This window comes from Lepidochelys kempii, chromosome 1 (genome assembly GCF_965140285.1).
Source record: "Lepidochelys kempii isolate rLepKem1 chromosome 1, rLepKem1.hap1, whole genome shotgun sequence".
In the NCBI taxonomy this organism is placed as follows: domain Eukaryota; kingdom Metazoa; phylum Chordata; order Testudines; family Cheloniidae; genus Lepidochelys; species Lepidochelys kempii.
The window spans coordinates 283,479,263-283,545,481 of record NC_136380.1 but is presented as its reverse complement, the minus strand read 5'-3'; the positions used below and the strand labels follow the sequence as shown (position 1 = coordinate 283,545,481).

At 44.8% G+C, this 66,219-nt stretch overlaps 1 long non-coding RNA gene across 3 annotated transcripts; it reads left to right on the top strand.

The window, feature by feature from the left end:
* The first annotated feature begins 5,493 nt into the window (after positions 1-5,493).
* Positions 5,494-30,935, top strand: LOC140905092 (uncharacterized). 3 transcript variants are annotated; one of them, XR_012156741.2, is made up of 6 exons: positions 5,494-5,585; positions 10,801-10,843; positions 11,813-11,946; positions 14,447-14,513; positions 20,383-20,974; positions 21,693-22,304. It is a non-coding gene; the product is annotated as an uncharacterized LOC140905092 (long non-coding RNA). The 3 variants fall into 3 exon arrangements; XR_012156743.2 differs by lacking the exon at positions 14,447-14,513; XR_012156742.2 differs by lacking the exons at positions 14,447-14,513; positions 20,383-20,974; positions 21,693-22,304 and adding an exon at positions 30,356-30,935.
* The last annotated feature ends 35,284 nt before the right edge of the window (positions 30,936-66,219 follow it).

Sequence of the window (66,219 nt, the reverse complement as noted above, 5' to 3'; positions counted from 1 at the left end):
GCATCCATTTCCCTCTCTTTTCTCCCCCTTTTGCTATTGTCCTTTATTTTAAGCCTGTATTGATTTTTATTATCCATCCCTTAGCATGCCCTTCCCTGGGTTGCTTAGATGTTTACAGGAATTTAAACAGACTTTCAGAAATGGTTCTCTCAGTTCTGAAGGTTGTTTAAAAAAGGACTCTGTCAAGCTGTTTCTTTATCTTTCAAGGTGTTTCTTCAGCTTTGATTAAAAAACCCCAAACCCTCCCTGTTAATGACACCCTTTTAGAAACAGGATGTGATTTTATCTTGACTGGATTAATGTCAAGAAAGTGACTAAGTTGATACCATCAGGTTTATTTTCACTTGTTACCTATGCCAGAATTTCAGTCATTGGTTTCCTGAAGGAAAATGCCCAGTTGCCAGAAAACTGCTACAAATGAAAACATTCCTAACCCTTTAGTATAAACCCAGGTCTTCAGAAGTGAATGCTGGGGGCATTCACTTGTTTCTGGCTTAGTACATGGTTTCTTTGATCTTTTGGGTACCAAAAAAATCCCAAACACACACACTTGAGCAAGAGACAAGCTTTTTTGTTAACTGCACGTATTTAAAGGAAAGAAATACACCTTTCTCATAAGAATATTAAAATTAGAAAATTGTGCTTGTTCATGTAACTACAAGAAGCACACTCATACTCAACTGCTATGATTGAAGCTAGATTTGAATCACACATAATTTGACACATTCATGCTGCAGTATTCAGTAATTAGATGCTATTTGCTACCCTTGAACAATAGCTACTGTATATGTCAGAATAACTATGGAAGCATGTGGTAATAAGATAAGAGCAGTGTATAACTGCAGCAAAGTAAAAGTGCATAACTAGATGAACAGGTTTTGTACAATTGAATGATGTAGTGAGAGATATAAGACTTTAAAGCTTACCATGCATGGCACAGCTATTAGTTTTTCTTTCCCCTGTACTAATCATACTTTTCTGACCTGTTTATTTATTTCCCTATGATCCATTTCCTGCTACTCTTCTTAGTCTTTTTATCCTTCCGTTCTCTCCCCTCTTTTACTTTCGGAAGCTTCTCTCACATGTCAGTTCAATCTCTCTTTTCTACGATACAGTCACCAATCTGGACCAACAGCATGTAGTGAGGATTGTAATACAATGATCACACACAACAGTTCTTTCTCTGCTATGTTCCAACAAACCTTCCCATTGCAGAGAAGGGAGGTCATAGCAGATATTTCCAAGTCAGTTTACCAGTTCATAACATACAAGTTGTTGTCACCCCCATGTCTTACTCCCCAGTTTAGAGGGAGAGTACATGGGCTTTTTTGGTGCTAAGAATTCAAGATGATTCTCTCTCCTGTGCATATAGAGTGGACTGTGAGCCAGTCAGTTATTTCAATGATTCACAGAAGTGATCTGGGCTTTATCACCAGAAAGAGATGGTAAAACACAAGAGAAAAATCTTTGGAGCAGTTTCTCAGCTGTGTAAATTGTCATAACTCCATTGCCTTCAATATTGTTGGATCAATCCCCTTCTCTTTAATGCACGTTTCTTTCAGAATGGAGCCTTCCTCAACTCAGTCCAAAGAGGGGAGTCCACTGCCAAATCCAAACTGGCTCAGGTCAACCAAGGAAGCCAGAATAAAGGGTTAGAGAACAGTTTTAATTTGTTATTTGTGTTACAGTAGCACCTATGGAGTTCCCAGTTTTTAAAATCAGAACTCATTGTACTAGGTGCTGTACAAATACATAGTAAGAGACAGTCCTTGCCCTGAAGAGTTTACAGTCTAAATGGAAAAGTATTGTGACGTTGCACTCCATATGCTTTATGAAAATATGCTTCTAAATGTGAATATGATGTAACCGAAATATGCTTTATGCAAAAGGTCTCTTGTAAGGCATCATTACAAAGTTTATAATCTACTGAGTGTGTTCATCCTATTTGTATGCATGTATCATTTTTGTATCTGAAGCTAGAAATATGAAGTATAACTCTGAGGTCCAATTGTAATTATGCAAAGTGTGGGCCATTAATGGTGGCTTAGAATCTTGATGGCTCCCATTGACTAGGAATTGGTTGTGAATGGGCTTATTTACCTGCAAGCCTTCCTGTGTATGTGTGGGCTAGGAAGAATGAGGTCTCACAGGACATGTGACCATATCACATGATACTGGAATCCATCTTAAATCTGGTACTTTTCCATTTAGAAGGAGGGGTGGGGACCCAGAAAGACAAAATATTCCCACCTTGTGCCAAAAGCTATAAAAGGGGATGGAACAGAACAAAGGGGACCAGTCATGAGAAAGCCCCTGTTTTCCACCTAAGATGTCTGCTGGAACTAACAAGGACTGTACCGGGGAAAGGATTGGGCCCAGACTAGGAAGGAGTCTAGTCTGTGAAAGAAGCTTATTGGAACATCTGAGGGTGAAATATTATCTGTAATCAGTTTCTTAATTTTTAGGCTTAGACTTGTGTGTTTTTGCTTTATTTTGCTTGGTAACTTACTTTGTTCTGTCTGTTATTACTTGAAACCACTTAAATCCTTTTTTATACTTAATAAAGTCACTTTTCTTTATTAATTAACCCAGAGTAAGTGATTAATACCTGGGGGAGCAAACAGCTGTGCATATCTCTCTATCAGTTATAGAGGGAAGACAATTTATGAGTTTACCCTGTATAAGCTTTATATAGAGTAAAATGGATTTATTTGGGGTTTGGATCCCATTGAGAACTGGGTGTCTGGGTGCTGGAGATAGGTGACCTGCTGAGCAGTTTTTCGTTAAAGTCTGCAACTTTGGGGGTGTGGACCAGACCTCGGCCTGTGTTGCAGCAGGCTAGTATGTCTGGCTCAACAAAGCAGGGTTCTGGAAGTCCCAAGCTGGCAGGGAAAATGGGCTCAGAGGTAACTTCAGCACATCAGGTGACAGTCCCAAGGAGGTCTCTGTGACCGAACCCATCACAAGTATCACTATTTTATAGATGGGGAACTGAGACAGACAGATTAAGTCACTTGTTGAAGGTCACACAGGACTAGAGCTAAGTGAAATTTTTTGCCCAAGACTTCATTCAGCAAAACATGCAGACTGGGCAACACCAAAACATTTCCTGAATTCATGTAGATTTTGCCAAAAGCCTTAATATTTTTTTGAAAAAAACCCAAACAAATCACAAAATGTTTGGCTTTTTAAATGAAATGTTTTGATTTTTCCATTCAAAATGACTTTTCATTGAGATTTTATTTTATTTAAAAATAAAAAAAACCTAAAAGTTCTAAGACAATGTGCAGTTTTTGCTTTTAAAATTACCACATGAAGTTCTTCCTGCTGTTCAAGAGAGTCAAATAGCTAAATAGGTCTGGAGTCCCCTAAGTTCCACTCACAGTGGCAGAATTTGCAATTCCTACTGGACGAAATACTTGATATAATCACAATCTTTCCCATCATTTTTCTTATATTCTATCAAGGACCACAATTCCTGTTTCACAGGCCAAATAGCAGAGACACATTTATGCCCTCACAATGCCAATTTTAAAATGTGGTTCCACTGAAAAGTGAATGTAGAAATGCCAGTGTTGGATTCAGTATTTGTCTCTCAGTGACTGTAGATCAGAAGTTATTTGGTTGTATTCATTTTTCAACTTGGCATCGGATGCCAAAGCTGGGTTTTTCCCTGCTTGTATATTACTTCCAGTAATAAGATTTGAGAGCCAAATTCTGCCTTCAATTAGATCTGTAGAGTTGTACAGGTGTGAAGGCAAAATCTGGTTCCTCTCCACCTTTGACTGTGGTTCCATAGGTGCAACTGTGAATGAATACAATGTTCTTGAACTAGGTCAAATAGAATCCAGCTCACTCTCTCACCATTTTGTTGGCTCTGAATTGCGAACAGGAGTAAAAATTAAGAACTCTCTACGGTAATCAGATCTGTTGATTACAAAGCTGCCATGTTTTACATTTCTGATAACTGGCACCTGTGTTAAGGGAATTTGTACTATATTTTTAGGAAGAGCCCCCTTAGAAGAAAGTGTGAATTCCAGACAGAATCCCCATTTTGTTCTCATTATTATGAGTATGGGAATTAGTACTCTGTATATAAAGCTCAGCGATGAACCAGAAACTCTTCTCTCTTTGCTTACATTCAATATGCCGTAACACAGGAAATGGTGGGGGATGATATAATTGAATACACATAAGGGGAAGTGAGTGCCTTAACTGCTTTAGATTAAACAAAGCAATTAATCAGCCACTCTGTCCTAGAACCAGTAACCCTAACATATCTACCAGCATGGAACCAACTCAAGAGATCCCTCACTTCGAGCCCTTTAAACACCCCTGTATGTTTTTGAGCTAAGAGTGTAAAACTAACCCTTCCCTAAGTGCTAAACATTCATAAAGATTGTGTATGTAGGAGCATGAATTTGTCCTAAATAAGTTTAGGTTGTTGTCAAGCAGTCCTGCCATAGCCCAAGAGTATGAGTACCAACCTCAGAGCCGACTGTTAGGAAGCAGGGCACAAACCCCTAATTCGTTGTGAGTTCTATACTTAGATTTCACCACCCAACTATCAAGTGCAAACTTCTCTGGCACTGTAACAGCCTTAACATGGAGTTACAGACAGTCCCCTTGGGTAATCCAGTCTGTCTCATCACCCTGGTAAACCTACCTTTGTGATAGGTGGTCCCTTACATGAGATATGACAGCAGTATTCAGGTTGCTCCCAGTCCCAAGGGACCAGTCACTTACCGCAAATCAATTGCGCTTTAAAATCTCAAAGACAATGCTTGTAGCCAATCCTATGGTACAGATTTATTAATAGGAAAAGGAAATGAGAGTTATTTACAAGGTTAAAGCCGGTAAATATACAAACCCAAATGAGTTACAATCTTAGGTTTCAAAAGGTGGTAGAAGCTTCTATAATAAATTAGTTCTAGATGTCTTTTAGGGCTAACCCAGGCTAAGCAGCTGGGGTTCTCTTGCTTATGTCGAGAAAATTTTGCCTTCCCCCAAAGTCCAACAGCATAAAGATATAGTTCTTTCTTGTTAGGGATTTTTTCCCCCCTTCCCCATATGCTCTGAGCTGTGAACTCAGTTGATGGGAGGAATTCACTTGCACGACTCCTTTTCATTGGGGGGGGAGGGGAGGGGAGGAGAGGGGGAGGAGTGGAACAAAGTCTGTTGGTTCTCTTCAGTGTGCCAAAATAGTCCATCTGGTGCCTATGGGATGGGATGTAACACCTTCTGCTGGAGACCCACACTTTACACTAGTTAATGTCTCTCTCCTGTCTGGTGATTTTCGCAGTCACAATACAAATGCTTAAATATTACCTTACAATATGGGATAAAGATGCTGGAAGCGAGAGGGATGCATGCAGCAACTCACAAGCATTCAGTAACATCCATAGGCGTGCACACGGGGCGTGCCCAGGCACACCCTAATGCCCTGAGCTCCTAATGCTGCTCCTCCCCCTCCCCCACTGGAGGCTTGGGGGGTGGGGAGGAGGAAGAGGAGGAGGCTGCAGCAGTTGCAGGCAGCGATGGCGGCGGAGCCGTGTTTACATCGCTGCTGCCCCCAGTGGCGCGGGGTGAGTGGAGTCGGCCCAGGAGCCCAGCTCCACCAATATTTGGGGCCAGGTGTCCGTCCCCCCCCCCCGTCGCCCCTGCCACCCCCACCCACACCTCCCCCAACCCCCTCTTGCTGCCCCCCACACACCTCCCCGGGCCCTGGAGCAGAGAGTCTCTGCCTCTCCCGAGCAGCTCCAAGCTGCCTCCCTGCAGCAACTGCTGCCGCAGGGTCCTAGTACCCCCCCCGCCCCCAGCTCCACTGCCAGGGCACACCGACTCTGAGCCTGCCCTTCCACCTCAGACCCTTCCCTTTTCCGGCGGGACCCGCCACCAGCACAGGTGGCCCCCCCCGCCCGCAGTCACCGCTCCTGCCCCACTCTGGGCAAGGAGGCAGCCCCGTCCCTCCCCCTCAGTGAGGCTACAGTCAGGGGCCACAGCAGGGGAGGAGGCGCACGCAGCACCCGCCGCCACCCACCACAGGGGAGGAGAGGGAGATTCCTGGACCTGAGAGGGGCCCTAGCAGCACATGACGTGACAGTGGTGGGGGTGAGTGGGCTGCTGAGGGGGGTGGCGAGAAAGGGGGCCTCCTCCCCCAGAGCTTGCTGCTGCCAGCAGGGAAAGGGCTGGGGGGAGTCCTCCTCTCTGGCCCCTGTCCTGGAGCAGCCTGCCTGAACCCCAAACTCATCCCCAGCCCTGCCCCACCCCAGAGTCCACAGCCGCAGCCAGAGTTTTCACCCCACCACTGCACCCTCAACCCTAGCCCTGAGCCCCTCCAACACCCTAAACCCCTCATCTCCAGTCCCAACCAGAGCCCTCATCCCCCTCACCCTAACCGTCCGCCCCAGCCCTGAGCCCCCTCCAACACCCCAACCCCCCCAGCCCCAGACAGAGCCCTCACCCCCCCACACTCCAACCCTCTGCCCCAGCCCTGAACCTCTCTAACACCCCAAACCCCCCAGCCCCAGACAGAGCCCTCACCCCCCACACCCTTACTCTCACCCTGAGCCCCTCCCACACCCAAACCCCTCATCTGCAGCCACACCCCACACCTCTGCACCCCCTCCCATCCCCAAACTCCTTCCAGGAGCCTGCACCCCAATCCCCTGACCCAGCCTCGGGCCTGCATTCCAGACCTCCCCCCACCCAAACTTCCTCCCAGAGCCTTGGGCAGGTGGGGGGCGGAGTTTTTTGGGGCGGAGTTTGGGTGGGGGCAGGTTCTGGGCACCACCAAAATTTCTACAAACCTGCCACCCCTTGCCTCCCCAGCGCTACATGTGACCTTTGTTGACTTACGTCAGTCATAGCGCTCTTCCACCCCTGCACTCCAGCTTGGTTTGTGCTCTTTGTACCCGCCCCGTAAGTGCTATCACGTCATTGGTCAAGGGGATGTCCAGGGGGTGTGTTATAACCATACAGCCAAGGGTAGCCTAGAAGTCCTCCTTACCTGTAACGGGTTAAGAAGCTCAAATAACCTGGTTGGCACCTGACCAATGGGGAAAGAAGATACTTTCAAATCTTGAAGGGAGGGGGAAGACTTTGTGGGGTAAAAAGCAGAGGGGCATCAGGTCAAAAAAACTCCTTGTCCTCTAAACCATTCTGTACAAATCTCTGATATTACAAAAAAAGTAAATAAGGCAAGGCGCGTTAGATTACCTTTTGTTTTCAACTTCTGAATTTGTCCTTTGCTAGAGGGAGGTTTATCACGGTTTTTTTGTAACTTTAAAGTTTTGCCTAGAGGGGAATCCTGTGTTTTGAATCCGATTACCCTGTAAAGTATTTACCATCCTGATTTTATAGAGGTGATTCTTTTACCTTTTCTTTAAATAAAATCCTTCTTTTAAGAACCTGACTGATTTTTCCATTGTTCCAAGACCCAGGGGTTTGGGTCTTTGATCATTTTGTAACCAATTGGTTAGGATATTATTCTCAAGTCTCCCCAGGAAAGGGGGTATAGGGGCTTGGAGGGATTGCTGGGGGAAGAGGAACTCCAAGTGGTCCTTTCCCCTGGTTCTTTGTTAAAATCACTTGGTGGTGGCAGCGTTACTTAAACCCAAGGTACAAGGGAGAATTTGTGCCTGAGGAGTTTTTAACCTAAGCTGGTAGAATAAGTTTAGGGGGGTCTTTCATGCGGGTCCCCACATCTGCACCCTAGAGTTCAGAGTGGGGAGGGAACCCTGACAAGGTGGGATTTGGTGAGGACTCTGTTCTGAGCAGTGGTGTGGTAAGGGGGCTGGGCCGGGGGGTTGGATAGGGCATGGGAGTCCCAGGGGGCGGGGTGTGGCTAGGGGGCAGGGCAGTCGGGACAGGGGGGTTGGATAGTTGGTGGAGTCCTGGGGGGTGATTAGAGGGTGGGGTGGTCTCTGGAGGGGTGGTCAGGGGACAAGGAGTGGGGGGGGGGGTTGGATAGGTCGGAGGTGTGGAGAGGGGTCGGGACAGTTAGGGAGCAGGGGAAGTTGGATGGGTCTGGAGTTCTGGGGGTCCTGTCAGGGGGTGGGGAGTGGTTAGATAGGTGTGGGAGTCCCGGGGGGGTCTGTCTGGGGGCAGGGGTGTGGATAAGGGTTGGGGCAGTCAGGCGACAGGTAGGGGGTAGGGTCCTAGGGAGGTGGTTACAGTGTGTGTGGGGGTCCTCAGGAGGGGGCAGTCAGGGGACAAGGAGCAGGGAGGCTTAGATAGGGGGTGGGGTCCTGGGGGGCAGTTAGGGGCAGGGTCCCAGGAGGGGACAGTCAGGGGACAAGAAGCAGAGGGGGGCAGTCAGGGGGTGGGAAGTGGGAGGGAGTGGATAGGGGTGGGGTGGGGGCGGGATTAGGGCAGGGCTCCCTGGGTGCACACCCCTATGCTAACGTCTAAACACATTCTTAGAACCCTAATACCTATTTTTACCTGATTCCTGCTACATATTTGTCAGTGTTCAATTGTGGCATGATCAGGCAACTGGTCTGCCAGCATCATGGGCTGTTCAGTCTTTTAAGACAAGACACTGTCTGCTCAGTCAGTCAATGACAATATGAGAGACTCCAACAAAGGTCAGCTAATAGCAAATGTACCATCTTCTCAAGTGGCCCACATAAGAGACAAGACATGTAGTGGGATCTATTTTGGGCCAAACTAGGATTTTGTATACTCCCTCGTCTTGGTCTAGAAGTTCCAATATGACTTAAATTATGAGTGTTTTGGGTGAAACTCCATTCTCAGATTTTTTTGTCTGACCTACAAAGTGCAGCCACATGTTGAGTGGATTGTATTTAGGACACAGAACAGATTGTGAGAGGAAGATATAAATGATTTACTTGGAGTGACAAAGAACTGCATTCCCATTATAACTTTTTGAGCCTGTAGGTTGCTTCAAAAAAAAAAAATCACTAGGGTGATAGCAGCAGGTTTAATCTATCCGTTTATTACTCATCCACTGGTGGACACATTTTGTTGTATGCTGCCTTTTATGTCTACAACAGACACCTGCAGCATACGCAAGCAGCACTAGCAGTTGAGCACTATAGTCAAATAAGGGTATTTCTTAAGACTCCAGAGACATTCTGGAGAAGATCGCTAGATACAAACACTATTCTTGTATCTAAAAGATCTTTGAGATTCTTATCTTTCCTGCTACATTCTAGGATCAAAGCCCTGTGACTGAATATAGCCTCCCTGAAGTCATCCTTTGAAATAATTGCTTATAAAGAGTTGATAGAATCCATTTTGCAAAGTCAACAAGGTCTTTGCAGTCCTTGTCCTTAAACAGCCCAATTAGTTCATACTTTCCCAACGTGCAGATCTTTTGAATTTTGTTTCAGCAGCTCTGTCTCGTCTTCTGCTCACAGTTTAAAGTAACTATGAAGGAAGATGATCTTTAAAGTCATCTAATAGGCTACTGAGAAATACCCTCCATTGTGTGAGAGAGCTAGATTCCAGTAGTGATTTAGAGAAAGGATAGTTGTGTGTTTAAGACATCAGACCGGGATTTAGTCTTTGGTCGGAACCTGGGTCTCCTGTCTATTTGACCTTTGGCCAGACATTTTATTTATGTCTCTTTTCCCCATCTGGGAAAAGTGTCTACTACTACCACCTCCTGTTTCTCTTGTCTAAGTGTACAAGATCTAGCACCCTGGGGCCCCAATATCAGGTGGAACTTCTAGGCACTCTTACAATGCAAATACAATGTTATCATTGCGGATGACTCAAGTGAGTTAATAGAAAAATCATAGATTACATGAGTAAAACAAGGTGATTATTCTGTTGACTGTTCCAAAGTACTGTTTTAAGATAAATGGAAGCCATGGCTCTGGCCTATAGTACCCTTGGGTAATGCAAACTGTAATCAGTTCAATTCTTGCTGAGCAGGTGAGCAGAGCAGGCGTGTCATTTTCTTACGTTCTTTTTCATGGAGTTGGTCTGCCATGAATTCTGAATTAAGCCAACAAGGGGGTTCCAAATGAAAACATATTTACATGTTTATAGCTTGAGGACAGCACAGACTGCTCTGTTTTCTCAGAGAAAGCTGAAAGGGCCAGCAGAAGCTTTAGCCAGTACAAGTGTAGATAGACTTAACAGATGGAAAAGGACAGCTTGCCTTTGTTTTCCTTCAAGGCCTGCCTGACTCCTTGGAAACAAAGGGTCGTTCATGTGACCAGCGCAGAACTGGCATTGGAAAAACAGTGGCCTTGAGTAACAAAAAATATTCTCTTATGAAAAGGCAGAACACAATCAAATGAAGACCTGAGGTTTCTCTCTCTCCTTATATATAGACTCATAGACTTTAAGGCCAGAAGGGACCATCATGATCATCTAGTCTGACCTCCTGCACATTGCAGGCCAGAGAACCTCACCCACCCTTCCTGTAATAGGCCCATAATCTCTGTCTGCCTTTGTTTGCCATAAAGCCTTGAGTTATGAGAAAATGGAGAGCCAAAAAATGAGTAAATTGATTTTAAGAACAGGAAAAAAAAAAAGCATTAGCACTCCAGCCAAACCAATGAACAACTACACAAGGAAACATTATAAACCAAATACCAGAGAAGTCATGAAGATCCCAACAATGCAGTTATTTTATGTGTGGATTTAGTAAACAATACATTTCCAAAAATCAAAATAAAACAAATCACAAACTAATTTAGCACTGGGGCACATCTTTAGTGGGGAGTTCATTCAAACTGGTATAAAATACATACTTTTTTGTATATTTTTATGGACTAGGTTTAGTGAAAATATTTGGAAGATAACATATTTTCATTGCTTTAGACACTATACCAGCATTGACACTCATCTGCAATAGCTTGAAGAGGTAAAGTATGTTTGTTTGTTTTCTTGTTCTAAAATATTAGATGTCCTCAGATAAAATAGGAGGTTTATCTGTATGTTTCTCCTTAGCTATGTTTGTACTGGCATTAACTTAGACTATGGCAGTGTCTAAAGGCCATGCTCTTTGTGCTGGGAACTGTACTTAGTAAAAAGAAAAGGAGTACTTGTGGCACCTTAGAGACTATTGTTAGTCTCTAAGGTGCCACAAGTACTCCTTTTCTTTTTGCGAATACAGACTAACACGGCTGCTACTCTGAAACCTGTACTTAGTAAGCAACTATCCCTGTCCCATGTGCAAGGAGAACGAAGGAAGACAGGTGTATAGGATTTTTTAAAAACCATAACAGTATTTAACCATATTTGTCTAATTTAAGATTTATTCTATACTGTCCTGAAAATTGGTATGAATTAAATCCTGTGAGATAGGAGACTTTACTAGCTGTATACCACTTGCTGGTGATAGTAACATAGAACAATGAGTCATTTTATTCTTTTGTTCCGTATTTCTAAAACCAGCAAGGATACATAGTTATTAGTTCCTCCTTTTCTGTGCATTTTCCCTTACTTGTGTTTGTTACTATTTAAGTTTTCCTTCTAATTTTGTTTTGCTTTGGTTTTGGGCTCTCATTTTTTTGTTTTCCTTGCTTATTGTCTTTCTCTAAATGGAAGAGATTCTTGTCCACAGTGATTAAGATTTTAGGGGGAGTCAATGTAGTGATTCTTTGAGGTATAGCCTAAATTCATCTTGCATAGAAAAACTGTATAAGTATCTGCTTAACTCCCTGCCCCGACCACCCACTCCAACCCCTCCTGATGCAGAAGTGAAGCCCAAAGCCCTGCCTACTAATTAGTTTATGGTTTTAAATCAAGGAACCAGGCTAAGACCTTACTGTTTTAAAAAGAAAAGCTACTTTCTCCATCCTTTTTCCCTTCCCTTCACCCATTAATACAGCAAATTCAATGGAAGTTTCCTGAAAGAAACTTGATATTCCAAGAGTTCATTTGAAACAATCGCTTTGTCATGGCTGACAAATGCCGGCAAACAAACAAGAAAAGAGTTCTTTGGATCTGGAGCTTCATTTTCAGGTAAGTAATTGTTTTATTCTTCTGTGTTGCTTTTTGCAGGGGGAAAGGTTAGGGCAGATATATGCCTGTGCTGTTCAACAGCAGCCATTTTCCATATACCTCCCCTACACAGATGCTAGACCTGATGCTCCATTGTCCTACACCTTGCATAGTAGCTTGCATTGGAGAAAAGCGGGTATAAAATTCTACCACTAGTGTCAATGAATACAGACAATAGACATGTAGAAGTGCTGCACTGGTGCAAAGTGGGACATCAGTGATCCCCAGTTTCAAATCAGGGTATATCAGCTATACCAGTACAAGCCAAAAAAATTAGTAGAGACACAGCCCAAGGTACTCTGGAAACAAGTAATTATTACAACCCTAGGAAATATTCATTCCCTGACCATCCCTCCTTGAGTGATGATTTTAGAGAAGTCTCCTATGTATGACACAGTATGGAGTTCTACATTTGCTATTGTTTCTCATACAGGCTAGGAAACTGGACAGGATTTTGGAGACAGAAAGTCTATGTATTACCATCTCCCAAGAGAATGGTTTCTAGAATTCCAGACAAAATGCAGCTAAATAGACAGATTATACATGATTGTACCAGATTCCAACCTCATACAGACAAACTGAATTCAACCTCATACAGACAAACTGAAATCGCAGCTCATTTCATTCAAGTAGATTAAACTGTTTATCCTACCTCACTTGTAAAGCACTGTAACATGCTGCTTCCTGCATTACCTGCTTGTGTGTTATATTACATGATGGGAAATGGGAAGCATCAGCTGGGCTCCTCCTCGTGCTAGGGGTCCTCTGATTTTTAACACTCTGAGACACTGGTAATTCAACCTCATTCAGAGACCAACTGTTAGTGCCTCCTATTTGGTTTCCTGGATGAGCAAGAAACAGAGCTCAGCAAATTCTCAATGCAACAGACACCCAAAGAATATTGAAGGAGATCACCGGGGGAAAAAAACAAATAAACATGGAACCTTCTTGAAGAGTGATATCCTTATGTTCTTATTTCCTTTACTCAAACACAGGTTTAGAAAGAGGGGAACACAGACAACTTACTGATATAGTCACAATAGTATTAATGGGGTAGGAAGGAGAAATAAACCCCACATTTTTCAGATACATCTGTATTTCATTGCTAAGCTTTCAGACGACACAATATCAGTAGTTTTCTATAGCCACAGCATGAGCTTTCATTTACATTCTGTCCATACTTGTTTTTCCTCCCTTCTGCCCCACGTATTTTTGAATATTTGAAATAATGACAAATATGCATTCTGAAACCATCAAGAGACATATGTTTAAAATGTATATGCCCTTTTGTTGCCTAGGCTTTTCTGTCTGTTCAGCTATTTAAAAACATTCTGCAGTAACAGACACTGTATATCGGGGTGGCGAAACCACAGCTCACAAGCCACATGTGGCTCTTCTACAGTTAAAGTGAGGCCCGCAGAGCCCCACCCCCCCCCATTCTCTGCCTAGCAGACTGGGGGAGGGGCGGAAGCTGGGGCTTCTGCCAGAGACAACTGGTGCCTATTGAGAGTGGGGTGCACAATTTAAAGGTGTGCCCCCCAAACAGCTTGAGTCATGCCCTTCCAGGCACGCCCCCCTTCTTACCCTCAGTGGCCCCTCCCTGCAGCTCCCAGGTGTTAGCTCTGCTTGGAGAGCCAGTGGCAAACAGCTGGGAGCTGCAGGGAGGGGCTGCTGCTTTAGCTCCATGGGGAGAGGCAGCATCAAAAGCAGTGGTTCCTCCTGCAGGTCCCAGCTGTTTGCCGCTGCCTCTTCCCAGGGTTGCAGCTCCAAGCTTGCTGGCTCCAGCAGCTGCCATGCAGGGAGGAGGCCTGGCCACGCACTGTCTGACTGAGCAGGGCCACAAACCCTGGGAAAAATCTGGGGTGGGGGGGCATGTCCATGTGCCCCTACACATATCGCTTCTGCCTGCCCAGTGGGGATGGGGGGGGTAGGGGCTGAAGCCCCGAGCCCCGGTAGGGGCCCCCTGGCTCTCGACCTTCTGAAGATTGTCGTATGCAGGTCAGAGGGTCAGTAAGTTTGGCCACCCCTGCTATATATAGTATTCTCCAATCAACGTATCTTATAATGATTTGGCATTATCTATACCTAAGTACAGACAAACTGAAATCGCAGCTCATTTCATTCAAGTAGATTAAACTGTTTATCCTACCTCACTTGTAAAGCACTGTAACATGCTGCTTCCTGCATTACCTGCTTGTGTGTTATATTACATGATGGGAAATGGGAAGCATCAGCTGGGCTCCTCCTCGTGCTAGGGGTCCTCTGATTTTTAACACTCTGAGACACTGGTAATTCAACCTCATTCAGAGACCAACTGTTAGTGCCTCCTATTTGGTTTCCTGGATGAGCAAGAAACAGAGCTCAGCAAATTCTCAATGCAACAGACACCCAAAGAATATTGAAGGAGGAGATCACCGGAGGAAAAAAAAAGTCACTGAAAAAATATTACTCCTCTTCCTAGCTCTCCAGGAAGGCAAGCAGATGTGCAGAAATCCAGTCTAACAGTGTCCTCAAAATAGTAGTTGCAGGTAAATATTCTTCTTTTCTCCTAGTGTACCAGAAGGACTGATTTCCTGCTTAGACTGAAGAATTGGAGCAGATTCTTCACAAGCTCAAATTTTTTGATCATGGAGTAACAAGAGAGGCATGGTCATGTACTCGAGACTTTTCAAATCTCTATACACACAGGTTGTGGGAGATTTGGGGGAAATACTTTACAGGCTGCTACGAGCCAGAGGCAGGGCTACAAGGTGTTCTCACTGGGACAATATAAGGGCTGTACAGCAGGACAGCTAGGCTTGCATACAGTCAGGTCCTGGAGCAGATCCTTGCAAAGAGATCTAGAAGAGCTCTTTACCAGAGCAAGGTCAGAAAGGAATTGGCCTGGAACGTTCAGGGCAGGAGGCATTGAGGTACTGACATCATTGTCAGAATGGGGTTTGTTTGAGGGTAGCTTGGGACTGCAGTGTTGGAAACCAGCAGCCCCAGTGGGGGAAAACCATAACCAAACATTGTCTCTTCAATGCACACATCTGAAAGCAGTGAGTCTCTCTCAGATGTGGCTAGGTCAATCAGGAGCAGGGCTCTCCTCAGCTTGGTTAAGGGAAAAGTCCACTGCCAAACCCCACAGTCTCACATCACCCAGGGGAAACCAAATTAGAAAGCTAACACAAACAGTCTTACCTTAAGAGTCTCTGGCAAGACACACAGGCCTTTGCAGGGGAATAAAACATCCCATTTCCCATAACCACTGTGTTTCTAAGTCTGGGTCAAGTATTCCTTTGGACTGGGAGGAAAAGAAAAGGTACAGACTTGGGCTGTGGCTGAGGACTCAGTTTCCCAGGATCTTCATACTGCCTGGCTTTCTCTACTTGGATTTGGGGGTAGAGGGAGGAAGGAAGGAAGGAAGGATTCCTTCCTTCCTTCCTAGGCTACTTCTCCTTCCTGCTTATACAGCTACCTTGATGAACCCAGGTGTGAATCATTCCCAACCAGCAGCCTAAGTAGCTTCTCTATGGTGGGAAAGGCCCGCTGCCTGGTTACCTTTCAAAAGAATTAACCCTTTCCTTGCCTGACATAGTTGGAGGTATGACTACCTCGTGACCGGGCTTAATTCTCTGTTTCTCAAAGGACCCCAGACTTTGAGCGCTAGGGAAGTTCTGTCCTGTCTCACCATGGAGGACTGAGACCCAAGTGTAAGGGATGCAATCAATATGGCATCTTTAGAGAAGAAAATTTGGTTTGTTTTTTTTAATGGCTCATTGCAGCTGCAGCATGTCAGCTGCTGACATTTGGAAAGTCATTCATCATCTGCACTGATCATAAAGCTTAAAACTGGGTCAGAGTAAAGCAGCTCAACAAGTTTTATTTTCACTGAACACTCTCAAGAGTACATTTTTGCATAGGAATTGAATACACAAATCTTGCATACTGACAATGGACATTATATAAGCAAAAATCACTGTAATGCAGGATGCTCCCTTGAACTCAGCTCTCCCCTCTCTTCAGGGAGCATCCTATCCACTGTGCAATAGGCTATTCTGAGGAGGATTGCTCTCAGACGCGCCTGTTGAAGCTGTTCCACCTTGTATAAATTATTTAAGTAGTCAGTGTGCCAGAGACTTGAACTCAGGTCTCCTCTCACCAGGGGACTACCCTAACCACCACGCTATGAGCTATTCTGCTCGCCATCTCAAACCATATCTCCCATTCCCAGGGGAGTGCCTCCAACATCAGGCTAGAGAGTCATTCTCTGTCCCTCCCTGCCCCAATGAATATTTAAGTATTTACACAAAATGGAACCTCTTCAACAGAAAAGAGTAAGAGCAGCCTCCCACAGAATAGCCTATAGCTGGGTAGTTAAGATGGTCAACTGTGAGGGGAGAGACTGGAGTCCAAGTCTCTGTTCCAAAACAGGGCTTCAAAGTTGGGGCTCTCACATCCCAGGCCAATACCCAACCACTGGGCTAAAGGGACAGACCCCAACATGTTTCCTGAAGCTTCCCCAGAAAAAATGATTTTTCCAGCTGAACCTAATTGGGTCAAATTTGTTAATAGTTTTGAGTTGACAGAAACTGCAATTTTGAGCAAATAAATTATTTGTCTGAAAAATTCTGCCCAGCGCTAGATGCAACCTTCCTCCCATCTAGCATCAGAACATCAGAGAAGTGATTAATCACTTTTAATGAATTTGTAAACTCAGGGATTGTACCCTATAACTGGAGAATTGCTAAGATAGTACCTATTTGTAAGAAAGAGGGGAAAAAACATGATCCAGGAAACTACAGGCCTGTTAGTTTGACCTCAATTGTATGCAATGTCTTGAAACAAAATTTTGAAAGAGAAAGTAGTTAAAGACATAGAGATAGTAAGTGGGATAAAATACAACATGGTTTTACAATAGGTAGATTGTGCCAGACCAACCTGATTTCCATCTTTGAGAAGATAACTGATTTTTTAGACAAAGGAAATGCAGTAGATGTAATCTACCTGGATTTCAGCAAGACATCTGATGCAGTTCCACATGAGAACTTACTTGTAAATTGGAGAAGATGGGGATTAATATGAGAATTGAAAGGTGGATAAGGAACTGGTTAAAGGGGACACTACAGTGGGTCATTCTGAAAGGTGAACTGTCAGGCTGGAAGGAGGTTACTAGTGGAGTTCCTTTGGGATCAGTCTTGGGACCAATCTTACTTATCATTTTCATTCATGACCTTGGCACAAAAAGTGGGAGTGTGCAAATAAAATTTGTGGATGACATAAAGTTGACAGCAATTGCCAATATGAAGGAGGACCAGAATATTATACAAGATCTGGGGACCTTGAAAACTGGAGTAATAGAAATGGGATGAAATTTAATAGTGCAAAGTGCAGGATCATGCACAAAGTGACTAACAACAAGAAATTTTACTATAAGCTGGAGACGAATCAGTTGGAAGCAACAGAGGAGGAGAGAGACCTGGGTGTATTGGTTGATCACAGGATGACTAATGTGATGTGGCCATGAAAATGGTTAATTCAATTCTAGGACACATCAGGTGAGGTATTTCCAGCACAGATAGGGAAGTATGGCACTGGTGAGACCTCATTTGGAATACTGTGTGCAATTCTGGTCTTCCATGTTTAAGAAAGTTTAATTCAAACTGGAACATATGCAGAGAAGGGCTACTAGGATGATCAGAGGAGTGGAAAACCTACCTTATGAGAGGAGACTCAAGGAGCTTGGCTTGTTTAGCCTAACCAAATGAAGGATGAGGGGAGATATGGTTACTCTCTATAAATACATCAGAGGGATAAATACCAGGAAGAAGAGGAGTTATTTAAGTTAAGAGCCTATGGTGACACAAGAACAAATGGATATAAACTGCCCATCAACAAGTTTAGGCTTGAAATTATGCAAAGGTTTCTAATCATCAGAGGAGTGAAGTTCTGAAACAGTCTTCCAATGAGACTAGTGGGAACAAAAAATCTAACTGGCTTCAAGACTGAGCTTGATAACTTTATGGAGGGGATTGTATGATGAGATAGGCCACATACCATTGTAGGCAATCTGTGACTAAAATCCCCTACAACCACAGATAGGGCATTAGATGGAGATGGCTCTGAGTTACTACAGAGAATTCTTTCCCAGGTGTCTGGCTGGTGGGTCTTGCCAACACTCTCAACGTTCAACTGATGGCCATATTTGGGGTCAGGAAGGATTTTCCCACTGGTCAGACTGGCAGAGACCCTGGGGGTTTTTCACCTTCCTCTGCAGCATGGGGCACAGATCACTTGCAGGTTTAAATGAGTGTAAATGATGGATTCTCTGTAACTTGAAGTTTTTAAATCATGATTTGGGGACTTCAGTAACTTAGCCAGAGGTTAGGGGTCAATTACAGGAATGGGTAGGTGAGGTTCTGTGGCCTGCAATGTGCAGCAGGTCACACTAGATGACCATGATGGTCCTTTCTGGCCTTAAAGTCTATGAGACATCTGTTCCCCTGAGATTGAAAGCCAATATTCTACTGTGATGGAGACCACATAAGTAGATAGACAGAAAACACAGCAAAATAAATAGCAAAAGGCAGTGGTTCTTAAACTTTTGTACTGGTGACCCCTTTCACATAGCACGCCTCTGATTGTGTCCCCCTTATAAGTATAAAAAAGTGATTTTAATTTAACACTATTATAAGTCATGGTGGTGAAGTGGAGTTTGGGGAGGAGGCTGACAGCTCGCGACCCCCCATGTAATAACCTTGCGACCCTCTGAGGGGTTATGACCGCTAGTTTGAGAAACCCTGGCATAAGGAATGTTTTTTGAAAACAGCACCATGTAACTCTCTTGCATTTTTCAATAGCAGAAAAGGTCTAGGCATGAAATCCTGGTTCCACTGACTTCAATGGAAATTTTGTCCGATACTTCAGTGGAGCCAGGATTTCAGCCTGCTTCTTTATAAGACTTTATTTCACTAAACAGATGATCGATTTCTAAGATATTCAAGAAGGTAAAAACAAAAGGTAAGGCAAATGGATCTCTGCCCTGATTTATATAAATTGTTCCCAGGCACTACAGCGGTGGGGGCTTTTTAAATGTATATAAACAATAATCATAATAAATAATAACAAAAATGGACTTAAGGCTCACAAAAAAGCTCTGTATGTGGATCTTCAGTATGACCGAAGAAAAGACCGAAGCATACTGGAGTTTCGTTTTCAAAAACAGCAACAGTCTATTAACACTAGAGGGAATCTTCATCATGCTCAACATATTAATAGCTGAAACAAGGAGAGAATTTACCAGCAACAAGAATCACATATATGTACTTATACACACTGTACACAGACATACACGTACTAAATTTCTGGTATGTATAGTTAAACCGAGAAGAACATTGAGAAACAGTAATAGTGGCATATTTCCTTTTCTGTGTTCCTAATTGCCTATCATTGTATTTCAGTATAAAGATTATCTTCCTGCTGTTCCAACTACTACTGCAAAAAAAAAAAATTCTAGGGGTTGCCAAAATGTGCCTTTCACTGTTTGAACTTTGTAGTGTTTTTAAGGATTGGGGTGTTGGTGTGTTTCTCTCTGGGGAATATCTCTGCTCACACATGCAATATTGTGCAATTTGGGGAATACCAATGGCAGTATCAGCAGGTATTGTCTTAAACTAGTGCTACTTTCTGCAGACACTATTCCCTTAAGTTTGTGGCCATAGATGTATTTAAGAAACAAATCTAGGGAGGAATAAGCAACAGCACTGAAATCAACATAGAGGGGGAGAAACATGCCCCCATCCCACCAAAATGGTAGCTCTGTTGTTTAGGCTAGCTAGTAATAATGAAGGTCACTGCTACAGAAACGATTGCTTCTGATAAAATGAACCAGCAGAAGTAACCTTGGAGCTCTTATACACAGCCAATTTGCAAAATACTTTAGCAGCTGGGGCTCTTCCTACCTGTGTAGTAAGCCAGGGCCAGGTTGCTTGCACGGATGTAATTAAGGACAGAATTTAGTACTACAGTTTATCAAGATACTTGCTGTTTAGGGTTCCTCCTTGTCCCTTGCTCCTTACCCCTGGTCTACACTATGAGTTTAGGTCAAATTTAGCAGCGTTAGATTGTTTTAACCCTGCACCCGTCCACATGACGAAGCCATTTTTGTCGACTAAGAGGGCTCTTAAAATTGATTTCTGTACTCCCCCCCCGACGAGGGGATTAGCGCTAAAATCGACATCGCTGGGTCGAATTTGGGGGTGGTGTGGATGCAATTCAACGGTATTGGCCTCCAGGAGCTATCCCAGAGTGCTCCATCGTGACTGCTCTGGACAGCACTCTTAACTCAGATGCACTGGCCAGGTAGACAGGAAAAAGGGCCCACAAACTTTTGAATTTCATTTCTTGTTTGGCCAGCGTGGCAAGCTGATCAGCACAGGTGACATGCAGAGCTCATCTGCACAGGTGACCACGGAGTCCCAGAATCACAAAAGAGCTCCAGCATGGACCGAATGGGAAGTACTGGATCTGATCGCTGTATGGGGAGACGAATCCGTGCTATTAGAACTCCGTTCCAAAAGATGAAATGCCAAAATATTTGAAAAAAATCTCCAAGGGCATGAAGGACAGAGGCTATAACAGGGACCCACAGCAGTGCTGCGTGAAACTTAAGGAGCTCAGACAAGCCTATCAAAAAACCAAAGAGGCAAATGGCCGCTCCAGGTCAGAACCCCAGATATGCCGCTTCTGTGATGAGCTGCATGCAATTGTAGGGGTGCCCCTACAATTACCCACCCCTTTATGTGGACTCCTGCAAAGGAGTCTCACGCAACAGGGATGAGGATTTTGGGGGACGAGGAAGATGATGATGAGGAGGAGGTTGAAGATAGCACACAGCAGGCAAGTGGAGAAACCGTTCTCCCCGACAGCCAGGAACTGTTTATCACCCTGGAGACAATACCGTCCCAACCCGGGCTCCCGGACCTTGAAGGCAGAGGAGGCACCTCTGGTGAGTGTACCTTTGTAAATATAATACATGGTTTATAAAAAGTAAGCGTGTTTAATGATTAATTTGCCCTGAAGACTTGGGATGCATTCGTGGCCAGTACAGCTACTGGAAAAGTCTGTTAACGTGTCTGGGGATGGAGCAGAAATCCTCCAGGGACATCTCCATGAAGCTCTACTGGAGATACTCCCAAAGCCTTTGCAAAAGGTTCCTGGGGAGGGCAGCCTTATTGCCTCCTCCATGGTAGGACACTTTACCACACCAGGCCAGTAGCACGTAGTCTGGAATCATTGCATAAGAAAGCATGGTAGCATATGGTCCCAGTGTTTGCTGGCATTCAAGCAACATCCGTTCTTTATCTCTCTGTGTTATCCTCAGGAGAGTAATATCATTCATGGTCACCTGGTTGAAATAGGGGAGTTTTATTAAGGAGACATTCAGAGGTGGCCGTTCCTGCTCGGCTGTGTGCCTGTGGCTGAAAAGAAATCTTCCTGCTGTTAGCCATGTGGTGGGGGGAGAGGTGAAGTGATCATCCCAGAGAATTGGGCATGTGGGGGGGTTAGTTGGGTTTGTGCTGCATGTTAACCTGAAAACCACAGCCCCTCCTTTTAAATGGCCAACCCATTTTAAATGGCCAACCCAACGGGTGCTTGGTATGGGAAATGAGAGCACTGCTGTTTGAAACCATTCCCACTACTCTTCCTTTTTTTTCCTCCTGCAGCTGCAAATGTTTCAATGCTCCCCCTATTATCTCCATCCCAGAGGCTAGCACAGATAAGAAGGTGAAAAAAACGCACTTGCGATGAAATGTTCTCTGAGCTCATGCAGTCCTCCTGCACGGAAAGAGCCCAGCAGAATGTGTGGAGGCAGACAATGTCAGAGTCCAGGAAAGCACAAAATGAATGCGAGGACAGGAGGGACACTCGAGAGGATAGATGGCTGGAGCAAGAGGAGCGGTGGTGGCAGTGTGATGAGAGGAGGCAGGATGCAATGCTGAGGCTACTGGAGGATCAGACTGATATGCTCCGGCGTATGGTTGAGGTGCAGGAAAGGCAGCAGGAGCACAGATTGCCGCTGCAGCCCCTGTGTAACCAACCGCCCTCCTCCCCAAATTCCATAGCCTCCTCACCCAGATGCCCAAGAAAGGGGGAAGGGGGGGCACTCCGGGGACCCAACCACTCCACCCCAGAGGACTTCACAAGCAACAGAAGGCTGGCAATCGATAAGTTTTGAAGTGCAGTGTGGCATTGTCCTTCCCTCCTCCCCTCGTCCACCACCCTACCCAGAATACCCTGGCAGTTATCCCCCTATTTGTGTGACGAATTAATAAAGACTGCATGAATGTGAAACAACAATGACTTTATTGCCTCTGCAAGCGGTGATTGAAGTGGGGAGGGTAGGGGAGAGTGGTTGGCTTTCAGGGAAGAAGAGTGAACCAAGCATGCGGGTTTTCATCAAGGAGAAAAACAACTTTCACACTGTAGCCTGGCCAGTCATGAAACTGGTTTTCAAAGCTTCTCTGATGCGTAGCGCGCCCTCCTGTGCTTTTTTAACCCCCCTGGTGTTGGGCTGTGCATAATCAGCGGCCAGGAGATTTGCCTCAACCTTGCACCCTGCCATAAATGTCTCCCTCTTACTCTCACAGATATTGTGGAGCACACGGCAAGCAGTAATAACAATGGGAATATTGGTTTCGTTGAGGTCTAACTGAGTCAGTAAACTGCACCAGGGCGCTTTTAAACATCGAAATGCACATTCTACCACCATTCTGCACTTGCTCAGCCTATAGTTGAACAGCTCCTGACTACTGTCCAGGCTGCCTGTGTATGGCTTCCTTCCTAAGCAGTCATTTCCCATTTTGTATGTGTGTAACTGATTGTTCCTTCCTGAATGGAGTACTTTGCATTAGGCATTAGCCAGGGCATTAACGGATAGGCTGGGTCCCCAAGGATAACTATAGGCATTTCAACATCCCCAGCCATTATTTTCTGGTCTGGGAAGTAGGTCCCTTGCTGCAGCCATTCAAACAGACCAGAGTTCCTGAAGATGCGAGCATCATGTACCTTTCCCGGCCATTCCACGTTGATGTTGGTGAAACGTCCCTTGTGATTCTCCAGTGCTTGCAGCACCATTGAAAAGTACCCCTTTCAGTTTATGTACTGGCAGGAGAGCAGGAGAGCAGAGTGGCAATGGAAGCGGTCGTTCGGTCATTCGATGACGATGGTTTGCAGCTCTACTGCACCATCTGCTGCCAGGGTGCATAACAGTAGTGTAATTATACTCTTAGTTGCGATGTGGATAATTTGTAATGTTGTAGGTTAATGCTACCTCCGCTGCACTCCAGTGTTCAGCAATAACAGGTAATGGGGATGGTAGCATGCTCCTGCCCAGGCACACACATTGTTAATTACACATTCATTCCAAAAGAAATGAAATGAAATCAAAATGAAAAAATGAGTCTGTGCTTGAAAGGGCGATGCCTGATTATCATACACCTGACACAGATGAGAGGGACAGCAGAGATCTGTGGGGTAAGAGAAACAAGCTTTATGGTACAGTGTGTGCGGGCAGTGATAATCCATTATTTCCTCTGTTTTTCCAAAGGAAATTAACGACTGAGTGCTTATTTCTGCTCAGTCACATGGACGTAATTCCTGTGGAGTTCAGTGGGTCTTGAACTCATGTATCAGAGAGAAGAACTATAGTTTGTGTTCCTGTCTCCCTCTCCCCTGCTGTTTGTTTCTTTTCAGACATTGAGACTATCCAAGATCAAAAGTCAATGAGAAGAATCTGCTTTCATTGCAAACAATGAAACTTGCAATCGTGTAACAGAGCAGAATTTGGCTTGCTGCATTTCAAAACACTGCATTTCAAAACATGGCAATGCTATCATTGAGACTTTTCAATCTCCCAGTCATGACATGTTTCCACCCATCCTCTCAACTATAGTCAAGAACCTGGCTCACACTGAAAGAGAAGGGAATAGTCATTCTATTACATTTAAGGAAACCATTTTAATAAATAAAAGAAGACAAAAGGGAATGGACACTCCTCTTATAAAGGGCTGGGGAGAAATCCTATCTTCGATTAGATTGCAAATCTCTGATTCTGACCTCTTGGACTTATTCTACACTCAGACATTCTGCAAAATCTCCTGTCAATATCATCAAAAGATATTTACCCCACATGGTTATCTTCCAAGCCCTGATCAAGGGGCATTACTACTCACTGCAAGAGGGGAAGAAGGGGAGAATTTTTCTCTTTGAAGAGATAGAGGATAAGGGGAAAGGAACACATTCCAATGAGACCAGTCAGTTTTTAGAGGAAAGAAAAACATGTAGAAAGCCTGTTAATCATTCTCCTGACTCAATATTTTATTATGTAGGAATATGTCTTGCCCTAACTGGTACTACCTGGGGATGGCCAATTAAATGATTGGAATGAAGACAATTCCCATTTGTTCTATGCAACAAGCCTGCCCATCTGCGGTGTGAACTCAGTAATAACCGCACCAAAGTTGCCTGCCTGAGCAATGAAGGTAATTTCATAGCCCTTTGCCATGGAATTTGGATACATTTCAGAGGCAATTTTTCAAACTATTTGATTAAATTTCAGATAAATATACAATGTGAACACACACAGACAGAGAATATACATGCTATGTAACAATTGTACACCTACCATGACTGTCAAATCATTTCCTCTGATCCTTTTACAAATTACATGGATTTCTGGATTTAAAGAGCCTATTTCTACAACATAAAGAGAATTCTGTACCTGCAATGAGCAGTAAGGTAACCATCTGCCATTCTCCAGTCTCTTAATATACTGCCAGCTATAAAATACCAAAAGCACTGTCCATAAAACCAAGGAGTATGGCTATTTTATGATTCCATGGCCATGAAAGAGATTATCATGTAGCTTGTATGCATATCCACAGTATGCATCCGATGAAGTGAGCTGTAGCTCACGAAAGCTTATGCTCAAATAAAGTGGTTAGTCTCTAAGGTGCCACAAGTACTCCTTTTCTTTTGCGAATACAGACTAACACGGATGTTACTCTGAAACCTATCACGTAGCTTGTCATCCATCGTATTCTGTAGCAGAGAAAAGAAATGGAACACACTAGAAATCTACCATCTCCATTCCTGTAGAGGCTGATGTTTAACATGGAGACTATATAATCTCCTTTAACAGAGTTGAGGCCCTGTTCAAGTAAGGTATTGCTATTGTGCGTCATGATCATAGTCTGTGGCAATGGTATGAAATAAAACAAAGAGAAAGAACATTAGTGGGAATGGTGGCAAATTCTAATCTAAAATGTCTGAAACTAGAGAAATTGTGTCAAGTTAAACATCTCGGGAGAAATCCTGGTACTACTGAAGGTAACAGGGGGGTTGCCATTAACGTCAATCAGACTAGGATTTCAGCCACAGAGAGGGAATCTGGCTTAGTACTTGTGTTTTAACACGGGGAATGTGACCCATGTGGGTGTAGGGAATCGTTTTCCTTTGTTCTTTTATTAAATCCTGACAAACTACAAAGTGTTTCTGGGTCAGGTCTGCTGCTCTTTTCCTCTTTGATTGGTGACAGCCCATCCTAGTATAGCCTGGCACTATTGTAACACAGCAGCCTTTGTGATGAATAAAATACATCCTAACTCTGTTTTCATATTAGTATCATCCCACAGCAAGAACTTTGTCTATACAAGGCCATGTTTGTAGGACTAACATTTTTCTTCAGATGCATAATTGGACCTCTAATTACCTGTGAACAGAAACCCTACCATACAGATGTCCAAGTATCAGATAATATTGTTAAATCAGGTAGTTGAATGGCTACATAGAAGGGTGTGGCCACCATTAATTACAGCTGCAAAAAAAAAAAAGATGGGCTCAAAGTCCCCTTTAAAAGGCAAGGCCCACAGTTCTTTAGGAGGACTGCATACTGTTTTGCCTTACACAATAAGACCCTGTAGTTTTCAGTGGTGCAGCAAAACATACAGTGCCTAATTCTGCTTTTGGCTGCATGAATGCATGGTCCACTGAAATCAATGGGCATTGCAAAGCTGGGGTGAGTACAATTTCACCCAAAATGTACAGTAATATTTCCTGTACCTAAAGGCGTTAATATAAGTGTTAAAAGATGATCTAGAAAAGGGCACTTGAGAGGATTTTATTACCATATATGAATGAGCGTAAATACACAAAGGGTAACTATCCTGGGGAATTGTCTGCCAGATGAATAGTGGGGGCTGTTTTATTATGGAATTTAAGACATTTATATGGAAATGTGCAAATCTACATATGGCTATTGAGGAGAACAGGGTATTCCTGTTGCAAGGTAGAGGGTGATCCATAGATCTAGCAACCCAAAAAGGTCTGCTCCAGTGATGAAGCGGTTAGCATGGAGAACCATCATGAAATCTGCTTTTTGGAACAGGCCAGCATTAAGCAGGTCTGTAATAGCTACATGGCTGCTTTGAGGCCTACTTACTCCCTTCAGGATCTGCAGAAGTCTCTGCAGCTACCGAGCTGTGTAGCTCTCCCAGGCACCTTAATACAGTGGCCAGTAGGTCCAGAATATGGTATTTTATTTCTATTCCATTCAGGGAATAAGAACAGCTCAGTTGTGGCTAATTGAACCTTGCATATGCCACTGAGTGGTGGTGTGTGGCGGGGAGAGCGGGCAAAGGCTGTGGGTATGGCTACACTGCAATTAAAAACCCACAGCTGGCCCATGCCAGCCGACTCGGGCTTGTGGGGCTGTTTAATTGAGGTGTAGAAGTTCAGGCTTGGAGTGGAGGTTAGGCTCTAGGACCCTGTGAGGTGGGAGGGCCTCAGAGCTTGGGCTGAAGCCTGAACCCAAATGTCTACACAACACTTAAACAGACCCTTAGCCCAAGCCCTGTGAGCCTGAGTCAGCTGGCATGGGTGTCTAATTGCAATGTAGAAGCAACCTGTGTATCCTAGTGGGAAAAACTGAACCTCAGATACATAAATGCAAACCCACTGAAGTCATGGGGGTTGTGCGTACGTAACTGAAGAAGGAATTTGGCCTCTTGGGTTCTAATTCTATCATGGCTGCTCTTTTATCAACATTTCTATTAGAATTTTTGCAGCAGCAGAAGGAAGAGGGGTGCAAATCCTTAAAATAACAGAGCAGAAAAGGTAGTCAAAGCTCTCCCCAAGCTGCAGTGGCTTATGTGACTCATATCAATATGGCTGATAAGGCAAAGGTGCATTGACCTTGGGAAGCATTACAAGAGTGATCGTTACTTAATGTAAAGATGCCTGTGCTTGAATAATAGCTCAGAGCCTTTGTTGAATTAACTCCTTTGACTGAAGGGTGTTTACTGCAGGGATGAATTTGTCCCATTGTCTGCCACGTGTTAGGCACAAACAGGTTTTTTTGGATATACATGTTTGCTTATACCACTGGTTTTATCACAAATGTCTTTATTATGGTCAATGAAAAAAAAACAAGCGTCCATTTATAACTGAATTTCCTCATATCCCACTTACTGTAACAGCATAAGGTATTCATACTCTAGAGAATATACAGTATCTCCTTACAGCTTTGTTTCCTTCAGGGCACCAGAGCCCTATACAGCTGGTAGGATTTGGTGCTATGTTGTACCAGTAATTCTACCCCCAGAGAAAAACCACTTTGCATCAGCAATTAAAATTACCAAGTAAAACAATAGCTTGTTATTTACTTATGTTAAGAATTATTTAAAGTGAAGGGACATTGAGCCAAATTCTGCTCCCATGAATTTAAAGTGGTGGATATCTGGGATAACTAAGTAAATTTTAAAAGAAGAATTTAAAATATATGCAGTAAGTATAGTGGGTATGAAAGTAAAGGAGAGTATAAAAACAGGAGAAGTAAGGATGGCGTTGAAAAAAAGGAAAGCAGATACTGGGGAGGATTGAAGAAGGGATGAATAAGATGACAGCAAATGAAAGCTTCAATTGATAGAATGAACTGGATAATTTATAGGGAAAAAAGAAGTCAAATTTAATAAGTAAAAATAATTTTTACTTCTAGACAAGAGGGTGCTATTACCTTGTAATGTACATTTTTGTTCTGATAATATGGTAGAGGTTTCAGAATATGCTAGTTCCCACTTTCTTCAATTAAAGATAAAATTTTACTAGTTTATTTCATAATTGCATTCTTTAAATTACCCAGAGAGTATTAGATCAGGAATCCAAAGCACATCACCCAATTCCTCTGTAGAGGCACTAGGTAATACTTTAACCTTGTCTTTGTCAATTTTCTGCTCTGTATGCCTCTAATTAGATTCAGAGCTCACATTAATACTGTGGCACCAAAAGTCTGGCAGTGACATCAATATTTCCCAAACTTACTCTGAATTCAGTGTTACATATTGATTTTAAAGATTGACATATGAGTTGCTGAGAAAATGAATGGAGTTTATCTGGGGTCATACTCTTAATCAGGGCATGTAATAAATATCTGGATTCTACAGCTCCTTCCCTATCCTGTGAAGTATGCAATGTGACTTTGTGTTGCCTAAGTATTATTGCAACCCAAGAAGCTAGAGCTGGCTCTAAGCTTATGTCTGATTTACTAAGCCCTGGTCTAGACTACGAGGTTAGGTTGAATTTAGCTGCATTAGGTCGATTTTATAAGCAATGTGGCTACACAACCAACTCCGTTTCGTTGACTAAAGGGCTCTTAAAATTGACTACAGTACTCCTCCCCCCTGAGGGGAGTAGCGCTAAAATTGACCCTCTTGGGTTGAATTTGGGGTAGTGCAGATGTAGCATTGTGCAATTCGATGGTATTGGCCTCTGGGAGCTACCCCAGAGTGCTCCAATGTGATTGTTCTGGACAGCACTTTCAACTCCAATGCACTAGCCAGGTACACAGGAAAAGCCCCGGGAAATTTTGAATTTCATTTCCTGTTTGGTCAGCATGGTGAGCTCAGCAACACAGGTGACCATGCAGTCCCAGAATCACAAACGAGCTCCAGCATGGATTGAATGGGAGACTCTGGATCTGACTGTTGTATGGGGAGAAGAATCTGTGCAGGCAGAACTCCGATCAAAAAGAAGAAATGCTAATATATATGCCAAAATCGCACAGGGCATGTTGGAGAAAGGCTACAATAGGGACACACAGCAGTGCCGCGTGAAAGTTAAGGAGCTCAGGCAAGCCTACCAAAAGACAAAGGAGGCAAACGGTCGCTCTGGGTCAGAGCCCCATACATGCCGCTTCTATGATCAGCTGCACGCCATTCTAAGGGGGGACCCTACCACTACCCCACCACTGTCCATGGATACCTGCAAGGGGGGAGTCTCATGCAACATGGAGGAGGATTTTGTGGATGAGGAGGAGGAGGAGGAGAATGCGCAGCAGGCAAGTGGAGAATCCGTTCTCCCCGGCAGCCAGGACCTTTTCATCACCCTGGAGCCAATACCCTCGCAAGATGGGTTCCCGGATCCTGAAGGCAGAGAAGGCACCTCTGATGAGTGCACATTTGTAACTACACTACAAGGGTTAAAAGCAATTGTGTTTAATGTTTGATTTGCCCTGAAGAACTGGGATGCATTCGCGGCCATTACAGCTATTGGATAAAAGTCTGTTAATGTGTCTGAGGATGGAGCAAGAATCCTCCAGGGACATCTCAATGAAGCTCTCCTGGAGGAACTCTGAAAGCCTTTGCAGAAGGTTTCTGGGGATGGCTGCCTTATTTTGTCCTCCAGGGTAGGACACTTTGCCATGCCAAGCCAATAGCAAGTAGTCTGGAATCACTGCAGCACAAAGCATGGCAGCGAATGGTCCTGGGTTTTGGTCGCATTCATGGAACTTTCAGTCTTTATCTTTCTGTGTCAGCCTCAGAAGAGTGATATCATTCATGGTCACCTGCTTGAAATAGGGGAATTTTTGTAAGGGAACAGTAAAAGGACCCCGTTCATCCTGGGCTGTTTGCACTTGGCTAAAAGGGATCATCCCGGAGAATAACCACTCAGTGGGGGGAGGGGTGTGCTGTACTTCCAATCCAAAACCACAGCCCCTACTTTTAAACGACAAACCCAATTGGCATTGCTTGCTATGGGAAAGGAGGGCGCTGCAGTTTGAAACCATTCCCACATATTATGACGGTGGAAGAAGCCAACCCCGCATATCCTTTGGCTTACCATGGCTGCCTGGAAACCGAATTCTGTTGCCCAGCTGTGTGTGATGTATCACCATACTGTCAGGAGTTCAATATAAAAGGCAAAATGAGACCTTGCACCTAAAGCACATGTGCTGTCTGCTATGAATTGCTTGATTAACTGTGAAAAAGTCTCCCTTTTGTTCTCAGAAATATATCTTCTTAAATTTTACTCTCCCTTTTTATCCCCCCTGCAGGTGCAAATGTTTCTATGCTCCCCATATCAACTCCGTCCCTGAGGTTATTGCAGATTAGAAGGCAAAACAAAAAACAAAAAACAAAAAAAGCCCCTGCACTTGCGATGACATGTTTTCCGAGCTCATGCAGTCCTCCCACACTGATAGGGCGCAGCTTAATCCATGGAGGCATTCGGTGGCAGAGACCAGGAAAGCATTCAGTGAGTGTGATCAGAACACGCAAGAGGAGATGCTGAAGCTAATGGGGTAGCAAATGGCCAAGATCAGGCGTCTGGACCTGCAGGAAAGGCAACAAAAGCACATACTGCTGCTACATCTATTGTATAACCGCCTGCCCTCCTTGCCAAGTTCCATGTCCTCCTCACCCAGACACCCAAGAACGCAGGGAGAGGCTCAGGGCACCCAGCCATTCCACTACAGACGATGGCCCAAGCAACAGAAGGCTGTCATTCAAACAGCTTTGGTTTGTAGCATGGATATAATACGCAATGTGGCCTTGTCCTTTTCCCTCCTCCTGCACCCCACCCAGGCTACCTTGTCAGTGATCTCCCTTTTTTTTTTTTTTTTAATAAATAAAGAATGCATGGATTCAAAACAATAGTGACGTTATTTCCTTTGCCAGCTGTGGTCAAAGGGTGGAGGGGGATTGGCTTACAGGGAAGTAAATTCAACAAAGGGGGCAGTTTTGCATCAAGGAGAAACACACACAACTGTCACACTATAGCCTGGCCAGTCATGTAACTGTTTTTCAAAGCATCTCTGATGCGCAGCGCGCCTACCTGTGCTCTTCTAATTGCCCTGGTGTCTGGCTGTTCAAAATTGGCCACCCCGCCATAAACGTCTCCCCCTTACTCTCAAAGATATTATGGAGCACACAGCAACCAGCAATAACAATGGGAATATTGGTTGCACTGAGGTCTGACCTAGTCAGCAAACAGCGCCAGTCAGCTTTTAAATGTCCAAAGGCACATTCTACCACCATTCTGCACTTGCTCAGCCTATAGTTGAACAGCTCCTGACTACTGTCCAGGCTGCCTGTGTACAGCTTTGTGAGCAATGGGAGAAAGGGGTAGGCTGGCTCCCCAAGGATAACTATTGGCATTTCAACATCCCCAACAATAATTTTCTGGTCTGGGAAGTAAGTCCCTTCTTGCAGCTGTTCACACAGACTGGAGTTCCTAAAGATGCGAGCGTCATGCACCTTCCCGGCCATCCCACATTGACGTCAGTGAAATGTCCCTTGTGATCCACCAGTGCTTGCAGCACCATTGAGAAGTACCCCTTGTGGTTTATGTACTGGTTGGCAAGGTGGTCCGGTGCCAAGATAGGGATATGCATCCGTCTATCACCCCACCACAGTTAACCCCATTGCAGCAAAGCCATCCACTATGACCTGCATATTTCCCAGAGTCACTACCGTTGTTAGCAGGTCACTGATTGCCTTTGCTACTTGGATCACAGCAGCCCCCACAGTAGATTTGCCCACTCTGAATTGATTCCCAACTGACTGGTAGCAGTCAGGTGTTGCAAGCTTCCACAGGGCTATCACCACTCGCTTCTCAGCTGTCAGAGCAGGTCTCATCTTGGTATTCCTGTGCTTCAGGGCAGGGGAAAGCAACTCACAAAGTTCCATGAATGTGGCCTTACACATGCGAAAGTTTCGGAGCCACTGGGAATCATCCCATACCTGCAACACTATGCGGTCCCACCAGTCTGTGCTTGTTTGCCAGGCCCAGAATTGGCATTCCACTGTATCAACCTGCACCACTGCCACCATGATGTCCCAATTGCCACATCCCATGCTTTCAGGAACGTCTGTGTCCATGTCCTCCTCGCAGTCGTCCTTGTGCTGGCTTCTCCTAGCCAGGTTCTGCACAGACTGCAGGATAATGTGTGAGGTGTTTACAATGCTCACAACAGCAGCATGGAGCTGAGCAGGCTCCATGCTTGCTGTGCTATGGCGTCTGCATGGGTAACCCAGGAAAAAAGGTGCAAAATGATTGTTTGCCATTGCTTTCAAGGAGGGAGGGAGGAAGGGGAGACTGATGACATGTACCCAAAACTACCTGCAACAATGTTTTTCCCCCCATCAGGCATTAGGAGCTTAACCCAGAATTCCAATGGGCAGCGGGGACTGTGGGATAGCTACCCACAGTGCACCACTCCGTGAGTCGATGCTAGCCACGGTATTGAGACTGCACTCCGCTGACCTACTGCGCTTTGTGGGGACATACACAATTGAATGTATAAAATTGCTTTCTAAAGATTGACTTCTATAAAATCAACCTAATTTCGTAGTGTAGACATACCCTTAAGTGTACTCGAAAGGTTTTACAGGCAGAAGTGTACTATTAGGGCTCTGCCTGCCTGAGCGGCACTGGGAAGAACAAAGCTACTCACACAAGGGTTTCCCAGGAGGTATTGAAAGATGAGAGAGCTTACTTGCTCTTCAGTGTCACTCTGTACCCACAGGCAACGGTCACAGACCAACCAAGACATGTCTCATGTGCTAGTCAGAGTCTCCTCTTCTTCCTGGTGCAGCCCAGCATTCTCCAGAGAATTTACGGCTATGCTGTATATGTATGTACTAGCAGGAAAGGGATTCCCTGCACCCACTCCTCCTCTGGCATGCCATACAGGAAAGCCATGATTTGGCCCTGAAATGTCCGAACTATCACCAATTCAGCCTTCTTTTTGGTGATTTCATCAACACAGGGCCCAGTAGTAAGGGTTTTCAATTTCATTCTGTGGCCATAAGAGCCTGTCATCTGGTAGAGTTCATAGCCCCACACTATGAGAACAATGGTCAAAACCTCCAAGCCTTGGTGCCCCAAGTTAAGTTCCTAAGCGCACATTTAGGCACCTAAATAAAAAGTGACCTGATTGTCAGAGGCCGTGAACACCCTCAAATCCCACTCAATGCCATGGGAGCTGCTGGTGCTCAGCAACTTGAAGATCAGCCTCACTTTTATTGATGTTCTTAAATATGGAGTTAGGAGCCTGACTTTAGGGTTTGGAAATCTTGGCCCATAGCAATAATTATACTTGTTCATGCTCTGGATCCTAATAGTCCCGTGTTTCATTACATTGTTTCTCAAAGATACCATTTTTCTTTGATCGATTGAACCCTATCCTGATAAATAACCTTTTGTGCTACCATGCATTTCTGACCTGCTGATCTGAGTTGGCTGTCTCAGTCTAGCTCTTCGTGGACCAGTACCCACTACCCTAAAACCATCAGAATTGGCTCCCTTAGCAGAGAAGCTGAAGATTAACTGGAAGAGCAGATTGAACTAGCTTCTGATCCCTAAAGACTTTTCCCCTAGATCAGAGATCTATTTGTTATCTACAGGAAAAAGAGGACTTCACTTTCTGTCACAATCAGTCTATCTCTAATATTTAATTGTTAGTATTATTTACTTACAATAGCACCTACAGGCCCAAACTATGTATGGACCCCATGGTGCTAGGCACTTTACAGACATATAGAAAAATGTCAGACCTCTGCCCTAAAGAGTTTACAGTCTTAGATTATAACAAGACATAACAGGTAATGAAAGAAACAGATGTGAAGAAGGAAGGAAAATGGGAATGGGGTGGCAGTAATATGAGCAAATTTTTAAACTCTAGGTAGATGAATAATTCATACGTATCGTTATATGAATTAAAGAATGTGTAATGAATTGTGTAAGTCAAATACATAGTAAATAATGTTAGAGAAATGAATATTACATATACTATAAGAAAACAAAGGAACTTTTGCTTGTTGTATGTGTTTCTGCTGATACAGCATTCCAGAGTTTGCTGAGATAGTTTTAAGGTTGTGTAAATTTGAAAACTGATTTCTGTCTCTTAGCTGTAAAATTCTTGGTCTGTGCAGACACCTGGGGGACAGAGAGTCAAGAGGGAGTTATTTCTCCAGTAAGTAATGGCCAGGTGTAATCTAAATAAAGAAAAGATATATTAATCAGCCAAGAGCTAGCTAACAGGTTAAAATGCAAGGCCACAAAAACAGACGAGTAAGAAGAAGAACAACTGTTGTAAGACAGGTTTCAGAGTAACAGCCGTGTTAGTCTGTATTCGCAAAAAGAAAAGGAGTACTTGTGGCACCTTAGAGACTAACCAATTTATTTGAGCATGAGCTTTTGTGAGCTACAGCTCACTTCATCGGATGCATACTGTGGAAACTACAGAAGACATTATATACACAGAGACCATGAAACAATACCTCCTCCCACCCCACTGTCCTGCTGGTAATAGCTTATCTAAAGTGATCATCAGGTGGGCCATTTCCAGCACAAATCCAGGTTTTCTCACCCTCCACACCCCCACACAAATTCACTCTCCTGCTGGTGATAGCCCATCCAAAGAGACAACTCTTTACACAATGTGCATGACAATCAAGTTGGGCTATTTCCTGCACAAATCCAGGTTTTCTCACATCCCCCCCACCCCCATACACACACAAACTCACTCTCCTGCTGGTAATAGCTCATCCAAACTGACCACTCTTCGAGTTTAAATCCAAGTTAAACCAGAACATCGGGGGGGGGGGGGGTTAGGAAAAAACAAGAGGAAATAGGCTACCTTGCATAATGACTTAGCCATGGAGGATGAGAAAACCTGGATTTGTGCTGGAAATGGCCCACCTGATGATCACTTTAGATAAGCTATTACCAGCAGGACAGTGGGGTGGGAGGAGGTATTGTTTCATATTCTCTGTGTATATATAAAGTCTGCTGCAGTTTCCACGATATGCATCTGATGAAGTGAGCTGTAGCTCATGAAAGCTTATGCTCTAATAAATTGGTTAGTCTCTAAGGTGCCACAAGTATTCCTTTTCTTTTTGTGTATATAATGTCTTCTGTAGTTTCCACAGTATGCATCCGATGAAGTGAGCTGTAGCTCACGAAAGCTCATGCTCAAATAAATTGGTTAGTCTCTAAGGTGCCACAAGTACTCCTTTTCTTTTTGTTGTAAGACAAGAACAGCTGGATGAAAAAGCAAGAGCAAGGAAAAGATATGCTGGGAACTGGACAGATAAGAGTCAGAAGTGTATTAATTTATGTTCGTTATTGTGATTGATGCATGAGAATGTTTTAATTAGGGGTTTAGAATGGAATACATATGGATAGATAAGTACACAGATGAGATAGTTTGGTAAACTGAGTCTGCACAAAGTTATGGAACAGGGAATAAAAGATAGATAAGAAGAAGAAAGTGGAGAAGAAATAGAGGAAAAAAACCAGCCAAACAAAACAGAAACCAGAGATTTGAAAAGCGTCACCATTTCCCCAGGAAAGGTAAATTTGGCCATTTTCTTTTCTTTCCTTGTCTGTTTTTTGAATGTATAGTTAATTCACAGATAATAGCATTGTCTTAAAATGTACATAGCAAAGGCAAAAATAAACTGTTTGAGCTGGATTTTGTTTCTCATCCAATATATGTTTTAAAAAAATTAATAGCATATAGCCCTCACCTTGCAAAAAATGTGTCTATTACATAGTGGCAGCAATCCAATGTAACTATGAAAATACTTGATCAATAAGATGCTGTGTTTGGAGTACATGGATTATGAGTGATTTCCACTGCTTTTAGTAGTATATGGTGTTTTGAATTAAGATTGATTTTCACATGCTGCAAGTTTGGTCCTGTACACCCTATTCTCCACACAAGACGTGGGCTTAGTTTTAATTTCAAAGGTTTAAGTGTATTCTCAAAGCTTTAGGTTGGATAGTTAATTACATAAAGATTGATTTTGTGCATGAAGGCATGACCACGACTACCAGCTGGTTGCTTTGAATATTATGGCTGCTAAGAAAATGAATCTGCATTGCGAAAATTTTTGTTAGCAAACTCCCCAGAGAGCAGCATACATGCATAAGCAGGAAAAAAATAAATGCAATGGATTCATACTGATGAACTAATATGGCTGGATTCTACGAAGTTTTGTTTCACAAAATTTGGAGGTTATTTAAATGGAGAAAACCTATGGTCATTACATCAATTCCAAACTGGTCTTCTGTACTCCAAGTAGAAATTTTAACCATAAGGGCTCATATCACGCCATCTGATATTGGGCTGCGCTTAACTGTGTACAGTACCTTGCAAAAACAGTTACTTTGACATCCGTTCATAAACAAGTAGCTGTTTGTACCAAACTATGGCCCGGACACTGCAAACATCAATGTGCTGAATTTTACACATGGGTGTAGTGCCCTGGGAAAAGGTGAGCACATGTTTTGTTTGTAGGGCCAGGCATTGTATAAAGTCATATATTAGACGACAGGATTGAGACATACATCTATTAGTACTCAATGCTTTTTTTTGTCTCTGTCTTCACGAACAAGGTCAGCTCCCAGACTGCTGCACTGGGCAGCACAGCATGGGGAGGAGGTGAAGAAAGAAGTGGCTCAGGACTATTTAGAAAAGCTGGAGGAGCACAAGTCCATGGGGCCGGATGCACTGCATCCGAGAGTGCTAAAGGAGTTGGCAGATGTGGTTGCAGAGCCATTGGCCATTATCTTTGAAAACTCATGGCGATCGGGGGAGGTCCCGGATGACTGGAAAAAGGCTAATGTAGTGCCCATCTTTAAAAAAGGGAAGAATGAGGATACTGGGAACCACAGGCCAGTCAGCCTCACCTCAGTCCCTGGAAAAATCATGGAGCAAGTCCTCAAGGAATCAGTTCTGAAGCACTTAGAGGAAAGTGATCAGGAACAGTCAGCATGGCATTACCAAGGGCAAGTCATGCCTGACTAATCTAATTGCTTTCTATGACGAGATAACTGGCTCTGTGGATGAGGTGAAAGCAGTGGACGTGTTGTTCCTTGACTTTAGCAAAGCTTTTGACATGGTCTCCCACAGTATTCTTGCCAGTAAGTTAAAGAAGTATGGGCTGGATGAATGGATGATAAGGTGGATAGAAAACTGGCTAGATTGTTGGGCTCAACGGGTAGTGATCAATGGCTCCATGTCTAGTTGGCAGCCGGTATCAAGTGGAGTGCCCCAAGGGTCAATCCTCGGGTGAGTTTTGTTCAATATCTTCATAAATGATCTGGAGGATGGTGTGCATTGCACCCTCAGCAAGTTTGCAGATGACATTAAACTGGGAGGAGAGGCAGATACACTGGAGGGTAGCAATAGGACACAGAGGGACGTAGACAAATCAGTGGATTGGGCCAAAAGAAATCTGATGAGGTTCAACAAGGACAAGTGCAGAATCCTGCACTTAAAATGGAAGAATCTCATGCACCGCTACAGACTAGGGACCGAATGGCTAGGCAGCAGTTCTGCAGAAAAGGACCTAGGGGTTACAGTGGACGAGAAGCTGGATTATGAGTCAACAGTGTGCCGTTGTTGCCAAGAAGGCCAATGGCATTTTGGGATGTATATGTAGGGGCATTGCCAGCAGACTGAGGGACGTGATCATTCCCCTCTATTCGACATTGGTAAGGCCTCATCTGGAGTTCTGTGTCCAGTTTTGGGCCCCACACTACAAGAAGGATGTGGAAAAATTGGAAAACGTCCAGCAGAGGGCAACAAAAATTATTAGGAGACTGGAACACATGAATTATGAGGAGAGGCTGAGGGAACTGGGATTGTTTAGTCTGCGGAAGAGAAGAATGAGGGGGATTTGATAGCTGCTTTCAACTATCTGAAGGGGGTTCCAAAGAGGATGGATCTAGACTGTTCTCAGTGGTAGCAGATGACAGAACAAGGTCTCAAGTTGCAGTGGGGGTGGTTTAGGTTGGATATTAGAAAAAATTTTTCACTAGGAGGGTGGTGAAACATTGGAATGGGTTACCTAGGGAGGTGGTGGAATCTTGTTCCTTAGAAGTTTTTAAGGTCAGGCTAGACAAAGCCCTGGCTGGGATGATTTAGTTGGGGATTGGTCCTGCTTTGAGCACGGGGTTGGACTAGATGACCTCCTGAGGTCCCTTCCAACCCTGATATTCTATGATTCTATGATTAGGAACAGAAATTGAGGGCTGGCGTCACAAAGAAATTTAGGCACCTAGAAAAATCACCAGAATTCACAAAACCTGAGTTAAGTGCTCAGGGTCCTTATGTAGTGACTGAAGGTACCTAAGAATGGGATTCACAAAAGCCAGGACCCTAGGTAGCTCTCCACCTAAGGGTATGTCTACACTACGAAATTAGGTCGAATTTATAGAAGTCGGTTTTTTTGAAATCGGTTTTATATATTCGAGTGTGTGTGTCCCCACAGAAAATGCTCTAAGTGCATTAAGTGCATTAACTCGGCGGAGCGCTTCCACAGTACCGAGGCAAGCGTCGACTTCTGGAGCGTTGCACTGTGGGTAGCTATCCCACAGTTCCCGCAGTCTCCGCTGCCCATTGGAATTCTGGGTTGATATCCCAATGCCTGATGGGGCTAAAACATTGTGGCGGGTGGTTCTGGGTACATATCGTCAGGACCCCGTTCCCACCCTCCCTCCCCCCGTGAAAGCAAGGGCAGACAATCATTTCGCGCCTTTTTTGTCTGCTGCCAGCCAAAGATGTAAAGGATCGATGGAGTGGGTCAGAACAAGAAACAGACCAGATTTGTTTTGGACTCATTTTCCTCCTCCCCTGTCTAGATCACACTGCAGTCAGTCACAGAGAAGGCGCAGCGAGGTTAATCTAGCCATGTATCAATCAGAGGCCAGGCTAACCTCCTTGTTCCAATAACAACAATAACTTTGGTGCACCATTTCTTATTGGAACCCTCCGTGCAGTCCTGCCTGAAATACTCCTTGATGTACAGGCACACCCATTCTTGATTTTAGCTCCCTGAAGCCAACCCTGTAAGCCGTGTCGTCAGTCGCCCCTCCCTCCGTCAGAGCAACGGCAGACAATCGTTCCGCGCCTTCTTTCTGTGCGGACGCCATACCAAGGCAAGCATGGAGGCTGCTGAGCTCATTTTGGCAATTAGGAGCACATCAACCACCACACGCATTATCCAGCAGTATATGCAGCACCAGAACATGGCAACGCGATACCGGGCGAGGAGGCGACGTCAGCGCGGTCCCGTGAGTGATCAGGACATGGACACAGATTTCTCTGAAAGCATGGGCCCTGCCAATGCATGCATCATGGTGCTAATGGGGCAGGTTCATGCTGTGGAACGCCGATTCTGGGCTCGGGAAACAAGCACAGACTGGTGGGACCGCATAGTGTTGCAGGTCTGGGACGATTCCCAGTGGCTGCGAAACTTTCGCATGCGTAAGGACACGTTCATGGAACTTTGTGACTTGCTTTCCACTGCCCTGAAGGGCATGAATACCAGGATGAGAGCAGCCCTCACAGTTGAGAAGCGAGTGGCGATAGCCCTGTGGAAGCTTGCAACGCCAGACAGCTACCGGTCAGTTGGGAATCAATTTGGAGTGGGCAAATCTACTGTGGGGGCTGCTGTGATGCAAGTAGCTCACGCAATCAAAGATCTGCTGATATCAAGGGTAGTGACCCTGGGAAATGTGCAGGTCATAGTGGATGGCTTTGCTGCAATGGGATTCCCTAACTGTGGTGGGGCTATAGACGGAACCCATATCCCTATCTTGGCACCGGAGCACCAAGCCGGCGAGTACATAAACCGCAAGGGGTACTTTTCGATAGTGCTGCAAGCTCTGGTGGATCACAAGGGACGTTTCACCAACATCAACGTGGGATGGCCGGGAAAGGTGCATGACGCTCGCATCTTCAGGAACTCTGGTCTGTTTCAAAAGCTGCAGGAAGGGACTTTCTTCCCAGACCAGAAAATAACTGTTGGGGATGTTGAAATGCCTATATGTATCCTTGGGGACCCAGCCTACCCCTTTATGCCATGGCTCATGAAGCCGTACACAGGCAGCCTGGACAGTAGTCAGGAGCTGTTCAACTACAGGCTGAGCAAGTGCAGAATGGTGGTAGAATGTGCATTTGGACGTTTAAAGGCGCGCTGGCGCAGTTTACTGACTCGCTTAGACCTCAGCGAAACCAATATTCCCACTGTTATTACTGCTTGCTGTGTGCTCCACAATATCTGTGAGAGTAAGGGGGAGACGTTTATGGCGGGGTGGGAGATTGAGGCAAATCGCCTGGCTGCTGGTTACGCGCAGCCAGACACCAGGGCGGTTAGAAGAGCTCAGGAGGGCGCGGTACGCATCAGAGAAGCTTTGAAAACCAGTTTCATGACTGGCCAGGCTACAGTGTGAAAGTTCTGTTTGTTTCTCCTTGATGAAACCCCCCGCCCCTTGGTTCACTCTACTTCCCTGTAAGCTAACCACCCTCCCCTCCTCCCTTTAATCACCGCTTGCAGAGGCAATAAAGTCATTGCTGCTTCACAGTCATGCATTCGTTATTCATTCATCACACAAATAGGGGGATGACTACCAAGGTATCCCAGGAGGGGTGGTGGAGGAGGGAAGGAAAATGCCACACAGCACTTTAAGCACAGCACTTTAAAAGTTTACAACTTTAAAATTTATTGAATGACAGCCTTCTTTTTTTTGGGCAATCCTCTGTTGTGGAGTGGCTGGTTGGCCGGAGGCCCCCCCACCGCGTTCTTGGGCGTCTGGGTGTGGAGGCTATGGAACTTGGGGAGGAGGGCGGTTGGTTACAGAGGGGCAGCAGTGGCAGTCTGTGCTCCGGCTGCCTTTGCTGCAGCTCAACCATACACTGGAGCATTCTGGTTTGGTCCTGCAGCAGCCTCAGCATTGAATCCTGCCTCCTCTCATCACGCTGTCGCCACATTTGAGCTTCAGCCCTCTCTTCAGCCCGCCACTTACTCTCTTCAGCCCTCCACCTCTCCTCCCGGTCATTTTGTGCTTTCCTGCACTCTGACATTATTTGCCTCCACGCATTCGTCTGTGCTCTGTCAGTGTGGGAGGACAGCATTAGCTCGGAGAACATTTCATCTCGAGTGCGTTTTTTTTTCTTTCTAAGCTTCACTAGCCTCTGGGAAGGAGAAGATCCTGTGATCATTGAAACACATCCAGCTGGTGGAGAAAAAAAAAGGGACAGCGGTATTTAAAAAGACACATTTTATAAAACAGTCGCTACACTCTTTCAGGGTAAACCTTGCTGTTAACATTACATACATAGCACATGTGCTTTCGTTACAAGGTCGCATTTTGCCTCCTCCCACCGCGTGACTACCCCCTCAACCCTCCCCCCTCCCCGTGGCTAACAGCGGGGAACATTTCTGTTCAGCCACAGGCAAACAGCACAGCAGGAATGGGCTATACTGAGTGTCCCTGAAGAAAAGCACCCTATTTCAACCAGGTGACCATGAATTATATCTCACTCTCCTGAGGATAACACAGAGAGAGAAAGAACGGATTTTGGTTGAATGCCAGCAAACATACACTGCAATGCTTTGTTCTACAGTGATTCCCGAGTATGTGTTACTGGCCTGGAGTGATAAAAGTGTCCTACCATGAAGGACGAAATAAGGCTGCCCTCCCTAGAAACCTTTTGCAAAGGCTTTAGGACTACATCTAGGAGAACCGCAAATGCCAGGGCAAAGTAATCCTTTCACATGCTTGCTTTTAAACCATGTATAGCATTTTAAAAGGTACACTCACCAGAGGTCCCTTCTCCGCCTGCTGGGTCCAGAAGGCAGCCTTGGGTGGGTTCGGGGGGTACTGGCTCCAGGTCTAGGGTGAGAAACAGTTCCTGGCTGTCGGGAAAACCGGTTTCTCCGCTTGCTTGCTGTGAGCTATCTACAACCTCCTCCTCCTCATCATCTTCTTCGTCCCCAAAACCTGCTTCCGTATTGCCTCCATCTCCATTGAAGGAGTCAAACAACACAGCTGGGGTAGTGGTGGCTGAACCCCCTAAAATGGCATGCAGCTCATCATAGAAGCGGCATGTTTGGGGCTCTGACCCAGAGCAGCTGTTCGCCTCTCTGGTTTTCTGGTAGGCTTGCCTCAGCTCCTTAAGTTTCACGCGGCACTGCTTCGGGTCCCTGTTATGGCCTCTGTCCTTCATGCCCTGGGAGATTTTCACAAAGGTTTTGGCATTTCGAAAACTGGAACGGAGTTCTGATAGCACGGATTCCTCTCCCCAAACAGCGATCAGATCCCGTACCTCCCGTTCGGTCCATGCTGGAGCTCTTTTGCGATTCTGGGACTCCATCATGGTCACCTGTGCTGATGAGCTCTGCATGGTCACCTGCAGCTTGCCACGCTGGCCAAACAGGAAATGAGATTCAAAAGTTCGCGGTTCTTTTCCTGTCTACCTGGCCAGTGCATCTGAGTTGAGAGTGCTGTCCAGAGCGGTCAGAATGGAGCACTCTGGGATAGCTCCCGGAGGCCAATACCATCGAATTGTGTCCACAGTACCCCAAATTCGAGCTGGGAACGTCGATTTAAGCGCTAATCCACTTGTCAGGGGTGGAGTAAGGAAATCGATTTTAAGAGCCCTTTAAGTCGAAATAAAGGGCTTCACTGTGTGGATGGGTGCAGGTTTAAATCGATTTAACGCTGCTAAATTCGACCTAAAGTCCTAGTGTAGACCAGGGCTAAGTTAGACAATAAGAGGTGAGGGTGGGGTCCTAAGTTCACCTCTCTCAGGAAGTTCAGTGCCTAAATTCAGGCTGCAGGGAGTGCCTCCCTCTGTTGGGATTTTCAGCTGTAAACCCTCTTTTGGAGAGGGGAACCGACACCGTTTTTGGGAGAGGGCTGAGGAGAAGCTCCCTCATAACTTTTAGTCCAATGATGAGGGTACTCACCTGGAATGTGGAACAGCCCTAGCGAAGCCTTCCCAAAAGTCTGTGGGTGGGGCAGGAGCAGGGGCCCCCAACCCCTTTGTGGCCCTGCCCCACCCTTTCCACTCAAGGCCCCGCTCCCAGCCAAGACAGAAGCTGGAGAGGGCCAAGAGCCGTGGACACTCCACCTGCCTGGGGTGGGGGGCTGAGAGCAGCCCCAGGCTTGTGTCCCTACCCCGTGGGCCCCCTGAACAGGGCAGGTGGAGGGTTCATGGCTTCCAACGGCTGTCTGTGCAACCCAAGCCTGATAGGAGCTGGACAGCCAGGCAGCTGTTAGGAGCCATGGACCCTCCACCTGCCCTGGGGGCTCAGGGGCGGGGACATGGGCTGGGGACTGCTCTCGCGATCCTCCACTTGCCCAGGGTGTGGGAGCCATCTGCTTCCTGGGCTCCCTGGCCGGGCTCCAGCTGCTGGCCTGGCTGTGGGGGCGAGGCCTCGGGGGGGAAGAAGAGAGGCGGGGGTCCTGTGGGGGCAAGTGGAGCAATTCTACTTAAAATTTCAAAAGTTTCCAGCATGTGTAAAGGGTGAAGTTACTATAGATTAGCAAGTATATTAGGGACTGATTCAATGTCCACTGAAGTCAATGGAAGTCTCCCTTTGGACCAGGCCCTTAAATTAACCACTGGTAATCAAATCTGACAAGTATCTCCAAAAGTTTTTAGTTTGGATGTTTGGAACTAGGAAGAGAGTGGATGCATTTCAAGTATTATAGCTTGTTATCATATATTTCAGGTAGGAAAACTTCTAATTTAAAGTTGGCTTTGTAAAAAACAAGTTTAGAATGTGCTGTTTATCCTGCAGGAGATTTCCTGTCTTGCAGGATGAATAGAATTTATGGCCTGCTGGACCATAATCTTTACAAAGTTTTATGTTTATTAAATACATAAACCCACACACATAAATAAATCAAGAATACACACCTGTAGGCAATTTTCAAATGAGTCCAGCTTCTATGCATGAATTATTCATGAAAACGTACCTTTTTTTAAGGAACATGACAAGGTTCCAAAAAAGGAGAAATGTTTTTGTACTGCAAACATAACCAACAGTAAAGAAGATATATAAGCAACAAGGCCATGGGTTGGCATGAGTACTGAAATCTGGCCAGTACAGGACCAGAACATGCATAAGATATTTTGTATGTTAGGCTGGAGGAGTTTTGGCAGAGCTGTAGAAAGCATGAACAGAGTGACTGGCTCAAACCATTGTGATTAGCCCTTTAACTACCCTATGTGATCAGTAAAAACAAAATCACTAACTGAAGTCTTTTAATAGGTTAGGTTTTATTAGGGATCAAGGAGAGTGTTTTAGCAACATAAGGGACATGAACTTTTAGTTGTTACAAACAAACAGAGGTGGGCAAACTATGGCCTGTGGGACACATCCGGCCCGTGGGACCATCCTGCCCGGCCTGAGCTCCTGGCCCAGAAGGCTAGACCCTGGACCCTCCCCCGCTGGCCCTCCTCCCCTGCAGCCACGCCGGCATGTGGGCAGCGCTCTGGGAGGCGGGGCTGCACGCTCCTGCAGGGCAGCATGTCTGGCTCTGGCTGGGCGGTGTGGCTGCCAGACATGCTGCTCTGAGCGGCATGGTAAGGGGGCCGGGGCTGGGGCAAAGGGTCCCGGGGGGCAGTCAAGGGACAGGGAGTAGTGGTGTGGATAGGGGTCGGGGCAGTCTGGGGACAGGGAGCGAGAGGGGGAGGGGGGGTAGTCAGGGGACAAGGAGCAAGGGGGGGTTGATGGGTTGGGAGTTCTGAAAGGGGCAGTCGGGGGCAGGAAGTGGGAGAGGTCAGATAGGGGGTAGGCTGTTTGGGAAGGCACAGCCTTCCCTATCCGGCCCTCCATATAGTTTTGCAACCCCAATGTTGCCCACCCCTGTATTAGAATCTACATAACTGAAGCATTCCTTCTATCGCAGAATATGTAAGCATTAGGAATATAGAAGGTAAAAAGAGACATACTCTGACCTCCAGAATAAAACAGATATCCACATATGTCCCCCATTACACACCAGCTCATCATCAACATTTATAAGTCAGCTAAGATAGTACAGTAACTAGTTTGACTAATGTTTACATTTTCATAAGGTAGAATCTACTGCTTAAAATGTTTACTGGCCTAGTAGGCATGCAACACAGGAGTGGACTATAAAAAGGTAGAAAAATCATACAAAAGAGGAAATCCCCCCTGTCTGGCCATTCTAGACAACCAGAACTGCCGTGGTTGTGAAGGAGTGAAAAGGGACATTTTTCTTTTCCATGTAATCAGTACCTCTTTCACAACTCCGGTGTGATAACATGAGATGGAGATTAATGTCCTGCCTAGTCCAGGAAATGAATATGACCATACTTTAGAGTCAATATATTCAACAAGCTGATTCACATTGTGATTTCAGGAGACTCTTTACCAGCATGCAGGGAACAGCTCATTGAGAAATCCAGATGATGATACTGGGACGTTAGTTTCTATTACAAATAGCACTAGAGTTACTACACTGGTCATTGGAATGGGGCATTTAACTTCATTCTAATAAAAAGAACAGGCGTACTTGTGGCACCTTAGAGACTAATACATTTGTTAAGATGCCACAAGTACGCCTGTTCTTTTTGTGGATTCATTCTAATAGTGAATGTTATACTTAATGCCTTTCAAAAGATAAGTGTCACATGTTAACAGTGGCAATGATATTTTTATTTGATTTTTTAAATCGGTGGTCTATATTAAAAGCTACAGTAAGTAAGTCTACATAAGTCAGACTCTCTGGTCTGGCCAAACTGTGCTAGCACAAGACTGAATGGGGACAAAGCTAGTTTTAGGATCCTCAGCTGGCTCATCACAAGGCTGGTCTAGCACAGATTAGTGACCTGTTAACATTAGAAAATCATGCACAGAAATATTGAGCACACGAAGGTGCATTGCTACAGCTTCATGAATGCATAAGTACAATGAAACAATGGGCCTGATTCACCTGTGACTTCCACTGACGTGAATTGGGAGTGACTCCCACAAACCAATGAAGTTACATCAGTATGAAGAATAATCTGGCCCATAGTATGCTAATTAAGATGGCCCTCAACTCCCCTAGGGCCTACCCTGCCATCTTCCTCCTTCTCACTATGTTTATTTTGAATATATAGTCACCGAGAAAAAAAAATTCATAAATACCATCTGATTGCAGCGTAGAATATGTATCCATTTGAAAACATCTTGTTCACTTTCAAATGCCTTCCTGTCTTATTAAATGCTGCTGTTCTTACATAGTATTGTGACAGTGCACACAAAATGAATTGAGACTTTAAAATTTTGTCAAGTATGAAGAATAAAAATTTATCAGATATTCATGTAGCTGAATTCTCATTTGTAGGATTCTGAAATCCTTTTTTAAAATTTAATACTAGAATCTACACAGAACCATCAGAAGAAATCAATCTTCGGTTTGTAACAATAGCCTCCTAAAGATCCACGTCATTGTCCCCAATCAGCCAGCAAGCCAACAAATTCACTTTACTGCTGGTGATGTGGGTGAACTGCACTGTTTTATGAAGTATAATTGAAGGGAGCTACGCACCCAATTCCCTTTGAATTGTAATGTGACTTGGGCACCTAATTCCCTTAAACTCTTCACAATCCTAGCCTAAAAGCCTATATTTGACCAAAGAGTGAGAAGAGAGGAAATACTGTCTTGTGGTTACAGCATTGGACTAAGGAGACTGGATTCTGTTGCCAGCTTTTTTCAGCCCACCATTAGTCTCTCTCTGCCTCAGATTCCCCATCTATAAAACTCATCTATTTAGGTTCGTACATTTTCATAAGGCAGACTCCACTGTTGACAGTGCTAACTGGCCCAGGAGGCATGCAAAACAGGAGCGGACTATAAAAAAGGTAGAAAAATCATACAAAAGAAGGAATTCTGCACGTTGGCCATTCCAGACAACCAGAACTGCCGTGGTTGTCAGGGAATGAAAAAGGTCATTTTTCTTTTCCATGCAATTAGTACCTCTTTCACAACTCCAGTGTGATAACACTAGATGGAGATTAATGTCCTGTCCAGTCCAGGAAATGAATAGGACCATACTTCAGAGTCAATATATTCAACAAGCTGATTCACATTGTGATATCAGGAGACTCCTAACAAGCGTGCAGGGGACAGCTCATGGAGAAATCCAGACCACAATACTGGAAGGTTAATTTCTATTACAGTGTGCCCATCCCCATGGAATCAGTACATCTCACAAAATTATACACTATACACAAAGATACAGTTTCCTTTTCTCTAGTCTCCAGGGGCTGGGTTGTGTATGCATGTTCTCATAGGGAGGCTTTTGCTCTGCAGGTGCAAAGGAGAGGACATTTACCTGCCTCAAACACTTTACCCAGTCTTTTATCCAAGGATTTCAAATATTGCTGTATAAGTTCACTCTACACATTCTGATGTAAATGACAGGAATCCCAGATGCCTTGTAGCCTAGTACGGACAGACAACTAAACTTTGGGAAACTGATTTTCAAAAACAAGTTCACCACGGATAGGAGTTTAGAGATCACAACAGCTGCTATTCAAGTGACTGGTTAGACTCTGTGTGGAATCATTATGACTTGCAAGCAAGCTACTGTTAAGCCTGATGAAGAGGCCTATATTTGCTGCATGAAAACAAAAACAGAGAAAGAATGTTCTTGTGGTTAAGGCACCAGACTGGGACTCAAGACACCTATGTTCAATACCTTGGTCTACCACAGCCTGTGTGACCTTGGGCAGGTCACTTGGGGCTATATCCACAAAGATTCTTGAACAGTGCAATGCCTAAGCCCTTGACATCCTAATGGAATCCTCCGCCTTGAGTTAGGCATCCAAACAATGCATGGGGAGAGTCAGGTGCTGTTGTAAAAATTGGGCTTACAAATTTATTCTAATTGTGAGATGTGAAAACAAAAGGCCTATTAATATAATTGGGTGACTATTAAAATCATTACTGCTAAATGAGAAAAGCGTAGGACTGGAAATCAATGGCCCAAAATTAGCATGTCAAAAATAGGCTTAATTAGTGGATAAAGGATAATAACATGGGAATGAGCTATTCTACCCCTCACTCCCTGTTGGGGGTCTTTAAAAAAAATAAAGATGACAGGGTGGTGGAATGTGTGAAATAAAGAAGCTGTTTAACCACCATTGACTGGGAGACAAGTGAACCAGAAGAAGCCACCTTCACCATCTTCTGGGACTTTGAGAACCACCATAACACCATGGGGTCTTAGTTGTTCTGATTCTGAAAGAAGTTCTGAGCAGACTGGGCCAGAGAGGGGGACCCAAGTGACACTGCCACCTCTACCAGCTCCAGCTGAATCCCCAAAACCAATCAGGTGGGCTGGTCAATCAGGTGATCATCCGATGAAGGGAGCTGTAGCTCACGAAAGCTTATGCTCAAATTGGTTAGTCTCTAAGGTGCCACAAGTACTCCTTTTCTTTTTGCGAATACAGACGAACACGGCTGCTACTCTGAAACCTATGCACATTATGCAACCTCCGATATGAATGAATAACCCACTGAATTAGGGCCACACCTGGTCTGAGGTGTCACCCTCTTTCCTTTGTCTGGAGACAATCTGTTTATCAACACCCCTTGACATGTCTAATTTAAACAGCTTTTAGTCATAGACTTTAAAGCATAATATGAGTGAGTAGCCACAATTTCACATATAGCATTGTTACACATATTTTACAATGATATTATTGATCAGTGTGTTATTAGTTTTCAAATGATCCCTCACAAGGCATATTTTATTTTAAATTATTATATCAGTATGTGTAGGGTGTTAATACAGGGATGCCTAGGGTCACAGTAACTTATAGCTGTGGCAGTTATGCTGTTTATAGCCTCTGAGGAAAAAGCAAGGCAGGACTGCTTAGGTAATCTGACTTGCTGAAGAACTCACAGTGCAGGCAGGGAACTGTGCAGCCTGGAAAAACCCCAGTGAGGAGGAAGAGAGATGAGGGTCTCTGCCCAAGAGAGGTGACAGCTGAGGACCTTACCCTTACTGAACCATGGGAGGGAAATACAGGTGCAGTTGCCCTGAACTATGACACAGAAGAGTTTTAAAAGAGCAGGATGAGGAGCTTGCTAGACTGTTAATATTGATTTTCTGTAAGTCTTGGAACCCTGGGGAAGTTCCAGAAGACTAAAAGAAAGCTAATGTGCCAAATTTAAACAGGGTAAACAGGATGAGCCAAGTAATTATAGACCTTTCAGCCCGACATTGATCCCAGGCAAGATAATAGAGTGTGTGATGCAGAACTCGATTAATAAAGAACTAAAGGAGGGTAATATAATTAATTCCAATCAACATGCGGATATGGAAAATAGATTCTGTAAACTAACTTAATATTTTTTTATGAGATTACAAGTTTGGCTGATAAAGTAATAGTGTTGATGTAATAGATTTAGACTTCTGTAAGGCATTTAACTTGGTATTGCTGACATTTTGATTAAAAAAACAGAATGACACAAAATTAACATGGTACACATTACATGGATTAAAAACTGGCTGATAGGTCTCAGAAAGTAATTGTAAATGGGGAATCAACAGTGAATGGCTTTGTTTCTAATAGAGCCCCGCGGCGATCTGTTCTCAGTCCTATACTATTTAACTGGACTTCAGCAAGGCTTTTGACACAGACCCACATGACATTCTGATAAGTAAGCTGGAGAAATGCAGGCTTGGTGGAACTACCATTAAGGGGATACATAATTGGTTAAACAACCACAAACAAAGAGTGATTATTAATGGAATGGTATCAGATTGGAGGGAGGTCTCAAGTGGAGTTCCACAGGGATCTGTTCTGGGTCCAGTTTTGTTTAACATCTTTATTAATGACCTGGATGTAGGAATAGAGAGCATACTGATCAAAGCTAAGGGGGATTGCAGAGGATAGAGCTACAATTCAGAGGGATCTTGATAAATTGGAGAACTGGGCTATAGACAACAAAACAAAATTCAACAAAGACAAATGTAAGGTGCTACACTTAGGGAAGAAAAAACAACTGCACAAATACAGAGTGGGGGGTAACTGGCTTGGCAGCAGCACTGCTGAGAAGGATCTGGGAGTTGTCATGGATCACAACCTCAACATGAGTCTGCAATGCAATGCTGTTGCAAAAAAAGCAAATGTAATTTTAGGTTGCATGAACAGAAGCATAGCATGCAAGTCATGGGAGGTGATATTGCTGCTCTACTCGGTGCTAGTTAGGCCTCAGCTGGAGTACTGTGTCCAATTTTGGTCACCAATGTGTAGAAAGGATGTAGAGAAACTGGAAAAGGTCCAACAAAAATGATCAAAGGGATGGAATGCAAGCCATCCGAGGAAATACTGAAGGAACTGGATATGTTTAGTTTGGAAAAGAGGAGATTAAGGGGGAGGGGACAGGATAGCAGTCTTCAAAACTTGAAAGGCTGCCATAAAAAAGATGAAGAAAAGTTGTTTTCTCTTGCCATAGAGGGCAGAACAAGCAGCAATGGGTTCAACCTACAGCATAGCAGATTTAGATTTAATCTGGGGAAAAACTTCTTAACTGTAGAAACGTCAGGACAATGGAACAGACTGCCTAGGAAGTTGTGGAAGCTCTTTCACTGGAGGTTTTCAGAAGGAGGCTTGATGGCCATCTGTCTTGGATGGTTTAGACGCAACAAATCCTGCATCTTGGCAGGGGATTAGGCAAGACCAGGGGTTCTTAACCTTTTTCTTTCAGAAGCCCCCCACCTCAACATACTATGAAAACTCCATTGCCCAGCGGCAGAGGCTCCAGGCTTCAGCTGTGTGTTTGTGGGGGTTGAGGCTTCTACCCCTTGGGGTCGTGGTGGCTCAGGGCTTTAGCCCCGTGGGTCAACTTCTGCTGGGGTTCAGAGTGCTGGGACTCAGGGCTTCAGTCCCACTGGGTGACTTCTGCCAAGGCACCAGGGCTTGGGGTTTGAGTGCCGCAGGGCTGGACAGGGTTGGACCTTCTGCCCCAGAGGGTGGTAGGGCTCCGGGCTTTAGCCCCGCGTGGGGATAGGGGATCTCGGAGCTTCCACCTCTCAGGGTGCCAGGGCTTGGGGCTCAGAGTGGCCCTGCTTGCCAGACCCCCTGAAACAGGTTGAGGCCGCGGACCCCTGGTTGAGAACCACTGGACTAGATTACACTTGCAGTCCCTTCTAACTCTATGATTCTAACAGTTTTATTAATGACCTGGAAGAAAACATAAAATCATCACTGATAGTTTGCAGATGACACAGAAATTGGGAAATGGTAAATATGAAGAGGATTTCATGAAGAGGTCCCTGATACAGAGAGATCTGGATCTCTTAGTAAACTAGGCACAAGCAAACAATATGCATTTTAATATGCCTGAGTTTAAATGTATATATATCTAGGAAAAAAGAATGTAGGCCATATTTACAGGATGGGGGACTCTCCTGGGAAACAATTTTTAAATCAAGATTGAATGTTTTTCTAAAAGATCTGCTCTAGAAATTATTTTGGGGAAGTTCTATGGTCTGTGCTATGCAGGAGGTCAGACTAGATGATCACAGTGGTCCCTTCTGACCTTGGAATCTGTGAGTTTATAACATGGCTCCACATTTTGCCATAAGTATATCATTACCACACACACGTCTATACCCATATCTCCCCACGTACAATGTTTATAAGGAAGCTTCTCACAAACAGGAGCTCAGATTCTTTAAAATCATTTTCCATTTTTTTACTTTGTCTTTCCCCCCACCTCACCCTGCCTTATGAATTTGTGTCTATGAGAACAGTCTCTAGCAACAGTAAAGCTATGAACTTCCTCCCCAGTGAGTCTCTGCTAGTACCAGCCACAAATCTAGCTAAGATAATTGCTTTAATGGTGGAGCTGGGAACAGACTCACCACATTATCTTTGCCATTACTCTTTGGATCAAATGGACAACCATGCTAAAATGTGCCCATTTTCTGGCACCTGGAAATTCCTGATAACATTGTGAATGCACCAAAGATACAGCTGAGCTTAGTAGTCCAGGGTGGGGAAAAGCAATTCCTTGACTGTCAAATTTTTAATATTTTCTGCTACATCCCTGTATACACATTCACTCCCTACTGGTAATGTTTAACACCATAGTGCATCTGACTGAATACTCTGGACCTCAACTTACTCATGATGTCAAAGAGTTCTACTGAATTTTAAAGGGTAACCACAGGTAAACACGAGATGGGAGTAAGTCAGAATCCCAAATGGTTCATTGGAGATTTAGAGAGTGGTAATTAAGTTTTTCTTCTTTTAAATGCCATGTAGCTCTACACTTCCTGGTTTCACTCATCACCAGAAGCTAAAGAACTGGAATACCATAAGAAAGTCTGTTGTAGTGGTATTTCCAATCCAGTCAAACCAGGACCTACTGAAAATCTCACATCTCCTCCAGAGATCCCCATCCCATCTACCAGATCAAACAGGTTCTGATACATGTTCAAAGTTTTGGATGCTTATATTGACTGAAACAAACCATTGACTATAAATTCACACAAGGGACAGTCATTTAAGTTTAACTCTTACTTTGAAACAGGTAACAGCTTTGATGTCAAACAATAGGAAAACATTTTTTAAAAGTCTTAAAGGGTTCTACCATATTAGCCTTTTTGTTGTTTTACTGCACATAAGCCCCTATGTTATACATTCACATTTGTCCTCGTACTATATATAATTAGCATTTAGGAAGCACCGTTAATGTTTGAATGGAGGAGATTTAGACCCTGATCCTTCATTTATGCACAAACATAAGTACATAAGTGTTTTCAGGATTGGAGCCTAAATATCTTTATTAGGATTTTTTCCCCATTGTGGGGCTACCAGCCTCTAATAGTTGAAACATTTGTTATATTTGGTATCAAATTCAGATTATGTCCCATCAGGCGCCTCAGAATTTTTCTACTCCAGTTATTCTTCTTAACTTATAACTTATTCTTCTTCAAGGATGTCGACAAAGCCATCACCACCCACTTGCCTGGCCACCTGAACAATGCGTTTCGCTTCTTTGTCAATGGTTGGGAAACCCTTAAAAATCATTCACACGTTCTTTCCATAGGTTTCACCAACATGCATTGACTGTTTCAGGCTTGATTGCATCCATTGCCTGTTTAATATAAGTGATGCAATCGGCAATGTTGAAGGACTTCCAACACTCCAACCCATTGAGATTGGGATCAGCATCCATAGCGCTATGTATCCGTGAGAACGTAAGCCTCATGTATGTGGCCTTGAAACAGCGAATCATGCCTTGTTCGAGAGGTTGGAGGATGGAGGTGGTATTCGGGGGGAGAAAGACGACTTCAATGTTGTTATGCACAAACCTGAGTGCCGCAGGGTGTCCAGGAGCATTGTCTACAATCACCAAGTCTTTAAGTCAAGTCCTTTCTCTTTGAGGTACCGCTTGACCTCTGGAATGAAACACTTGTGGAACCAATCCAGAAACAATGCTGCTGTCACCCAAGCCTTTTTATTTGATTGCCAGAACACAGGCAGGAGATTTTTGTTCTTGCCTTTTAGGGCACAGGGATTTGCAGCCCTGTAGAGCAAGCCTGGCTTTATTAAATGCCCAGCCGCATTGCCACAAAACAACACAGTCACACAGTCTTTAGCTGCTTTGAAGCCAGGGGCTTGGTCTTTCTGATTTCAAAGTGTAAGTGCGGTTGGGCATTTTTTTCCAGAAGAGCCCAGGCTCATCAGCGTTAAAAACTTGTTCCAGAAGATAGCCCTTTTCTTCTATGATTTTCTTTAATTGTTTGAGGTAGGCTTTTGCTGCCTCTTCAGTGGCAGATGCAGCTTCACCAGTAGTCTGCACGTTTTTGAGATTAAAGCACTACCTAAAACTGTTAAGCCAACCTTGGCTGGCTTTGAATTCCTTCTCATCAGAAGGCTGTCCCTCTTCGGCGGGAGGTTTGAACAGCGCATAGAGGCTAAGAGCCTTTTCTCGCAATGTGTTGCTATCAATAGGCACACGTTTACAGTTCATGTCTTCCAGCCTTTTCAGTCTTCACTAAAGTCTTATCACGCATCTTAGCAGTTATTGGAGCACTTGATGCCACGGTTTGACGAATTTCTCTCTCTCAAATCTTGATGGCACAGATGCTAGATTCGTTGTGGCCATATTTATGCACCATGTTGGAGACCAACATACAGTCTCTCAATAAGTCCAACACAGCCAATTTTTCCTCCAGCATTGGAACAGATCACTGTTTCTTTGGTTGAGCACCAGATGAAGTAGTTGGCTTGTGTTTAGGGGCAAGGTTGTAAGAAAAATACATACAGTATCTTTAAACACTAGAATCACACTCAGCGCTGCGAGATGCTCACACTATGAGAGGCACGTGGAAACTGAGACTGACTGAGGGAACAGCAGATTCACGTCTCCCACCTCACGCTCACTCCGGGGCATACACTCGTTGAGTGGAATGGTGGGTGGAATCACCCACACTATTTACAGTTATCTTGTTATTCTTCTTTTTTTTTTTTTGCTGAGCACATATAGTTGAATTTGCGTAAGATGCGACTCACCTGTAGTCCTTAGGACCCACTCCTGGAGATCTACTTCATGCAGAACACCCATTGGTCTTGACTTAAATGTGACTTTTGCCTAGGAAAACACTGCAAGATTGATTGGCCCTCACTGGGGTAAATTTGGTCTATTTTTTTTCTGAAACTAATATTTCCCCTCTTCAGGAGCATGGCCTAGGAGCTTTGCCATAGTGACTATTTAGTCTTTCAGGAGGGACAGGGCATGCTTAGATGTACTTCAGGAATGTTTCCTTTAAATACTATAAAGTGGATGCATAACTGTTTGGAAAAACATTCCCAGAGAGTAGTTATCAGTGGTTTGCAGTCAAGCTGGAAAGACATCATGAGTGGGGTCCCGCAGGGATCAGTTCTGGGTTCAGTTCTGTTCAATATCTTCATCAGTGATTTAGATAATGGCATAGAGAGGACACTTATAAAGTCTGAGGATGATACCAAGCTGGGAGGGGTTGCAAGTGCTTTGGAGGATAGGGTTAAAATTCAAAATGATCTGAACAAACCGAAGAAATGGTCTGAAGTAAATAAGAAGAAATTCTATAAGGACAAATGCAAAATACTTCATTTACGAAGGAACAATCAGTTGCACACATACAAAATGGGAAATGACTGCCTTGAAAGGAGTACTGCAGAAATGGATCTTGTGTCATAGAGGATCACAAGATAAATATGAGTCAAAAGTGTAACACTGTTGCAAAAAAAAGCAAACATCATTCTGGGATGTATTAGCAGGGGTGCTGCAAACAAGACACAAGAAGTAATTCTTCAGCTCTACTCTGTGATTAGACCACAAGTGGAGTATTGTGTCCAGTTCTAGGTGCCACATTTCATGAAAGATGTGGACAAACTGGAGAACGTACAGAGGAGAGCAACAAAAATGATCAAAGGTTTAGAAAATATGACCTATGAAGGAAGATTGAAAAAAATTGGGTTTGTTTAATCTGGTGAAGAGAAGATTGAGAGAGCCCATGATAATAATTTTCAAATACATAAAAGGTTGTTACAAGCAGGAGGGAGGTAAATTGTTCTTGTTAACCTCTGAAGATAAGACAAGAAGCAATGTGCTTAAATTGCAGCAAGGGAGGTTTAGGTTGGACATTAGGAAAAAATTCTTAACTGTCAGGGTAGTTAAGCACTGGAATAAATTGCCTAGGGTCTAAGGAGGTTGTGGAATCTCCATCATTGGAAATTTTTCAGAGCAGGTTAGACAAACACCTGTCAGGGATGGTCTAGATAATACTTAGTCCTGCCATGAGTGCAGGGGACTGGACTAGAGGACCTCTCAAGGTCCCTTCCAGTCCTACAATTCTATGTGAACCCTTTTCAAAGTGCCATCCTCTTTTCTGAGCTGACTGCTGAAGCAAAGACACCAGAAAAAGTGGGATTACAACAAAGAGAACAGATGAAAAAGCAGTTGCTATCAAGGCAGAAAACATCCCTTTCTGCAAACCTTCCTGTCACCAGATACAACAGACTTGATGAGGTCCCATAAAAGTCAACTGTTAGTAAGAGGGAATATATTTGACCTGATTATATTTTTGCTCTATCGTCATAACAAAGGTTAATTCCTTCAGAGCCAATTTGAACAATATCCTGACTCTGAAGCCTGGAAATAGGGTGTTGGAAATATTTTGGGTTCTCGCAAGCCTGCATTATGCCATATAGGTACCTCATTATGAATGTTAAAATCTGATCACGTAGTCTACTGCTCCTGCAGTCTTGTTGACAGGGTTGTAAATATGCCTCAGAATATTCATTCAAAGAATGTTCAAAACCAGCAAAATGTTAGAAAACAGCTGGGGAGGAGTGGGGGGAAGAGAAGGGAAGTCAAATGTTCTTCTGCATCACAGTTCAAACCAAAAAGTAAACCTAACTAAAAACAGAATTAAAGGATTTGCACTGTATATAAAATGTGACTCACAGTGGTACCAGAGAACAGGACAGGTGCTGCAACACACTTGGATAAATGGGTATCTACCTTGGGCTGGGAAAGGTGAAAGAGCTTCTGAGAGTAGATTGATCTTTTCAGATGAACTCTCTCAAGAGCTGTTTGGTTTTCTTTCTGGGTGTGTGTGATGGGATATATAAATCCCACACTGGGCAAAAAGAGGTTAAGGAGGAGATCTGGGCCCAGGTGGCCCTGCTCCAGTGCATTGCAGAAGCTGCTCCACCTGGAGGAGGAATTTATCAGAAAGCCAGACAGCTCGGGAAGGGAGATGGACCTATTCCGAGAACTCCTGAGTCAGGGTACAGAGGGAGTCCTTGCTGCAGGAAAGGGGGTTCTACAAACAGTAGCTACCCCAGACCCCACAGAAAGGACAAGCTTGCCCTTAAAGTTTAAGGAACCCTTCACTCTATCTTTCCTTGGATTGTTTGTGAGACTCTCACCATGCCCTGGACTGGGAAAGTAAGTGGTAGGAAGTGGCCCAGGGAGGCAACTTTGGAGCATTTCTGGATATTTTATATTGCTACCACTCGTAGGACCCTAAATCAACCCAGCAGAGAGGGAAGGGCCTGGCTCTATACCAGCCAGCCATGAGGGGGGCTTAATTTTCCCCACCCCTTGAGATAAAGGGGATAAAGATGTTATAAGCCCTGAAGTAAGTCTCTCAGGCCTGTGGGGGCCTGGAAACACTGGTTTTCTATACTTTGTTGGGCTCTGTTACCCCAGAAAGGGGAAGACTTCAAAGGTGACCTGACTGGAAGGCTGAGTTACTATCTGCAAGAAGAGAGATGGCCGCTGTGCTGGAATGAGCACTGGGGACACTAAATATGGGGGACAATTGTCACCCAGGGATCTAACCACTAGGCAATACCACTGGTAAGCCTAGAGCCATTACAGGGTGCAGTGCAGGTTAGGATGAGGTTTCTAAGGTCCCTTATATATATTTACACATTTAAAGTCACACAGTGTTGGCTTTTTAATTTTGTGAAGTCTTGAACAAGTCACTGTAATTCCTTGGTTTTGAATTCACAGCTCAGTTTTTTCAACAATGGGGGTACCTGTTGCAGCCAAAAAGAGATGCCCAGGTGCTCAAGCAAATCAGGAAGTGACAGTGGCCAGGATGTTGGCTATACACTCAGCCAATAGAGATGACAATGTTAAAGCTTTAAGAAGGATTGTGGTGGTTTATTCCCCTGGGCCCAGACTCACCCTCATGTGACTCAGCAGGAAGATCCAGTTTTGTAAGACAAAAGAATATTTTGCAGATACTTTGGGATCAGATGCTGCCCTTCTTTCTGAATTGTCATGACAACAGCCACTTCCTTAGTGGCAATCCACTTGGGGGAAATGAGCTGGCTGTGCATTTCAGAGGAACCAGCTATACACATTCTAACAGACTTATAAGGCACTTCTCAGTGGGCATGCTGATTCTTTCAATCATTGTTACCACTCAGCACAGTTTGAAGAGACTACAAATCTATGGTAATGGATACTGGCAAGATGAGGAAGGAGGTTGCTTTTATGCCCAAGAGGAATTTATGTGACTAGGCATGATTTGATTATATATAGCTGTGCTGACTAGAAGGAATGCATGGCCTAGAAATGGGTTCTGATATACCTAATTTGTAAGGACACATGTTAGGGAAATGTATGCTTAGGCACAGAAAAGTCAGAACAAATATGCTCTGGGGCCTGGTGTCAGGGGTTTATCCTTGGGCAGGAGAGTATACAACTTTGTAAACCCTCAAAAATCACTCTGGGAAAGACCGTTTATCATTATGTAAACAGTATTCTTGTTAATTCTGCTGTTAATGAAGCTAAAGCGTTTTCCACAAACATACTCAGTGGCATCCTCTGGTGTATCATACCTCAGTGAAGCCTGCAGTGCCGATACTAACTGGCCTGAAAAAAAGGTGGCATGTAATAACAAGAGAGGGTTACTAGTACAGTTGAGCTCAAATAGTGACACTGTGGGTGTAAAAGTGTTTGCCATTCCTTTTCTGGAGAGGTCACATGACCAAAATTTAACTTTTTTTCATTCATATTTCTCCAGGAATCTTCTTTGTGGATGCTATCAGTAAACTCTTGCTTCTCCTCCCCATCACAGCTGAGGGGCTTTGTGGCATCATGCTTATCTCTGTCCAGATGAACTGACACTTCAGAAGACTCCTCCAGTCCCAATTCAGCAATAGCAGCCACCTCCTCTCTGTGGAGCACCTGCACTCCAGCCTCTGGCAGGTACCTCCCACAACAACTTGGTCCTTCTGATTACATTTGGTAAATGAGCCCTCAAGTTTTGGGTGGCAGCTTTGAGATTTATAGGCAGGATGATCTGGTTGGGAAGCTGCCATATAGCTTACATAAAGTGATGAGCTGCCAAAATCTTAACAACCGGTTCCCTATAAAAAGTTCTGGTTTAAGGGATGTGCAACAGTATGTATTTTTTGTACCAGTAGGATTACCATACGTCCGTATTTTCCCGTATTTTAAATTTTAAAAATTCCTCCCGGACGGCGATTTAAAAACCAAAAAGTATTACATGTCCGGGAAAATACGGATGTATGTTAACCCGACCTAAAGTTCTTTTTTAAAAAGATGGGCCTGTTGGGGACACTGGGGCATGGCCACTAGGTAACTCGAGGGGATGGAAGACCACGAGTGTCGATGAAGCCCCCTTGCACTAGGCCCAGGTGTCCTTGGCCCCCCCTCCCACCTGGAGGCACTCGCAGCAGCTCTGCATACTAGGCCCAAGTGTCCTTGGCCCCCCCGCCTGGAGGCACACACAGCAGTTATGCTGAGAATCTGCAACAATATGTTGCAGAGTCAGACTGCCTGAAACTAAGCAAGGCCACACAGGGCAGATATGGAAGAACAATGCTGAATAAAGCAGCTTTATGTATAGTTTAATAAATGATACAGAGAACCAGGGAAGTAGCTGGGAACTGGATTGGCTGGCTATATGGATACTTGGGGCAGCTTGCTATTGGATAAGTATGCTGGGAAAAAGGATGTATAAAAGCCTGTGTAACTTCCTGCTCTGTGTACAGGATTTGAGATTCAAATCTCCCTGTACCTATTTGAAGCTTCAAATAAACTTTTCTGCTTCTCCACCCCGTTGTGATTATTGGGTGTAGCACACTGGGTAACGAACCACTCAAGCTGTTGTTCAGCCTCTCGGCACTGGGTGCCGGCAACAGGCCTGAACTAGATATGAGCTCCGTTTCACATGTGTGGGTCCCCGCCACTCCCTGGAGGTATGCGAGGGTGACCAGATGTCCCGATTTTATAGGGACAGTCCCGATTTTGGGGTCTTTTTCTTATATAGGCTCTTATTATCCCCCCACCCCCTGTCCTGATTTTTCACACTTGCTGTCTGGTCACCCTAGGGTGTGCACATGTGTGGGTTCCAGCTGCTCCCTGCCCCCCTCATTGAAGCAGGTGTGCAGGGTTACTGCCCTGGGAACTGCAGGGCACCAGTGGATGTGGGGCCAGCTGCAGACAGGGGTGTGGGGCAGGGCTAGCTGGAGGCAGGGGGTGTGGGGCTGGCTGCGGGCAGGGCAGGTGGTGCGGAGCTGGCTGGAGACAGGAGGGTGCGGGGTTGGCTGGAGGCAAGGGGGTGTGGGGCTGGCTGGAGGCAGGGCAGGGGCTGACTGGAGGTAGGGGCTGGCTGGAGACAGGGTTGTGGGACTGGCTGGCTTCGGGCAGGGCTGCAGGGGGGTGCGGCAGGGGTTGGCTGGAGACGGGGGGTGTGGGGCTGGCTGCGGGCAGGGAGTGCGGGGGTGGCTGGAGGCAGGGGCTGGCTGCGGGCAGGGTGGTGGGTACTCACGGGGAGAGCGGCTCGGAGCAGCCCGAGCAGCAGGACGCAGCCCAGGCCCAGCAGAGCAGCCGGGGACCCACCAGGCAGCAGCAGGAGCTCCAGGGCCAAGGGTCAGGGGAGTAGCAGCAGCGACACGGCTCGTGCCCAGGGCCAGGCGGCAGCCCACATGGCTCCCGCAGCGCAGCGCCCCAGCGGCCGGAGGAGGAATTACGTCACTTCTCAGCCAGAGCCCATCAAAGCCTCAGCGCCCCCTGCAGGGAACGGGTTAACAACCGGTTCTAAAACTGCTTCAACATTTAACAACCGGTTCATGCGAACCGGTGCAAACCGCCTCCAGCTCACCACTGCTTACATATCTCTAAGGCTGCTTGGGAGGGAATATTTCTTTGTAAAACATTACACTACTAACATTTTATGTTTGATTAGAATCTCAGACACTGAAAAGAAAAATCAGTTCCTTGGGTGATGATAGATATTTAGAATCCCAAACACTGAGGGGCCCGAGACCCAACAGACGCTAATTCTCCCCCCTTTCCCCCAGTATCTCAGACAACATACAGGATGCAGACTCACAGCCCCTCCCAGAGATAAGTCAAAATGGCTTCTGCTGATTCTCCTTAGCTTCTCCAAGCAGACAATCAAAAGCCATTATTTGGCAAAATCCAGCCAACACAACTCAGAACTAGTGAATGCTTCATTGAATGCTGCACTGATTTACATTGACAACCCAAATTTTTTTAAACAAAAACTGAACAGTGAATGAAATATTTATGTATACAAACCAGGAACCGTTAACATAAGTTCTGTAAAAAAGGACAAAATACTTAATCATTAATTTAGTGTTGTACATTTCATACTGCACTGGCTACTGGCCAGAAAGATGAGAATTTGGATCAGGAAGAGCAGAGCAGTGCAAGGAAAGTGACTGGATCAAAAACCTTTCAAACAGGTTCCCAGGTTTTAAGAGGCCTTTGCACAATCCTCAGCACTCAACCAGATCAATAGGAGTGCTTTTATTTGTTCTGGAAAAAGCATAGAAGGTCAGATTCTATACCATTTACTGCGGGCTGCCTTTGTTTACAACAATGTTCGCGACAACTGCTTTAGCTTAGTCCATTACCATTTGGGTTACGGTCTTTATGAAGAGATGAGATTAGTGCTTCTTTCCAACTTTTGTCATAAGAATAAAATAACAGAATTTGGATGCCTCAGACTCTGAATTGGGGAAGTTTGTTGTACTACTTTGATCTTTATGTTAGTCTACAGAGTCATTGCCTGGCTCTTCAACCCCTTCTTGGCAGTTTGGATCATTAGCTAGATTATCTCATGCACATATACAGACGGTTGACAAGGTCAAAGAAAAATAATGAAACAGTAATTAGCAAAAATATATTGCCCATTAAAAATCTGATGTCTCATTCTCTGACATAGATACTAACAAGAAAAAACGACCTTACTAAAAATCTCCATGTGCTTGTAATGCAAAGGCACTGCTCTTGCCATTTTCCTTGGATGCTGCTGAATGCTGGTTCTATCTAGCAGCATCTTTTGTGGATATTCTTTTCACAGCTTGGTTGTTCAAAGAAGCTTTGGGCAGGAAATATATCACTGAATTAGAAAGACCAGGAGGACATTATTGAAAGGCATTTCCAATCTGTGATCTTCAGTAAACCCCAAAATAACTTTCAGTACAGAATAGACACATGCAGCCATCTATATTAAAATATCACAATGAAGTTAAAATTAGCTCCGGGGATGAGGGCAAAAGCGAGCCATGTATGCCCATGCTAAATTTTTTTTAAGTGTGTGCATGGCATGAAACAGGATGTGTGTATTTTAACATTAAACAATGGTGGAAACAAACTGTGACTGATGCAAAAGACAATGCCTGTGCACTTTGTGGAAAGGAGAACATAGTAAGCAGCATTACCTAGTAGTTAGGTCAGGGAGCTGCTAGGTTCAGGTTCTTTTCCTTATTCTGCAACAACCTGCTACGCAAGCTTGGGAGAGTCACTTACACTGTCTGTAATTCAGTTTCCCATCTGTGAAAGGGGGACTCCACTACTCCTTTGTAAAGCACTTTGAGCCCTGGTCTACACTAGGCCTTTAGGTCGAATTTAGCAGCATTAAATCGATGTAAACCTGCACCCGTCCACACGATGAAGCCCTTTATTTCGACTTAAAGGGCTCTTAAAATCGATTTCCTTATTCCACCCATGATAAGTGGATTAGCGCTTAAATTGGCCTTGCCGGGTCAAATTTGGGGTACTGTGGACACAATTCGACGGTATTGGCCTCCGGGAGCTATCCCAGAGTGCTCCATTGTGACCGCTCTGGACAGCACTCTCAATTCAGATGCACTGGCCAGGTAGACAGGAAAAGAACCACAAACTTTTGAATCTCATTTCCTGTTTGGCCAGCGTGGCAAGCTGCAAGTGACCATGCAGAGCTCATCAGCAGAGGTGACCATGATGGAGTCCCAGAATCGCAAAAGAGCTCCAGCATGGACCGAACGGGAGGTACGGGATCTGATCGCTGTTTGGGGAGAGGAATCCGTGCTATCAGAACTCTGTTCCAGTTTTCGAAATGCCAAAACCTTTGTGAAAATCTCCCAGGGCATGAAGGACAGAGGCCATAACAGGGACCCGAAGCAGTGCCACGTGAAACTGAAGGAGCTGAGGCAAGCCTACCAGAAAACCAGAGAGGCGAATGGCCACTCCGGGTCAGAGCCCCAAACATGCCGCTTCTATGATGAGCTGCATGCCATTTTAGGGGGTTCAGCCACCACTACCCCAGCCATGTTGTTTGACTCCTTCAATGGAGATGGAGGCAATACGGAAGCAGGTTTTGGGGACGAAGAAGATGCTGATGATGAGGAGGAGGTTGTAGATAGCTCACAGCAAGCAAGCGGAGAAACCGGTTTTCCCGACAGCCAGGAACTGTTTCTCACCCTGGACCTGGAGCCAGTACCCCCTGAACATACCCAAGGCTGCTTCCTGGACCCAGCAGGCGGAGAAGGGACCTCCGGTGAGTGTACCTTTTAAAATACTATACATGGTTTAAAAGCAAGCATGTGAAAGGATTACTTTGCCCTGGCATTCGCGGCTCTCCTGGATGTACTCCCAAAGCCTTTGCAAAAGGTTTCTGGGGAGGGCAGCCTTATTGCGTCCTTCATGGTAGGACACTTTACCACTCCAGGCCAGTAACACGTACTCGGGAATCATTGTAGAACAAAGCATTGCAGTGTATGTTTGCTGGCGTTCAAACAACATCCGTTCTTTATCTCTCTGTGTTATCCTCAGGAGAGTGAGATATAATTCATGGTCACCTGGTTGAAATAGAGTGCTTTTCTTCAGGGGACACTCAGAGGAGCCCATTCCTGCTGGGCTGTTTGCCTGAGGCTAAACAGAAATGTTCCCCGCTGTTAGCCACGGGGGGGGGGCGGCGGGAAGGTTGAGGGGGTAGCCACACGGTGGGGGGAGGCAAAATGCAACCTTGTAACGAAAGCACATGTGCTATGTATGTAATGTTAACAGCAAGGTTTATCCTGAAAGAGTGTAGCCACTGTTTTATAAAATGTGTCTTTTTAAATACCGCTGTCCCTTTTTTTTTCTCCACCAGCTGCATGTGTTTCAATTATCACAGGATCTTCTCCTTCCCAGAGTCTAGTGAAGATTAGAAAGAAAAAAAAACGCACTCGAGATGAAATGTTCTCCAAGCTCATGCTGTCCTCCCGCACTGACAGAGCACAGACAAATGCGTGGAGGCAAATAATGTCAGAGTGCAGGAAAGCACAAAATGACCGGGAGGAGAGGAGCTGTGCAGCTGGAGCACAGACTGGCACTACAGCCCCTGTGTAATCAACCGCCCTCCTCCCCAAGTTCCATAGCCTCCACACCCAGATGCCCAAGAACGCAGTGGGGGGGGCCACCGGCCAACCAGCCACTCCACCATAGAGGATTGCCCAAAAAAAGAAGGCTGGCATTCAATAAATTTTAAAGTTGTAAACTTTTAAAGTGCTGTGTGGCATTTTCCTTCCCTCCTCCACCACCCCTCCTGGGCTACCTTGGTAGTCATCCCCCTATGAGTGTGATGAATGAATAAAGAATGCATGAATATGAAGCAACAATGACTTTATTGCCTCTGCAAGCGGTGATCGAAGGGAGGAGGGGAGGGTGGTTAGCTTACAGGGAAGTAGAGTGAACCAAGTGGCGAGGGGTTTCATCAAGGAGAAACAAACAGAACTTTCACACCGTAGCCTGGCCAGTCATGAAACTGGTTTTCAAAGCTTCTCTGATTCGTACCGCGCCCTCCTGTGCTCTTCTAACCGCCCTGGTGTCTGGCTGCGCGCAGCCAGGCGATTTGCCTCAACCTCCCACCCCACCATAAACGTCTCCCCCTTACTCTCACAGAGATTGTGGAGCACACAGCAAGCAGTAATAACAGTGGGAATATTGGTTTCGCTGAGGTCTAAGCGAGTCAGTAAACTGCGCCAGCGTGCCTTTAAATGTCCAAATGCACATTCTACCACCATTCTGCACTTGCTCAGCCTGTAGTTGAACAGCTCCTGACTACTGTCCAGGCTGCCTGTGTACGGCTTCATGAGCCATGGCATTAAGGGGTAGGCTGGGTCCCCAAGGATACATATAGGCATTTCAACATCCACAACAGTTAGTTTCTGGTCTGGGAATAAAGTCCCTTCCTGCAGCTTTTGAAACAGACCAGAGTTCCTGAAGATGCGAGCATCATGTACCTTTCCCGGCCATCCCACGTTGATGTTGGTGAAACGTCCCTTGTGATCCACCAGAGCTTGCAGCACTATTGAAAAGTACCCCTTGCGGTTTATGTACTCGGCAGCTTGGTGCTCCGGTGCCAAGATAGGGATATGGGTTCTGTCTATGGCCCCACCACAGTTAGGGAATCCCATTGCAGCAAAGCCATCCACTATGACCTGCACATTTCCCAGTGTCACTTGATATCAGCAGATCTTTGATTGCGTGGGCTACTTGCATCACAGCAGCCCCAACAGTAGATTTGCCCACTCCAAATTGATTCCCAACTGACCGGTAGCTGTCTGGCGTTGCAAGCTTCCACAGGGCTATCGCCACTCGCTTCTCAACTGTAAGGGCTGCTCTCATCTTGGTATTCATGCGCTTCAGGGCAGGGGAAAGCAAGTCACAAAGTTCCATGAAAGTGCCCTTACGCATGCGAAAGTTTCACAGCCACTGGGAATCGTCCCAGACCTGCAACACTATGCGGTCCCACCAGTCTGTGCTTGTTTCCCGAGCCCAGAATCAGCATTCCACAGCATGAACCTGCCCCATTAGCACCATGATGCATGCATTGGCAGGGCCCATGCTTTCAGAGAAATCTGTGTCCATGTCCTGATCACTCACGTGACCGCGCTGACGTCGCCTCCTCGCCCGGTATTGCTTTGCCAGGTTCTGGTGCTGCATATACTGCTGGATAATGCGTGTGGTGTTTAATGTGCTCCTAATTGCCAAAGTGAGCTGAAAGAAAAGGAGTACTTGTGGCACCTTAGAGACTAACCAATTTATTTGAGCATAAGCTTTCGTGAGCTACAGCTCACTTCATCGGATGCATACGATGTATGTATGTATGCATCCGATGAAGTGAGCTGTAGCTCACGAAAGCTTATGCTCAAATAAATTGGTTAGTCTCTAAGGTGCCACAAGTACTCCTTTTCTTTTTGTGAATACAGACTAACACGGCTGTTACTCTGAAACCTGTCAAAGTGAGCTGAGCGGCCTCCATGCTTGCCT